Raw genomic sequence first — 60,948 nt, 5'->3', positions numbered from 1 at the left:
GCTAGAAGGTGGCATAGGTATCCTTGTGTAAGAAGGCAAAAATGGAAATTTCTAAATGGGCAAGAGATCTTCTCCCTGGTGCTTCACCCTTCACCTGGCCTCCTTTTTTTTCTCATGAGGAAAAGAGCTTGAAAATTTACACATGTAAGCAGCCTATTTTCAGTCTTAGAAGCTGCAACCACACTGCATATTATTGTAAATTCTAGCTGAGAACACATTCCTCACTTCTAAGTCCATAATTTAACAGGTAGCCTCAATTATGGGACCACAAAAGAAACAGGCAGTATAGTGATTGATGACCATCTCTGGTATTAGGAAGACCTGGGCTCAAATACAATGGCTCTGCCATTGTATTAAAGCTGTGTGAGCTTGAACACATTATTTAAACTTTTTAGCCTTGTTCTTCTCATTTGTATAATAGGGATGATAAGAATCCTACATCAGGGAATTCCCTGGTGGTCCAGCGGTTAGGACTCGGCGCTTTCACTGCGGTGGCGAGGGTTCAATCCTGGTGAGGAAACTAAGATCTCACAAGCCATGTGGTGCGGCCAAAAAAAAAAGAATCCTACATCATAGCCTTGGTGCATCTGTCAAAATCACGTATGTAAAGGCCTTAGCATTGCTCCTGGCACAGAATAAAGCTTTTTATACATTGGCTATTAATAAGAAATACAATTCTCTGAAGCTAAGATATATCACAAATCCTGTGTGACATTAAGCACTTTTGCTCAGAGACAACCCATCAGGCCCACACTCAGAGTCTATGTACTTTGATTTTGATGGTCAGGACTGATTTATTGTGAATTAGGCATAGTTATGACAGGGGGGAATCATCTGGTTTCCCATGATGTAGCAGGATAGGAGCCCCTATAATCTGAAGGTAGGGACAGGTGAGAACCAAGAGAGCTGTCAGTAACAAGAAAGACAAGTGATGGAATAAAATAAAAGCAAGCACACATCAAGTTTCAGAGTCTGAGAATATTTAGAAAAGGCACAAGCAGCCTGACGTTCCGCAAGTCCCTGAAAACACCACTGTATCATGGAAGAGTACAGTAAATCATGGTGACAGGGAAGGGTGCCTTAGTCTGCCAAAAACGTTGATGAATGCTCACTATTTAGGAAGGCAGAGAACCACGTTTTCCATTACCAGGCAAACACACACTACCGAAAAGGTTAAAATCAACATTTTAGTGCCTGAAGACAGGGGAACTTCAATTGCATGGAAAATCCTCTTGGGTGAAACAACTCAACTTCCAACGAAGCCGGATCAGTGAAGTGTCACTCTGTTTATAAAGCTTAAACACCTCTGCAAATTGGTACTGTATACATTCACCACCACCACCCCCCAAAAGACAGTGGCTACTCAACTTTGGTACAGAGAATCAGGGTCAACTTGCCTGTGATACTTTAATGAATGACATGTGTTATTTTGTGATATGCTCCCTTTCCACTTGTATGTTCGGCTCCAAAGGGGTGCAGTGAAAAGCCACAGACAAAAACCAGCAAAAAACAAGACTCCCCACATAGACTCTTCTTGATAATGGAGTTTATGGAAAATTCTGCCCTTCTCGCTCAAGATTCCTTGATGGTAACATGGGGGAGCCTGGACCAGGTGGTCTTCCAGGTCCCTTCCAACCTGGATGTTCTAGGATACAGTTACCTGACCCAACTAATAGGTACCCAGTGAGTTTCCTTGCTCAGCCTCTCTAAGAGCATTCTGAGCTGGCTGTACGCACTCTGGAGGTCCTCCTTCACCAGCACAGCATCTACCAGGTGCCCGTAATGCTGGTCTATGAAGGCAGCAGAGGCGGCCATCTCTCGCTGCTCCTCATCCTGCAAGGAAAAGGGGCAGTTAGGGAACAACTGTGTTGTTCTCCCCCCAAATAAGAAACCTACAGCCTTGGGCTTCCCTGGTGGCGCAGTGGTTGAGAGTCCGCCTGCTGGTGCAGGGGACACGGGTTCGTGCCCCGGTCCGGAAAGATCCCACATGCCGCGGAGCGGCTGGGCCCGTGAGCCATGGCCGCTGGGCCTGCACGTCCGGAGCCTGTGCTCCGCAACGGGAGAGGCCACAACAGTGAGAGGCCCGCGTACCGCAAAAAAAAAAAAAAAAAAAAAAAAAGAAACCTACAGCCTTTGTCTTGGGCAGTATGCAACCTCTCATTTTTAGGTGATGAGCGGATGACTATGGCCCTTGAATAACCAACTGGGTACACAAGAACAGAGCATAGTGATGCTAGCCTATCAAACTTCCAAGGAAGTTCATGGGCGGCAGCCATAATCATTGTTCAGTCATTCACAAGATATCTACTGAGGACCTGTTAACTGCGAGCCATGCTTTGGGCAGATGCTGATTCTATATCTGCGTGTCTATATATGTCAATATCACGCTTCCTGTCCAAAGGTATTTCCAAACTAGCAGTACTATTGTGTTGCATGGCAATTTGGTTAAATAATTACAGGAAAGAACTAAAAATAGTAGTCACTATATAAAAGCAAAGCAAGCATTTCTGGAATCAACTAGGGGAAAAAGAAGAAGAAGAAGTAACTCAAATGCCCTCGGAAGACTCCTAAATTCATCACGTAGCACTCAGTTCTTCTTTTCATTTCCTCAAACCAGAGCCCAACATTAGCACAGTTGACAAAGCAGAGATATTTAAGAAAGTGCTGGGACAACCCTGACCCAATCCCTCATTTCCTTAGGACACCTGGCTTCTTTAATCAGACTGCTTTCCTGACACCTAACCCTAAGGTCTAGGCAGCCAATGATCCCTCCTTTACCCAACTTACCCAGTGTTTTGTTTGCTGCTTCATTCAAATATACCTCTAGTAAGTAGAATTTCAAGCAGGTAGTTCACTGACTATTAGCTTGGGTTTTGGAAAAAAGGAAAGCGGCAGGATCCACTCTGAGTAAAACTGCAAAGTGAAATTTGTGGCTGGCATTCACCCACCTCCCCTTCTATCTCCTTCCAGTCCTCTGCTGCCTTCTCGCCTCTGCTTCTAGGGGCTCTGTTTTTATGCTGCCATGGAGGGGGTGAGCTGTCTTCCCCTAAAATGACCCATATTCCAAAATGTTCCCTCCCCCTCTCTGTCACCAATCAAAACCAGACTCCTACTTTCGTGAGAGCATCGATACTTTCAGAAAATATGTTCTAAAGGTCTAGGAAACAGTTTTTGCATGCTACCGCAAAGACAGAAGAGACCTTAGATAACTTCTTCTTACTTCTTTCCGCCAGGAGGGAAAAACCTAGATTAAATTGGGCAGAGCTTTCCAATTCTATATGGCATCTTGCAGGGCTCCTCTCCTACGCAAAACCACCCTGCAGTGTCCCACTGCTGCCCCTGGATCTTCCATCCCACTTCCCCCACCCCCTTACACACATATATCCTATAGACTGTCTGCCACTACTGGAGTTTCCCCTCCTCCAGGTACCTTCATTGTTCATCCTGGAAGCATTTATCTATTTAAGAAATTATAGAAGGAACATTCTTTTGCCCCTAAATCCCTCCATCTTCCTAATAAATATCTGCCTCTTGAAAGAACTCAAGTAATCTCTAATGGAGTAAAATGTGTGACATCTGTTTTGAAGCTGTCAGTCCCCTGAACCCTTTCCCTGCCCTGTAAAGGTGGAACTCAACCACCTGCAGCTTCAGCAAGAGAGTCACAGTCCTGAGCTGCACATAGGAAAGATTCCCCCATGATGCCCCTTGCCTCCATCTTGGACTAGCTTGCTGGACCTGAAGTTGGTGTTTCAATTAAAAATTATTTGGGTTTGGCTTAGGAGTTCAACAAATTTTTGTGGTATGTCACACTCAGATCAGGTGCCTGATAGATGTCAGTCCCTTAACTTTCCAACGGGGTGCTTATGTGAGGGAGTGGAGGGTGGGGAACCCAGGCAAAGCCACTCCTGTGTGAATTGGGAGGCACTTCTGGCTGCCCCACCCTGAGTTTTCAGATCACATGACCATCTGAGTCTGGCCAACAGGCAAAATGGAAAGATGGTCCTGTGTAGAAGGTATGGGCACCCACATGCAGCTAACGGCCCTTTTAGGCCTTTGGAAGAGAAGTGATCAACTTTAAACTTACAAGTGGGGCTGCTGCATCCTCACAAGCTGGGGACGTGGGTGGCGTCTTCCTCTTTTCCTGAATTGCAGGCTTTACAAATATAACGTAGGGTTTAAACTCTGAGGTCCTCAGTTGTTGCAGTGCCTGAGAAAGAAAGTTCAGGAATATTACATACTTTGAAAATGTTTTATTGTGAAACACACTTCTTGAATTCTCAGTAATGGTGCACTTCATCACATAACCCCAATGGCAAAGGTCCTGATGATATGGTCATATGACAATGGCCTTCATCCGTGCAGACCACCTGCTCATTTTCCCGCTGGCCTCAGCTGGACCCTGAAGGCTCACCTGCCGAGAACGGAGGTTCCAAAGCCTCAGCTCCAAGAGTTGCCATCTTACTTAGCTCTGACTACCCTCCACCAAGCTCTAATTAGCCTTCGCACACCCTTCTCTGCCTGCCTAGTCCTGATGGAAGAACCAGCAGGATTTAACGTGTGTACCTATTTAGTCAAAGTTTGTGCTATCACACGGGCCTCTGCACGATATTCGAAGAAGAAAAGATTTGCCAAGCAAATGAAGAGACTAAGAGATTCCTTGAAGCAAATTGTAAAGACTTCAGAAGGTTTTCAATATGCAAATCGTCCTGTTAATTAGTGCATTTTATTTATGATGTAAGGGCCTGTATTTGGAAACACTGGTATTAAACTGCTATGTGTACAGCTTGCATCCCCTCTAAACCAATAAAATCACTTTTCAAAAAAATTTTTGAAATTCAGACTTAATTTCTACTACCAACTCCCAGTAAGTCCAAATTAGTGAGGGTTTTCCTTTCTGGACGTAAGGTGCTTTTTGGAATCCGTTTCAAGCCAACTTCTGTAAAATAAAGCCTACAGTGTATGTCATAAAATCAGAGCTCAGCCCCTACTGAGTTCAAGGCTTACAATTTTTTCTCAAAGACAAGGTTAAAAAGACGGTTAAGCCCCTGTGGGGTGTGCAGGACTGGAAATGTCTCTGAAGCACTACACAGGGTCAAGTCTGCCCTTTTTCCCTTTCAAACTGCTCTCCTGTCCACCCCCCTCAGTGGTTCTCTAGGTGGTTCTCTGATTTCACTCGTCCTCGTCGGGGAAGGGATGGCCCAGCCTCCACTGGTGCATTTACATCTAAGTCCCTGACTGTCAGGTCACAGTGGACCAGTCGGTGCCACTGTCTCCTGCATGATTTACTCCACGCAGAGGTTACTATCTTGGGCCTGTGAGCCACCAACAGGGTCCCTCCAATTCATGTCATTTTTGTGTATAGAGGTGCACGTTTTGGGGTACAAAAGCTTTCATTAGATTCTCAAAGGGAGACCCAGGGAAATATTAACCTCCAGTGCTCTGGAATAAAAAGTCCCTGGACTAAGGTTGAATGTTCTGTGAAATGTACACCCCCCTAGTTTATAAAAATTCCATTAACAGGAAATGCCAAACTGGCCCAGGAACTCACATCTGGCTCCACGTCCACCAAACACACTTTGTTTTTGGCCATCACAACCTGAATGGCTTCCAGGCTGGTTCCATAGAGGTTTTCCTTATATTCACCATGCTCCAGGAACCTAGAACAGCACCACAGGGGAAAAGGCCTTCAGCTGCTGAGTTTGCCTGAATTAACACAGAAGGTGAATGGCCCACCATGACTCCCTGCTCCTCCTCCCATCCTCTGCTTCCCCTGACTTTTCCAGAAGCCCTCCCAGGAGGTCAAGTGGAAGACTGGACAGATGCAAAGACACACAGCTGCACGGAGGCCCCACTGGTCCATCAAGGAAACGTACTTGTTGTGATGCAAGTCGGCCTCAAACGCTTGCTTAGAGACGAAGTGATATTCCACCCCATCCTCCTCATGGCTCTTCCTGGGCCTGGTGGTATCTGTGAAAAAGAGGAGGGTAGCTGGGCAGAGATGTCACAGCACAGCGAGCCTGTGCCCTCATTCCTGTCCGGAGCTGGTCACGGATTTGTGTACAAACCACCCACTTCCCTCCATCGAGGGTCCCTGTGTGCAGGCACGTCACTGACTTGCACAGCTCTGTGATGTAGGCAAAAGGAGGCCTCCGGTTTTGCAGGTGAGGAAACAGAGGTGCAGAGGTTAAGCACCGTGTGGATGTCCCACGGGCTGGGAGCAGAGCCGGGTCGGAACGCTCTCTGTCTCAGGCCAAGCGTATGCCCTTAACCACTCTGCCAAACTGCCTCACTGATGCTGTGGCTTTTAAAGAATCGCCTAAGGAATTCCTAGTCCTCTAGGTTTTATTTCCTAATTGTTTTTCTTTTTGAGAGCCAAGGGGGCAAAAACTCAGTTGACCCTGCTGTGTGTTTTAAATTTTTTATTCAATTATTTCTCATCTGGGGAGAAAAGGCATGAAGACAGACAGTCCCCTCGTGGACTAGATGTTTCCGCAAGGCTGGCTCTCACATAATTTTTTTTAAATTAATTTATTTACTTATGGCTGTGTTGGGTCTTCGTTGCTGCGTGGGCTTTCTCTAGTTACGGTGAGCGGGGGCTACTCTTCGTTGTGGTGCGCGGGCTTCTCACCGCGGTGGCTTCTCTTGTTGCATAGCACGGGCTCTAGGCGCGCGGGCTTCAGTAGTTGTGGTTCACGGGCTTAGTCGCTCCGCGGCATGTGGGATCTTCCTGGACCAGGGCTCAAACCCGCGTACCCTGCATTGGCAGGTGGATTCTTAACCACTGAGCCACCAGGGAAGACCCCCTCACACAGTTTTTAAACACATAGTGTTTTCCCTCTGATTTCCATAATAGAATCAAGGCACGCACCTCTGGGGAAAATCAGATCCTGCACAGAACAAGAGCACACGCGAAGCAACACACAGCTTTTTCCAGAGCATTCCAAAAGAAAAGAGGGGGTCTCAGAGGACAGTGTTTTCTCCCTTGTGGGCCACCCAGGGGATGCTCTGTGCGCCGTGTGACATCTGTGTCCAACCTCTGGCAGAGCTGCTAGGGTCACCTTTCCTGACCATGTCCTTGCTTTAAAACTTTTATTCACCCACTGATTACATTCTAAACACCTTAGATGAGTATATGAGACCCTCTTAATCAACCCAGCCTCCCACTCAGCTCATCTCCCCCCACATCACCCACACTAACTTCCCCAGTCCCTCCCATTGCTGTACTGGGTCATATTTTGTCCCTTTGCACATGTTGTTCCCTTGGTATAGAGAATTCGTCCTTCTCTGCCTGAAAAACTCCTACTTACTCTTCAAAACCCAGATAAAAGTCACTGCTGCTGGGAAGCCTTCCCTGACTCGCCTGGTTCCTTATAGCAGGGAGAAAGTCACCTATCTGTGGGATGTCTGGAAGCAGGTAGGTCTAGCCATCCAGGTACCCCACCCCCAGAGGATGGGTCTGGAAGTTTCTGAAGGATCCATGTGTGAACAACTTCCACACGCCCTGTTTCAGTCCATCCTTTCAGCCTGGAAGGCTGTGGGCCCCCCAAAGTTCTCCCAGGTCCATCACAGGTGTTTCCAGAATGGCTTCCCCAACCCCCCATGACCCCGCCACCACATCCCTGCCACTTCAGGTAGGATTCTGGAAGACAGTTCTCATAACCCATAGACTGAGCTATGAGCCCTGAGGCCCAGGGGAGTGATACGGCAAAAGAAAGAATACGTAGGTGCGCTTCCTCAGAATCCTCCAGAAAGGTCCCATTACTGCCACCACAGCATCCCTTCTCAGTGGCCATCAGGTGCCCACATTGTATCCCTCTGAGGAAGAGGACTGAGAGTCTCAGAAAGGAACAGCCAAGGACAGGAAGTGGCAAGCAGCAGGTGAGAGGCTGACATGTGGCCTCAGTAAGAATGTGACTGTGGGGGGCTTCCCTGGTGGCGCAGTGCTTGAGAATCTGCCTGCCGGTGCGGGGGACGTGGGTTCGAGCCCTGGTCTGGGAAGATCCCACGTGCCGCGGAGCAACTGGGCCCGTGAGCCACAACTACTGAGCCTGCACGTCTGGAGCCTGTGCTCTGCAACAAGAGAGGCCGCGATAGTGAGAGGCCCGCGCACCGCGATGAAGAGTGGCCCCCGCTCGCCGCAAATAGAGAAAGCCCTCGCACAGAAATGAAGACCCAACACAGTCAAAAATAAATAAATAAAAAAATAAATAAACTATAATGGTTTATTTTAAAAAAAAAAAGAATGTGACTGTGGGGACTTCCCCGGTGGCGCAGTGGTTGAGAATCTGCCTGCCAATGCAGGGGACACAGGTTCGAGCACTGGTTCCGGAAGATCCCACATGTTGAAGAGCAACTAAGCCCGTGCGCCACAACTACTGAAGCCCACGCACCTAGAGCCCATGCTCCGCAACAAGAGAAGCCACCGCAATTGGAAGCCTGCGCACCACAACGAAGAGTAGCCCCCACTCACCGCAGCTAGAGAAAGCCGGCGCATAGCAACGAAGACCCAACGCAACCAAAAGATAAATTAAAAAAAAAAAGAACGAGACTGGGGCAGGTTGCCTGGGTTTGAATCTTGGCTCCACCACTTACCAACTGTGTGACACTGGACAAGTTACCTAACCTCTCTGAGCCTCAGTGTCTTCCTCTGTATGGGATGATGATGATCCTCTTCTCGGGGATACTGGGAAGGCTGGCCAAGCTACTGCACATCACATTCAGAACCAGGACTTCTGCCAACTGGATTTCAGCATCTCCAGCTGCCTCTGGACTCAGGAGTGTACATAGCCACCCTGCTGGACTGGATCCAGCTTCAGGCGGAGTGCCCGAGCAACACTGCTCAAGGGCTCTCTGGCTTCCCCAATCTACTCTCTAGCCCAAGCAGAGAGCAGGGGCCATAGGAGTCAGAGTCATTGGGAAGACGAGGCTGAAATACACCCACTGCTGGGGGCCCCTTGGTGTTGGGCTGAAGTTGCCACTTTACCTGCAATGAGCTCTAGACTCACCTCCCATTCCAGGCAAGAACCAGGCAAGTGGTCCTCCAGTTACTGCCTCAGAGGGTCCTAGTGGACCACTGAGAGTGGGTCTCTTCCCATCATGCCTAGGTCCCCTGATGCGCCTATAGCAGGCAGTGCCTGGCAGCCCTTCAGACCCAAAGTAAGGATGAAGATTGATACATGGAGTCAAGTCCCCAAGAAATATTCATGTGCAGACATGCTTGCACACACACACACACACACACACACACACACACACAAGCCCTCTTACGTGGAACAGCAACACCAAAGTGCTGCGGGTTCTCTGCCACCACCTTCTGCTTCAGCTCGTGCAGTCGGGCTCCCAGAGACCCTGGGAAACAAAGGGAAGGCTGCAAGGTCCCTGCTGAGCTCCCTCCCCACCCCTCCAGGGAGAAACCAGCCCCTTCTCTGGAGACATCACCTACCGATCAGAACCACCAGGCGGGGCTGCTCGCCGGGCTGGTGCTGGTACCTGGTCACCTCCTCGTAGGTCGGCAGCTTCGGAGACTCGGCCACTGCAGATGTCTTTCCTTCCTGCGGGCTTCCCAGTCTCTCCCTGCGGCCCAGCCGGAAGCTTCTCCGAAGACCAGCTTGGGGAGAAGGGCAGGGGGACACTGCGGCATTTGTCCCAGTATCTCCCTATAGACTTTCTCTACTTGGTCAGACCTGGAGGTGGGACTGAGACCCACGGGCCTCTCCCAACCACCTCCTGCTACAGGAAGGGGTTGATCGGGACGTACAGTAATATGACGAAAGTGCAATTACCTGGCGTCCAAAATTTAGGGTTCAAGGCTACTGCTTTACTTGGTATGTGACTGACCTCAGGCAAGTCATCACCCCTCTGCGCCTCAGTTCCCTTATCCATGAAAGGGAATCCAAAATCTACAAAGGCAACGGGTGCTCCTAGATTGGATCCTGGATCGGGGGAAATGCTCTAAAGGACATTATTGGGACTACTGGCAAAATTCTGATATGAACACCATATTAAATAATAGAATTGTATGCCTGTTAAATTACCGGAATTTTTAAAAAAAATAAATAAAATAAAAAATAAATTCCCAGAATTTGATAATAGCCCTGGGTTATATAAGAAAATGTCCTTGTCCTTAGGGGACACATGCTGAGCTATTTAGGGGTGAAGGGACATGACGTCCACAACTCTTACATGACTCGGGGGGAAGAGGGTTAAATGTGTACGTGCAGAAAAAGGGAATGATAAAGCTAACATGGCAAAGTGTTAACATCCGGGGAATCTGCGCGTAGAGTATATGGGAGTTCTTTGTACAATTCTCACAACTTTTCATAAGTTTGAAATTGCTTCTGAACGAAAAGTTTAAAAACTCTTCGCCTGTCTCTAAGGCCTTTGAAAAGATTTACCAAAATAAAAGAAGTGAAGGTACTTTGGAGATTGATAAAAGGTTCCATTGTTGTATGGGGGTGGCAGAAACACTGAATAAACTACGATTGAGATTATGGTAATAATAAAATCAGTATTATTGTAGGGGTCCTGCCAGGGCACTGCTCCCAGTGGCTGGGTGAAAGTTGGGGTGGGGGACCCCAGCCTCTGGCAGACACAGACTGAAGGAAAATGTGGGTCCCACAGACTCAGCTGCTCTTGAGGGGTTCCTGGGCTCGGATCACCTCTCCCTGACCCAGGAGCCCACGGTGGTCTGTGCATGGGCGGGGGGGGATCTCGGGGGGAGAGCCCCCATTACTTACCCACATAGTGTCCTTTGAAATATCCCTCACAGTCACAGGTCTCTGGGGACCAAACAGAGAGACGTAGGCCAGTGAGCCATGCTGGACACATGCCCCAGCCTGGAGGTACCCAGGCCCCGGATGGCCAGGCAGAGCCCTCTGGGATGGAGTCTCGGGGGGCCCAGGACAAATGCCATGTCCCGGCCACCCCAGGTAAACAAGTTCCTCCGTTTCACCCAGTTCTCCATGCTTAGGCCACAAACAGCCTTTCCAGGCCTGGCTGGGGTTCTGGGCCAGCAGACCTCGTTCCAGCCCCTCTGAGTTAGGATCAGTGAGAATAAGGAGGGGAGATTCACTCGCCCTGTCCGACCGCTACCCAGCCGGGTCACGTGGTCATCCCAGCCAAAGTCCAGGGAGGGCCGGGCCCCACGTCCCCACCAGCTCTGCAGGCCTCAAGGAGCAGGTCGGTCCAGCTGGCAGAGCAGGGAGAGGGGTGCCAGGAGCCAGAGGGGCACAGCAACCCCAGAGCGGGGTGGCGGAAGGGAGAACGAGCCCCTGCAGCCCCAGACAGTCTACAGAAAAGGGGCCTGTCCGTGCGCACAGGGGACAGATACCGGGCCTACCTTCGTCACAAGGCTGATCATCTGCGGTTTGCACAAAAGACAGATGGAACAGCGTTAGCGGAGGGGAACCGCGAGGCCCTGTGGCCCAGAGGCAGCCGCAGCCTCGGGTGCCTCAGGACCCCTCCATCTGTCCCCTCTTTCTTTCCTCCAACAAACCCGAGATCTGAGCTGCGGTGCATTATTAAACCAATACTTGCTCTAATTAGTCCTCCTGTGTGTGTCTCATTAGCGGCCCAAAGAAAGCCAGATCTTCACTGGCATAAGCAGCCTCAGGGCCAATTTACTCAGCAGCCCCTCCGACCTGAGAGCAAGTCTGGAAAGGCCCCAGCCAAGGGAGCAGCTCGCCCTGGGATGCCTGCAGCGGGACCAGGACCTGCTCTCTCTCCTCTTGGGTTTGAGACTCTCCTGGGCAAATGCAGGTGCCAGACGACAGAGTGGCACAGCGCAGGGCTGCAGGCCAGCTGTGCTCCGTTCATCTGGCATTGTTCTGGCGCCCCACTTGGTTCCAAGCCCCCCGCTTCCCCCCTACCCCCTGACCCCCAGCTAGGGAGGCCATACCCTGGGGAAGCTTCCTCTCCATACGGGCTCTAACCTGGGGGCTCTGACCACAGGCCCTCTGGAAACCTGACCCCAGCCCCACTCCCTTGACTTCATGAGCCTCTGTTTAACCATCTTGGCAAAAGGGATGCCCTGACTCCACTACTACCCAGGGCTGTTGTGATGATTAAAAGGCAAGAAGGTAGGTGAATGTGTTTTCTAAAAGGTAAGTGATGCAAAGAGTAGGGTTACTAGACAAAATACAAGACGCTCTGTTAAATGTGAATATCAGCTAAACAACAAATCATTCATTAGTATAAGTATGTCTCAAATACTGCATGGGATATACTTATACTAAAAGCCCATTCATTGTTTATCTGAAATTCGAATTTAACTGGGCAGCCTTTATTTTTATTTGCCAGAGTTGACTGCTGACTCAGAGGCACGGGATCGCTCACAGCCATCTCCATTCCCTTCCAACATCAGTGGTTCTTAAACTGTCAGGGTCAGAGAGCCCCTTGGGGATCTAATGAAAGCTGTGGAGCCTCTCCCAGACACAGACACACAGATACGCAACACACACACACACACACAGTTTGCACAAAATTTTGGGAGCAGTGTTACTATGCCCCCGCAGTGTCATCTATGGGCCCCAAATATAATAGCTCCTCTCCAGGGAATAGCGCTCCGCAACCTACCCCCATTTCCCTTCTTCATCCCTCTCCCCAGCCCCTCCTCCCTCAGGAGGCCTGAGAGCTCAGACAGGACCCTCGGTGCCCCCTCCAGCCCAGTGCTTGCCTCTTCCCCACACGAAGCCCCAGAGCCCTAACCCCAGCCCCTCCCTGAACGGCTTCCCTGAAGTACCATCCTGCCAGTCTACTCACACGGGGGCTTCTTGAGGCTCTGGGGGCTCGGCAGGGTGCCCGTGGCTCTCCGGTAGCTTAGTCGCCTGTGGGGACACAAGGGGATGGGCAGGCCCGTGAGCTGGACCAGAGAACCAGTCATAGGGAACCTTCTGGAAAACTCAGGGAAACCGAGGCCCGGAACCCACAGGTGGGGATAGCCTGGCACTCCAAGGGCCTCCTGCTTCACACTGAGTTCCAGTGAAGAGGGACATTTTCACAGGTTCTCACTGGTTCATGAGGAAGAAACTGAGTTTCTTGCTCTGGGAGAAGCTTTTCCAGCCCAAGATGGTCACACACAGGGGTACAGCCCAGTGTCCATGGTCAGCAGTTGGTCATTACTTTCCCATGGCTGATTCTCAAGGAAAGGAGGCACCTTCTCCAAACTCACCCGGCCTCCCCATCTCTGAGGAAGTTGGAAAACAGCGGAACGACTCCCAGGAGAAGCCGAGGGTGAAAGTGACCCTAATTTAATGCCCTTCCCCACCCACCCTAGCCCAACAGAGAGCTCAGCCTGGAACATTATTCAATGCGTCCCTGGGTGGAGAAGCAACCTCCAAGGCCTCTTTGAGCTGAGAAAACACCCAGGGCTCCTAGAGGTCTCTAGATTTCCACATTTAAATGCAGCTAAAGAGCCTTCCCCCAAGACCTGTGAAGCCAAAGATGCAGATGGGTCTGAGGCTCCCCTGAGGAAATAAAGCAGCAGTTCTCAAACTTCAGCTCCTCAATTCATCTGGAATATCTGTTAGAACACAGAGCTCAGAGTCTGCCCCTGGAGTCTCTGATTCAGCAGGTCTGGGGCAGGGCCCAGGCAGGGATTGGCATCCTAACAAGTTCCCAGGGGATGCTGATGTACCTGGTCTGAGGACCACACCAGGAGGGCCCATGAAACAGATGAACCCTGAGGTCTGTTGCTACAGCATCATTCCACACCCCAAAAATGGAAGAGGGCTACAAACCCCAGGAGAGGCTTACAGGCGTAAGCGCTACACCCTCTGACCCAGGATTTACACTTTGGGCAAGCTATCCTAAGGAAACGATTTGAAACATAAGGAACAGTCTATGTGCAACATAATTATCTGCACGTAGACTGTAGCAGTGAAACATTAGAGACAGCGTCAAAGTACAGCCACACGGAGGAAGCAAAGTCACTTAGGTAGGACCCTTCCTCAATGAAGCCTTCCATGCTTGCCAGGACGAGGGCCAACCCTCCTGCTAGGGCCTGGCGGGGCCCGGTGTCCTCCTCCCACACACCCATCACATTTATATATAAAGTGTTCGTCTGAACCATGTGTGACTTTTCAGCTGAACTGTAAGCTCCTCCAGGGAAGACACCATAGCTGCTGCCTGTGAATGAACAGTACATCTCCTGATGAAATATTATATTACCATTAATTAATAGTACAGAATAATATTATTCTAGAGTAATATAGGAAACGCTCATGTCAAAATGTTAAGCTACCAAAAAAAAAAAAAAAAAGCAAGACCTCGAATTCTATGTGCACCACACACATAACAGGCACAGGAAGGAAATAAATCATGTTGTTTAGATAGTAGTGAGACTTTGGGTAATTTTATTTTCCTCGTCCTCCTCTTCTGTATTTTTATATTTTATTTCTCAACTTGCCCTAAGTATGCATTATAAAATATACATTAATTTAATAACATAGATTTCCATATTTATTGAAATCTCAAACAGCCATCACCACTGATGATGGGAGAAAAAGAGACAACACAAGCACAATTGGTACTTAGCCCAGAGGACACCCAGTGGGCCCCTCTGGCTGTGCTGGCAGAGATCTGGGGCTTGGTCATGTACTTATGCCTCGGCCACTCCAGAACCACACCCCCTTACAACACACCCCAGACCTACCTTTCCTGGAACTGCTTGGAGGGGATGAGGCCAGCTCGAAGGTTGGTGTCCCCCATTCGCTTGGCCTGCCACCACGTGGGGTCGTCCTGGCTCACCACTTCCAGGACCTGCCTGCGCTGGAAGGGCAGGCCTGCCTCCTGGCAGGGGATGGCCCGGTCCTCCCGAGGGTTGTAGTGGAAGAGGGCCCGCATGAACACCTGCAGGGGAGGCACTCAGTGAGACAGCCCTTTGCCGTGTAAGCACAGATGTGTCTATGCCACACGGAAAACCAAAGGACAACCACCATTCATAATTAGGAAGAACAAGCAGCCTCAAGAATAGAAAGCTGGGACCTCCCTGGTGGTCCAGTGGTTAAGACTCCGTGCTCCCAATGCAGGGGGTCCAGGTTCAATCCCTGGCTGGGGAACTAGATCCCGCCTGCCGCAACAGAGATCCCGCACGTGGCAATTAAGACGCGGCGCAAATAACTATTTATTTATTTATTTACTTATTTATGTTAAAAAAAAAAGAATAGGAAGTTAATCAGAAACCCACCGCACCGATTTTCTTAGTGTTCTTCAACCATTTTCAATGTCCCAGTTGGGGAATCCCTCAAGAATCAGAAAAATGAATAGCTGGGCCCCATGAATTTCCCTTTCCAACCTAAACATCTCCTTATTGGCCTGATCTGCTATCCTTACAACAGCCTCTCAGCCTACACAAAGCAACCATTAGTCCCGGGAGCAAAAAGTAAAGTCAAGCACAATTTCTAACTCAAATGTTATTTCTGATACGCTAACTGCCCCTAAGGATGTCAGCAGCCACCTGTAAATAAGTAATCTAGATGTTTTGATAAGAACACAAACATCAATGAAACTACTGTTACCGATTCCTCATCATCACTTTTCAGTGGGTAACTGACAGCTACATCTTTGACAGCTCAATCCTGCCTCATCTGTCACGCACTTAGCCAACCCCCAACTCTCCCCTTTACCCTGAAGTCATCCCTCTAGAGAAGAGGATGGGAAGACATAGCATTGTGTCACACTTCTTCGTTCTCTTCTATAATTCAGTGGCATGGATTTATTTATTTCTATTTCCAGATCATTACAGCCCAATAACTTTAACAGCAAATAGGAAAAAAAAAAAAAGGCCAGAGGGTTTCCTTAGACAAATCCAAATCATATTCCTTTATGTGCCAAGCAGAAAAGATGCAGTTCGACAGTAGTAAGGAATTTCTGGCCATATATTATGAGGACAGATACCCTCATTTAGTCACAGATGTTACCAGGGTCCCAGGCACTCTGAAGAAAGCATAATCTCAAATGGCCAGCCGTGATCCAGCTCAAAGAAAAATATTTAGAAAGGATGGACTAAGAGACAGGCTACCCATTTTGTCCTATAGGAAAACCAAGTCCTCTCCCTGTATCAAGTTAGAACCTGCAAAAGCTGCCTATGGAGACCATATTAGCTGGTCCCAGGAAGAACCACTTCCATCAGGCATTACGTGTGCCCTGGGATTCAACTGCAGGTGCAAATAAGAAACAGTCATATAAAGATGATTTCTTCATTTGCCATAAAAAACTGTCAAATACATTGTCCACTATTAATCGAAATATTTATTGACGGGGCTTCCCTGGTGGCGCAGTGGTTGAGAGTCCGCCTGCTGATGCAGGGGACGCGGGTTCGTGCCCCGGTCCGGGAAGATCCCACATGCCGCGGAGCAGCTGGGCCCGTGAGCCGTGGCCGATGGGCCTGTGCATCCGGAGCCTGTGCTCCGCAACGGGAGAGGCCACAACAGTGAGAGGCCCGCGTACCGCAAAAAAAAAAAAAAAATTATTGACATCTACTGTGTGCCAAGTGCTGTAATGTCCCATCTTTCATGCGGGCTGGGAATTAGCTTTCTTGAAAAATTGACATGCTGCCTTCCATACTCTGATGAATTCCGTTCATTATTGTAATTCATTACGTTCTCCTTTTTGCCTTGGCTGCCAGAAAGTGCAGGTCCAAATTCACTGGGAAATAAAAGTAATGCCCTCTTGCATCGTCCCTCCCACCACTTCAGCTCAGGGCTTGACAATCTCTCACCTGGGCTTTCACAACAGACTCCTACCAGGTGCCCTAGCCCCGGTCTCCACCCTCCTCTACTCACTGCCCCAGGGAGCTTTCTAAAACACAAATGTGGTTGTATCACTTTCCTCTTAAAAAAAAAAAAAAAAAAAAAAAAAACCTTTAAGAGCTTCTCACCGCCTATGGGGTTGTAACTTGGGCTGTGGGGGCCCCCCATATCCCCCGGGGCCTCACTTTTTCAGGGCACCCCAGGCTGACTGCCTAACGGCTTTCTCCAGCCACTGGAATCTGCTCTCCCCTAACCTGGCCGGCAGGAACTGCTGGGAATTAACCCCCGGGATGCAGCCTGGTGGGAATTGGTGTACAGATCCCCCAGATCTCCCAGCTCTTGGGAGGGATGACGGAGGCACAGTCTACAAGGGACACCAGGTTCTGGAGCAGGATTAAGCTCTGGTTGCCCCCTGTGGTAACTTGCTGAGAACACACCCTTTGTTGCACTGGCTGCCTTCCTTTCCCCACTCCTGTACTGGTGTTTCCTGGGGTCACCTCCAAATAAACTATTTGTAGTGAATCCCTGTATCAGAGTCGGCTTCTGAGATCCTAAACTAAGCAGGGATTATGCCAAAACCCTTAACAAAGCATTCAAGGCCATTCAGAAGGTAGCCTCGACCCACCTCCCCAGCACACCCCCTCATCCTCCCCCTGGAGCCCCACCACCGTGCACTTTCTCACTGAGCCCCCCCTACTCCTCTCTGCCATATCTCTGAGCCCCCGCATATGCAGACCCCTCTGCCCGCCCTTCCCTCCACCTCCTCTTAACCAGAGAAGTCCCTCTCATCTCCATCTTCCTCAAGCCTCACTTCCAACACCCCTACTGCATGACACCTTCCAAAGTGCCTCTCACTCTGTACAGAATCTTTCCGAAGCGCTTAATCACACAGCAAGGAGAGAATGGCTCCCCAGCCTCCCCTTCTGACACAGGAATCCTTGAAGCTACTAATCATCCCGGTCTCCAGCATCTGACTGAGCGCCTGGGCACAGAGGAGGTGCCTACCAAAGGTAGGCTCCACAAGGAATTAAACAAAAGGCAGTTACTTAATTGGTCCCGAAGCCAGAACATTGGGTACCTTCTCCTCCTCTTCACGGCCCTGCTTTTCGACTTCAATTAGAAGAACCTTGTCTTTTATTAGTAAGCTACGTCAAATCCTGTTTAGAAGAGGCCGGGTACAAACAAATAAATCACTCCGTGACTGAATTACAGGTCCCTACTGGGAGCTTGTTCCGAGGACCAGACGGATGATCTCTTCCCGGATGACTGTTTCAAAGGCTGGGCTGGAGCCCGCCGCCCCCGCTTCCCCCCCGCGCCGCCGCCTCCAGCTCCCCCATACCTTGCTGTCCTTCAAGCGGTCCTCCTCCTGGGTGGCTGGGATGATTTTCAGGGTGATGGACCCCTGGGACTGCGCCTGAAAGGAAAGAGCACACAGCCGTATCATCTACCAGATCTGACCCTCCAGGACGTCACGTCTTACTTCCCAGATCTGGAAACTCACGTTCAGAAACAAAGGGGATGTGCTGCCTCCCCTATGACCCACCCTTCTATGGTGGGAGCCGGCTGACTTAACTAAAGCATTTTCATGCGACAAAGGGACAGAAGACTTAAAATGAGAACCCGAGGACAATGCATGCACCAAGTACAGCTCTCCATCCAAAGGGCTGCCCTTCTTTCTTTTCTCCCGGGTTATTTTAATAACCTAGTCCAGTTTCATTTTCCTCCTTCCTGCCTCATTTGGGGCTGGTTCCCAAACAGTACTCCCCTCTTTGCTTGCATCTTCCCCAATCTCAGGCCACTGCTACCTTCCCAGGGGTTCCCGTCCCCTCTACTGGAGAGAGGCCCTGCACCCCGCATGGGGGGCCCACGGGAAGCACACTGTCAGCCCATGAGAGCACATCTCACCCAATGCCATCCCTGGCTCCGCATCCCTCTGGAACACGGGGAAGTCAGTGCCCAGAACCAGGGAAAGGGGAGTGGGGGCAGGAAGACTGAAGTGTCTGCCTGTAACCAGGACCCCCTACAGCAGGGGCCTTAAAGAGTGGGCCTCGGAGCTTCAGATCTCATCCCGTATCTGTCCCCCAAACCATCAGAAGTTAGCAAAGACTGCTGTGTTGGGAGAGGATGCCTGAGGATAAAGAGGACAGAACTACGATGGGGCTTTCTGTAATTTCAGTTTTGACTTGAACCCGCAGAATGGACTGAGAAGGTTGTTTCCATCCCAGCACGTGACCCCCTAGAATCCCCTTGCAGTTGTAAAGTGCTATATCCTCTTCCGGATACTCACATCCTAACGATAACTATGCATTGGTTGAGAAACCATCCCTAGCCCTGCTGGACAGGAAGGGAAATGGAAACTCAGACTGAGTTGATGACTTGTTCAAGGTTACACAACCGGAAAGTGATGCAGGCAAGATTCGAACCCAGGACCAATTGACCCCAAAGCCCTTGCTCTGCTGGGCTACAGCCTTTTACTCCATATTCCTCAGCCCTTTGGAAGAGGGGACCCTTTTGAGAGGGTCTTCCAGACGGGTCCTCAGGAAAGAAGGCTGGGGGTAGGGAGGATGGCTGTGCTGAAGAGGGGGTCTGAGAGAAGTGGGTGGTCTGGGCGCTCCTTTCCTCCTGTCCCCCACCCTCCATACAGGGCACTCTGTGAGGCCACTTGGCCTGCGGCCTCCCCGTGCAAACAGGGACGCTGGGCCAGATCAGCCCTGGCTCCAGGAAGCGCCCTGCTCTGGATTTCTGAAGAACCACCGCGTCCCCAACATGCGCGCAGCACAGACCAGAATCTGGCTAATCTCGTCAGGCCGCTTGTGCAGGACCGTGATCCCGTTCACTTCCCGGAGCTCGTCTCCAACGTGGACCAGGCCTAGGAGACACAGGGGCTGACGGTCAGCACGGGAAGGGGGCTGAGGTCCCCAAAGCAGGGAGTTCTGGGAAACGCTGGCACCTGCCTGTGGAGCCCACTGCAGGGGAGACGCAATGTTTAAAGACAGTGGACGGGACTGGGATGAACTGAGGTGTCACAGGGTGCCAGGTGCTTCACCTGGCATCCCAGTCTCACAACCATGCGGTGAAACCCCTGGTTTACAAACTGGCAGCTGAGATCCAGAAAAAAGATGCAGCTTGCCCAAGGCCACACTGCTAAGAAAAAACGGAGCCAGTGCGCAGACGCAGTTACTTTGCTGTAGAAACCCTGTGTTCTTTCTGCTATAGCCTCTGCTTCTTTAAAAATATCATTAACTCTTCACCTTCCTGGATGTACAGACCTGATTCCAAGAATGTCTTTCTCAAATTTTACACGAAAACTTAAGGGCCAGGGAAGATGGTGTCAAGAGTGTTAGACACACCTGTCTGTTGGCCTCTGCTTTAATGACTAGCATCTCTGCATATCCGGCCCTATTTGCCATTCAATGTGGACACTGGCCCAGAAGCAGCAGAAGGCAGTAAAAGGTACAGAGTCTTGGGCCCACCTGAGACTTGCTGAATCCGAATCTGCGTTTTAAAAAGACAACTCAGGCCATTTCCATGCTTGTTAATGTTTGGGAAGCACGGGTCTAGGGGTCCCACCACAATGAGCCCCAGACTTCTGGGGCAACACTCCCCTATGCCAGGAGATTTGCCCCCCAATTTACTTCCTCCATATACCAGTGATTCTTTTTTTTTTTTTAACTTTTAATTTTATATTGGAGCACAGTTGATTAACAACGTTGTGTTAGTTTCAGGTGTACAGCAAAGTGATTCAGTTATACATATACATGTATCTATTCTTTTTCAAATTCTTTTCCCATTTGGGTTATTACAGAGTATTGAGTAGAGTTCCCTGTGCTATACAGTAGGTCCTTGTTGGTTATCCACTTTAAATATAGCAGTGTGTACATTTCAATCCCAAACTCTCTAACTATCCCTCCCCTCACCCTTCCCCTCTGGTAACCATAAGTTCATTCTCTAAGTCTGTGAGTCTCTTTCACACCAGTGATTCTTTTTTTTTTTTTTGCGGTACGCGGGCCTCTCACTGTTGTGGCCTCTCCCGTTGCGGAGCACAGGCTCTGGATGCGCAGGCTCAGCGGCCATGGCTCACGGGCCCAGCCGCTCCGCGGCATGTGGGATCTTCCCAGACCGGGGCACGAACCCGCGTCCCCTGCATCGGCAGGCGGACTCTCAACCACTGTGCCACCAGGGAAGCCCCACACCAGTGATTCTTAACCTGTGCTCCACCTAAACACATCTGGGACATGAACACCCTCCCTTCAGTAACTGTGGCTTGTTAAGGCAACTGGGGTGTCAGAGAAGGGTGTCCCTGCCACCCCAGTTAGGATTTACACCAAGCTTAACTGCCACAGTCCTCAGGTTAGGCCAATGCTCAAACCTTCCTGATCACCCTCAAAGTACTCCATGCCTGAGATATTTCCAAACAACTAAATTTTCTACAGAGCTTAGGAAGGAGAAGAGAATTCCAGCCCCGCTCCCAGAAAGCAAAGCACATCCCTAACAGGTGAGTGGACAGGAGAGGAAAAGGAGAGCTGTGGCCAAAGGGGGCAGGCTGGGGGACCACGGCCAGCATCTCAGCTAGGCCGGCACTGATGCACTCACCGCTCCGGTCTGCTGCGCCCCCTCGCATGATCCTGGCCACCACGACAGCCCCTGAGTGCTCATCCCGCCGGATGGTGGCCCCCTGCATCAGAGACAGAGCAGGCAGGCTCCTGAGAAGCAGCCCCGAACCTCAGACCCCGACTCTCTGGACCCAGCAAAGCCTCCCCCGGCCACCGCCCCATTCCTCCCCCTGCCACCCCAGGGGGCAGATCGGTGGACACCTTTCCAAGGCTGAGGATGAAATAAAACCCACATCTCAAATTAGTATAGCACAGCACTTTACAGTTTAAAGAAGGCAGGAGAATGCTGTCACAATCTCGTCAGAGAGAGGAGGGACTGGGGCACAGAGAAGGAAAGCAACTTCAAGGTCACCCAGCTCTCTGTGATGCCACACCCACTGCTTTCTCTATCGTACCGCAGCCCTTGCCTCTCTCAAAGACATTTACTAATGAGGAGAATACGTGTCAGCCAATTCCCAACCTGCCTCTAGCCAAGCACGGGGTTACCAGGCCTTCTGTTGTTGCCAAGGGGAACCAATTATGCCCCAGCCAGAGCTTCGGGACCAGGATGGGGCCCACGAAGCATGGCAGAGATGATATCTAGGATGAAAAAGGCACTAGCAAGCCCTCAGTTTCGTGCGCCACACAGACTGGACGGTGGCGGGGCAGGGCAGCGGTCAGGAGCCGGATGGCCCTGCCGTCTACTGAGAGCGTGTGCCCTTAGCGAGGAAGCTCCTTATCTTCTCTGCGACCGTTTCATCTGGGGTGTGAGAAAGCGTTTAACTCACAGGGTTGTTGCGAGGTTGACATCAGGTAACGCATGCAAGGCACTTAGCACACGGTAAGTGCTCAATAAATGCTAACCACTTGTTACTGGCTATACATGCAAACACACTGGCACATTCATTATTAACTTCATTCAAAGTCCATAAGATAAATATTGCTGGAAAGAGAGACCAGCAGCTAAAAACGCTACGGCTTCTTGCCACCTAGGCTTTCAAACTTGCCAGCATCTCTATCCATCCTTTCCTCTTTTCCCCATCTCAGGGGAGGGGCTCCTCCTGGCTAGGCTGCCCTCTACCCCCTCCCTCCCTCTCCTGCATTCTCAATGCCCCCTCCTCACTGGCTCCTTCCCCTGGTCCTAAAAATATTATCAAGTCTCTCCCATCATTAAAAAGCTGGCAACCCCATCCAGCAGCCACCGGTCTCCATTCCTTTGCAGGAAGCGTCTCAAAGAGGCAGCTCGCATCTGCTCTCTCTGCTGCCTGCCCTCTGACTCACTCCCCGCCTGCCTCGAATGCACCAGCAAAGGCACCGACGACCCTCCAGCTGCCAGCTCGACACCCTCAGTCTTCTCTCTCTCCTCTCCTGTCTGATTCACCCTCCCGCTGGGCCCTGGTGACACTTCTCTCCCGGTGCTTCTCAGTGACAATTCGTCTCCTTTGCCGAGTCCTCCTCTATACGCCTTTTAAATGTTGATTAAAGGGCCAGGATATACGCTTTACCCCGGTGGTCTCAACCTCTCGGGCGGGGTGCTAACCCCTCCTGGAAGATGGCAGCTGTCAAGTCTGTATCTCTGCACACGTAAGCCTTCACCTCCTGGATATTTCCACTTGCGGGCACACGGGCCTCTTGAATTCCACGGACCCTAAGTTCCTCCTTATAATGGTCCCAGTGCCCACCCATCATCCTAGCTGGACCCCTGGGCCTTACCCAAGATGCCTCCCCAGACTACTGCCCGAACTGGGGCAGGCACAAAGCAACATTAATTTTATTTCCAAAATATTTCTTGGATTTCTCTTTCCTCTTCCCAGAAACCGAGGTCAAGCCCTGTTTCTGCACCTCACGTATTGGCTGCTACCCTCAAATTGGTCCACCGCTTCTGGTCTACCCTCCAGGCCACTTTCTACTTCGTAGCCAGGGTGATACTTCTAACTGCAAATCTGGCCATTTGGTTCCTCACTTACAGCCCTTCAATGGCTCCCCACTGCCTTCAGGATCCAGCCAAGCAACTGCGTGTTGTAACCTGGATCTCTCCGCTCTCCGCTGATCTGGCCTCGCCTCTGTCACACTTTACCTTCCACTCGGCAAGTTCCCTGAATATAGCAGCCCGTTTACCTTCCCATGGCTTTGCTCATGCAGTTCTATGGTGGAATGCCTTTCTTCTTCCTCTTCCTTCTGGAAAACTCCTGTTCCTTTTTTTTTTTTTTAGAATTCAGCGTGGGCATCACCTCTTCCAGGAAACCCCCCAGTCACTACCTCCTGTGAACTCCCAGAGGGCAAGGACTAAGTCTTAACCCTGTCCGCACCCAACACAGCGCCTGGCACACGGGGGGTGGGGGTCACGATACGTCTGCTGAGTGGATGGATGACTGGCCCATTTTGAAGGTAAGGAAACAGAGGCAGAGGAGAACCGTGGTCTGTTTGCAGAAGCGGCTCATCTGAGGTCACTTGGTGAAAGTTGACAATAAAGAGGGCCAGATGTGGTATTCTCTAGGGCAAGCCCTCAATTCTCTGGACTGCCATTACTTCCCTCCATCTCATAAACAACTCTGTCCCTTTGCTCAGTACATCATTGCTGAACCAGGACCAAAATGATAACAATCTGTCAGCTGGGGAGAAGAATGGCTGCTGCCCTGAGCTTCCTTGGAATTCAGAACAAGGTTGGCCAACTTTTTCTGGAAAGGGCCAAATGTAAATATTTTATACTTTGTGGGCAACACAGTTTCCATTGAGTCTGCCGTTGCCATGTGAAGGCGGGGCCCCAGACAATATATACATGAACGGGATGGCCGGGCACCAATAAAACTTTATTTACAAACACTGACAGTGGGCGGGGTTTGGCCCTTGGACCGTAGTCTGCCAACCTCTGGTTCAGAGCTGACGATCAGGGCTGCCCTGCACAGCTGTGCAGGTTCTCGACTGCACAGTGGAGGGAAGCTGTAATCACCCAGAGAAAGGGATACTCTGCACACAAAGATGTCACAGGGACTAGTGGCAGCCCTGACAAAACTGCCATCACTCACTCCGAAGACTTCAGGAGGGTCCTTTCCAGGGTTTCTGGGTGGGTGGAGGTGGGAAACAAGGAGAGGGTGGGGCAGAGAGGTGAGGGCCACATACCAGGGGTTCCTTGTTTTTCACCAGGCGGACAATCTTCACTGATTCTTCATCAAAATCCTCGTCAATATTATCGGGCAGAGGGGGGAGAACGGGGTCAAAATTCTTCTGGGCAACCGTGTCATGTACCATGAGCATGGCCTGTCAGGAAAGCAAGAGAAAAGAAGGGCTGGCCCTAGAGCTTACATGGGTCTGGGGGACCTGGCCGGGCAGTGGTTTGGGGGTCTCAAATCTCATGCCAGAGAGACGACCACCCTGGACGCTGGCGCTGAGGAGCGCTTGCTCAGAAATGTCCTGTCTCACGGCCAAGCGCTCCCTCCTGCCCTCATCCCAGGAGACACAGATGTGTGGGTGGCCAGGGACTGCGGCGTGACTACCCTGAGGTGAGGGGTGGACAGCAGCTGGAGCAGTTCCCTCTCGTCACTGTGCATGGAGGCGGCCTGCAGCTCCTCCATCACCTGGGGGGAAAGGAGAGAGAAAGCCACAGATGGCTGTGGGCGCTGCGAGCCTGCTGGGAGTCACCCAGGGGAAACCCTGCTCCCTGGGCCTCAGACCCAAGGGCCCTCCCAGCCACTACTACAGCACCAGGGAGCATTGGACCCTCAGCCACCCCAGGACTGACACTCCCAGGGAAATCACACCAGAGATCAGAGACCCTGAGCAGCCTCTAATCCTAATGGGAGCTAACTTATTAAGCTCTTCCTGGGTGCTGTCTGCCTTATGTGGATTAACTCTCACCGGGAACTAGATGGAGCAGGTACTATTATATTGCCATTTCAGAAGTAAGAAGTAAATGAGACAGGTTACATATCTTGCCCAAGGTCGCAAAGCTGGTAAGTGGCACAGGCAGGACTTGAACCTGGGCTTATTTGGCTCTATTGTCTGTGCCCTTCACCACATTTTCCAGATGAGGAAATTGGGGCTCAGAGAGGTTGAGTCACTTGCTTACGGTCACAGAGCTAGTAGCAGAGGCAGAGCTAAGCCTGGGAGCCTGGCAACCTAACCTGCTCCTAATGGCATTCCACAGCCAAGAAAGGCAGGGGATCTGCCCCGACCCCTCACTAGGCCATCTCCTGAGGTTATGTGAGTTTATTCAGAAGCCAGCCTTAGTAATCAACCGGGACAGTTTTTCCAACCATGCAACACAGCAGACAGGTCCACAAAAAATGAGGAAGGATTCCTTTAAAAAACAAAGCCTGGAAATTCCCTGGCGGTCCAGTGGTTAGGACTCAGCACTTTCACTGCTGGAGGCCCGGGTTCTATCTGGGCCAGGGTTCAATCCCTAGTCGATCCCGCAAGCCACATGGGTACAGCAAACAAACAAACAACAACAAAAGTCCAAGAAGCTGCAAGTCCCTGGACGCAGGACTTCCCATTGGGCCTCCCCAAAGCAGATACACAATGTGCGTGTTTGACCTGTTCTTGTCGCCAGTTCTCAACCGTTTGGGAACTGTCCTCATCTCACAGCTGGGGAAACAGACTTTCTCAGGAACACAAAGTAAGTGGGCGTCACCATGTCACCATGTCCCCTGGCCCTGTCCAAGACTCACGAGTTCCTCCCTGCCTATTAGGAAGCCCAGGGAGGAGGGGAAGGGGAGAAGACGCTCTTCACCTTGGGGCTCCCGAGTCCCGACGTCCCCTCACTAAGCAATGGCATGCAGGCCAGATGAAGGAGCTACAGGTGGGAGGGGGGCTGAGGCCGTAAGGAGAAACCTGGGGCTTACATCCTCGGCAAGGGCCACAGCGCTGTGCAGAACAGGGGTTGGACTTTGCCTCTCGTAATAGCGAAGCTTCTCGTGAATCTGCAAAGACAGCTGATCTCAGGCTGCGGCCTCCCAAGCCAGCTGCCCAGGTTTACCCTGGACATCACACACCCCACCCACGGCTGTGGGGATGCCTGGGGCTGCAGACCGGGTCATCCACGGGGCAGCATATTTACCTTCATTAAATAATTGAGGCTTTTTTCACTGAAAACATCCCTCAGGAAGCCCATCTCTTCCTTCTGGTTGGAGTCAGGTCTGAGCTGAGAGGTCAGTAGTGCCAGGGTTTCATGCAAACCTGAGGAGAGAGTAAGAAAAACACTGTATAACCAATGCAGTGGGTACTTCCTGCCCTGCGGGACCCCCGAGCGGACCTTCCGACAACACTTCAGCCCTGCTATGTGCACATTTTCTCCCCCAGCTCTCATTCCCAGGGCTTGGAGCTGACACTGGATAGCAGCTGCTTTCTTTGCTGCCCCAGGTTGCTAGGCAGGGTCTTGTCTTCAAGACTGTGGCAGGTCCAGCCCCGGGAGACACTCACCAGAGTCCTCGGACAGCACCGGCATGTCTGTGCAGGTCAGATCTCTGCCTGTGGATTCTGGGAGAAAAAAGCCGGGTGAAACTCCATCAAGCATATTCATTCAACAAACAGTGATTACACATGTACTGTGCCTGTCCGGGATCAATTTCGGGACAGAAGGGTTGGAATAAATAATTCTCTGCTCAGTTTTTTCAGAGACGAAGGAAAGAAAACAAAGCCTTGCTGAGTGCTCCCAGTGTGTCAAGCATTGTCCTGGGTGATTTCATATGACATTTTTCTTAATCTGTTCAAAGCCCCGAGGAATTGACACTAATATTCCTATTTTACTGATGAAGAAACAGAGGTTTGGAGGATTCAGTAAACTGTAGGTCAGAATCCATACTCGACTGGCCCTTCCAGGCAGGTCTCAGAGATGAGAAGTGGCCCCTGCCTGACAGTGGGTGCTCTGCTCCACAGCGCACCCCTCCCCTGTTACCTTCTAAGGGGCCTCACTCAAGTCCCTTGATTGTCAACAAGTACCTGGCTGGGCCTACAACCCCTCCTCCCTCGCCATCCCCAAGCCCCAACCTAAAGGGAGCCTGCCGCCAAAACAGAGCGTATAGAGAGGAGGTGGAGAGATGAGAGTCAGTGTCTACTATGCCGGCGGGGGGAGCCCTATTTCGGCAGGCCCCCCGACGTGTTCTGCAGCACGTGGACCTCAAAAAGTCCTCCTTCAGAAGGAGATAAGGAGAGTAATGATTCATTCATTCCGCAAACATGGAGCCAGCCCCACAGCGCCCGCCCGAGCCCCGCTGACACCGAGATGCATAAGAATGGCCCCCGGCCCTCCAGCCAACGCCCCGCCCCCCTACGCCAGACTCATCCTCTGGCTCCTTCTAGCTGTGCCCCCCACTCCCCCAGGCAGCCAAGCAGAGACTCCAGCTTGCTTTGGGAAGGAACCTGTGGGACCAACAAGGAGCGCGGCTGGGCGAAGGTGAAGGCGAGGCGAGACCTGGGGGGGCGCTCGGGGCGGTCTCGGAGGATGCGGAGCGGCAGGAAAAGAGAGGGGCGCACGGAGGAGGGGGTGGGTGCGGAGAGAAGGCCAGGGGCCGAGGGGCGGGGACTGAGCCCCCCCGCCCCACCATCACCAAGCTGGGGGCCCCGTGAGCCGCGTGGCTGCCTGGGCATGAGAGGCGGGTCTCAGCCCATCCTCCAGTCCCGCCCGGCCCCTGCGGCTCCGAGCCCTTGGTCCGTCCTCCGCGCGGGTTCCTACCTCGGCGCGCCGGGATCTCAGCTCCAGACCGGGAGCCGCGCGGGTGCCGGGAGCCTCGGCCGCCGCTGGCTCCGCCTCCCCGGCCCCTCCCTGCCACGGCCGCGCTGGCGGGGGCGGAGGAGCCGGAGGAGGCAAGGCACCGGGAGGAGGAGGGGGAAGGGGGCGCGCCGGGAGGAGGGGGAGGAGCGGAGGGGCCCCGCGGCGTCTGGCGCCGCCAGCCCTCTGCCGGCCCTGGCTCCGCTCTCCTGCGTCGTACCCCCTCCTCAGTGTCCTCCCACCCGAGCCACGAGGAGCTCCCTGCCTTGTGTCCCCCACCCGGGCACACAGCCAGCCTTCCCTCCCTCACCATAGCCCGCACTCACCACCCCCACCCCACCCCCACCTGCTGAAAGGTGGACGCTTGTTTAACGCCGAATTAGGTTCTGCAAACATTTATTGCGCGCCCTCCAAGTGCCAGGCACTGTGCCAGGGGCTGGGGGTTCCGAGGCTACCAAGGCAGAGATCCTGGATTTGAGGAGTCCCCAGGCCGGGGCGGGGGACCAGTCAGATGCGAGGGCAACTCGTAACAATGCAACGGTGCTGGGAAAGATTTATCGGTGCACCGGGTCCTGGGGGAGCGGGGAAGGGAGAGAGGAGAAGTCGAGTCGGCCAGACTGCAAGGCTCAATTCTGCCCCGCTGAAGTAGGCGTGGGTGGATCTGCCAGGGAAACGGCGGCTTGTGGGCAGGGGCTTCTCCTGGGGGACCGGCCCGGAAACAGCCGTGACGATCACTGACTTTTATTGTGCGGTCTCTATGCCCGAGGCACTCTTCAGATCACTTCGCATCGCATTAACTCCTGTGATGGAGACCATTATTATCTCTGCTCTGTGATTGAGGAAACTGAGGCTCAGAGGGAAGGATGTGTACGGAGGAGAGGGCAGGAGCTGCCGGATGAGTGAGCAGGTGGTTGTGGGTATTCGAGGGTGAGGACTGGGCCGGTGAGTCCCCTCCCCTCGCCCCCAGCACGCAGCACGCAGCGGGAGCGTGGACCCAGGGATGAAGTATGGGAGTAAGTCCAGTGATTCAAGGAGAACAAATGGATCCATCGGCCCCCACAGCCTGCGGTGCATGGGGAGGCTGTCGGTGGCAGAATACGTCGTGATCACATTTCCCCTCCTTCCTCAAAAATTATCTACACCAGTGCTTCTGAAAATGTAATGTGATTATGAATCATCTGGGGGTTGTGTAGGGCTGGAGTGGTGCTAGGTTCTGCATTTCAGCTCCCAGGTGATGTGATGCCTCTTGTCTTAGGACCTCGCTTTGAGTAGGGAAAGCCTAAATGAGACCCATTTTGACCAGGGGTGCTTAGAGTTTGAGAGATATCAAGAGTCATCTGATATAGGGTCAGATGAATTTTGACGAGGGAACCAACCAACGTGCTGGAGAAAGTAGATATTCTGGGGTGGGGGCGGGAGGGGGGTCGATCCCTACCCTACACCACATACAAAGTTCAGTTTAAAAGGGACCATAGGGGCCGAAGAGTCTGGAATACAAGGGGGTGGGGGGAGGCGCAGCATCAGAACAATGAAATAAATTACAGAATCCAAAGAGCCCTCAGGAATCCAAACAGAGCAAAATTATTATGTTTAACGTAGAAATTGAACTTCAAATAATTCTGCTCTGTGGTTAATAACAACAGGTATGTTTCAGCTAAGCCAATCAGCTCGGTCCCCTCAGCCAGACCGCCTGGCTTCTCTTAGCAAAAAGATAAAGCAAATGAGAGCTCTTGAAGTTTCACAGAATTTCTCACCTCCCTAAGAATGCAAACTGTATACATATTCAGGTTTTAAAATAAAATCCCCCAAAGCCAGCTTTGCCAGATGAGGTCAGCTGGCTCCTCGTCCGGGCCGGGTGGCGGTGCATCCTGGAACCAGGACATCTGTGACATATCGACACAGTCTTTGCCTCTAGATTGTATATTAAAACCGTGAAAGCGGAACTCTCATGGTTCGAGTTTATAGAAATACGTGACAGTGTTTGAAGTAGCTGAGCTGAGACTAAAAGAGTCTGACATCACAGCCTTGGGGAAGATGATGGAAATTTCTTAATTTTTTTGGAAAATTGAAAAACAGATTCTTTTCAGGTGTTCGATTGGCCACCCAAGCACAGCTCTTGGGCTGCTGTTCTCTGGTTTTAGAAAATCATACAGAAATGCAGAGACTGTGCTGAGGACGTCAGCCACATCTTAGGATTATGGACAGCAGACCATGCTGGGTATTTTCCATGTACCTCGCTCCACACCCTGCCCCCAGTTCTTTCTCTATCCTACTCTGTTTTGCTCTGTGTCCTTGGAGACTGACACTGATGGATTGTGTTACCTGGGCTCCCTTTACTTTGGACTTCCAGTTGGATTTGGCCAGTGGGAGCCACAGCAGGAAACTGGCAGGAGGGAGGAGAGAGAGGTCAGGGACTATTCCCCTCCTTTGCCACACCTCCAGCTGTCCAGGCTCGCCCACACAGTTCCCTCCCATTGGCCCTTTTTGGCCAAGGTAAAAGGCAAGAGTTTCCCACTGTCACAGACCCCTGGGTGACTCACCTCATTCCCTTAATCCTGACAACGGTCCTATGTGTCTCCTGTAGGGACCCTGGGTAATATGCAGACTTGCCCCTTCACCTTTAACTTCTGGTCAAGAGCTTCTGTGTCCTCATCTTAATTTGATATTGTAACACTATACTGACCGTGTGGAGGATGAATGAAGTACACTCATGTCATTAAGAACAAAGAAATGCGGGGGGGGTGATGAATTGGGAGATTGGGATTGACATATATACACTAATATGTATAAAATGGATAACTAATAAGAACCTGCTGTATAAAAAATAAATTAAATAAAATTTAAAAATTAAAAAAAGAAGAAATATATGAGAATTTTTTTCCATCTCTCAAAAATAAATAAATGGGACCATGGGTCCAGATGGAGAGGTTTGAGGAGCAGGTGTATGGGGAAAAGACTGTATTTGGTTTGATGATCAAGTAGGTCATACACAAGAGTATCCATGAGGTGGGGAGACATGTAAGTATAATACACACTGTGCAATACTACAGCCACTAGCATGTTGAGCATTTAAACGCAGCTACTCTGTACTGAGGTGTGAGTAACTATAAAACACACACCAGCTTTAAAGACTTGATACAGAAAACAGAATGTAAAATACTTCATTAACAATTTGTATGACGATTCCATGTTGAAATGATAATATTTTGGACATAGTGGGCTGACTAAAATATTTTACTAAACTTTTTAAAAATTAAAAAATAAAAGGGACCATAAACATAAATTAAATTGAGAAAGCTTCTAGAAGAAAAACATAGAAGACTATCTTCTCAATCTTTTGGAAGCCAACGATTTCTAGAAAGGACATAAAAAGCATGGACTCTAAAAACAAAACAAAACTGACTTCATCAAAATTTAAAATTCTGTTCATCAAAAAACACTGTCAAGAAAATAAATAGGCAAGCAGCAGACTGAGAGGAAATACTCACAACATATATATATATATATATATATATATATATATGACAAAGGATTTGTATCCACAAAAAGAACTCCTGCCACCCAATAATAAAAGAAATAATAATAATAAAAAGAAAAACAACCCAACCAAAAATGAGGCAAAACATGTAAACACATGCTTCACAAAAGATGATACATAAATAACCAATAAGCGGCATATGAGAAAGTGCTCATCCAACATTATTTGTTAGGGAATTGCAAAGTAAATCCACAAGCAGGTACCACTCTGCATACACTAGAGTGTTAGACTGAATAACACAGAAGGACAGGGAGCATCTGAAACTGTCAGACTGCCATGTGAGTATTATTCATAATTGCCAAAAGAGGGAAACAATCCAGATTCCATCGACAAGTGAATGGATAAATAAATTGTGGTACGTCCATACAGTGGTATATTGACTCATAAGTGAAAAAAAACTAATATTCCAAGATTATCCCCACCGTGCAACAACATGGGTAGATGTCAAAACGTTATACTGAATGAAAGAAGGAAGACATGAAAAATACACACTGTATGATTCTTGGAAGGTTGTGATCTTGATGCTGTCACTGCACTCAGAGGCCTTGACCTGGCTGGTCCAGAAACCCAGTTTATTATTGTTATACAAATTACCAAATTACTCCAGAAGAGAAATACTAACAGGCTGATTTTTAATAGAGTAGAGATGTCAAAGAATTTCTCCTTCAAGAAGCACCAGATAGTTCTGCAGAAGAATTCTACCAAACATTTAAGGAACAGTTACCTTGAACTCTTCTAGAACACAGAAATAAAAGGAAATCTTCAAAATTCTTTTTATGAAGTGAACATAACATTGATACCAAAACCTGTCAAAGAAAGCAGCACACACACACACACACACACACACACACACACACACTCCAACCCTACAAACCAGTCTCACTTCTTAAAAAATTCTAAAAGCTATATTAGCTGACAGTGTCACCAGAATACCAGAAAAATAATACAAATGATCAAGTAGAGTGTATTCTAGAAATGGTTTAATATTTGGAAATTAAATGGTTTACTCTCTGGAAATCTGTTACTATAACTCCATATAAAATAATCTATTAATAGAATAAAAAGTGAAATTTTCATATTATTATGTCCACAGATGCTGGTTTTTCAAAAACGTCTTTCAAAAGTGAAGGTGAACAAAAGGTAAAACATAGAGTTTTCATATATATCCTCTCCTAGATATATACCCAAGAGAAATGAAAATGAAAACACAAAAACTTACACAAGAATATTGAAGCAATATTACTCATAACAGCCAAATGTGTAAAAAAATCCAAAGGTCCGTCAATTGGTAAAGGGATAAATAAAATAGGGTATAACCATACAATGGAATATTATTTAGCAATAAAAAGAAATGAGATACTGATCTGTGCCACAACGTGGATAAACCTCAAAACATAATGCAAAGTGAAAGAAGCCAGTCACAAAAGACCACATATTGTATGATTTCATTAACGTGAAAACCCAGAATGGGCAAATCTATAGCGGCAGAAAGTACATTAGCGGTTGCCTGGGCTGGGAGAGATGGAGGTTGGGAGCGATTGCAAGTGGGCGTGAGGTTTCTTACTAAGATGATGAAAATGTCCTAAAATTAGATTATAGGGATGGTTTTACAACTCTGTGAATATCCTAAAAACTATTGTCTTGTACACTTTAAATGGATGAAATTTATGGTACGTAAATTATATCTCAAAGTTGTTTTTGTAAAAAGTAAATGGTCTAAATCCTCCAAATAAAAGACAGAGATTGTCAGGATAGATTTAAAGAGAAAGACTTAACTATGTGCTAGCTAGAAGAAACTCACTTTAAACACAAAGACACACATGTTAAAAGAAAATGAGTGAAAAAAGACTTACCGTGGAAATACTAATTGAGAAAGCTGAAGCGACTACATTAATACAAGGCAAAGTAGACCGCAAGACGAGGACTATTGCCAGGCATAAAGATGAATATTTCATAATGATGAGGGAATCAGTTAATGAAGAAAACATATCGGGCTTCCCTGGTGATGCAGTGGTTGAGAGTCTGCCTGCCGATGCAGGGGATGTGGGTTCGTGCCCTGGTCTGGGAAGATCCCACATGCCGCGGAGCGGCTGGGCCCGTGAGCCATGGCTGCTGAGCCTGCGCGTCCGGAGCCTGTGCTCCGCAACGGGAGAGGCCACAACAGTGAGAGGCCCACGTACCGCAAAAAAAAAAAAAAACAAAAAAAGAGTAAAAAAAAGCATAATGTAAGAAAAAAATTCCAAACTAAAATATCAATCAAAAGATTAAATACCAAGTTATAAACTGAATAGGAAAAGTAAAGGACCTATTGATATGGGAGGGGGGACCTTTAAAACACTAGTAAAGGACATATACAACAAACTATAACTCAGGGAAAAGGACAATTGAATACTGTAAATATGTCAATTCATTCTAAAATAATCTCCAAACCCAACACAATCTCAATTAAAATATAAAGAGGATTTGCAGAGGGAACTTATTAAATGGTACAGAAGTTCTTCATGAAAAATAAGCATTGGTGAATAGCAGGAAAATTCTGAAAAAGAAAAGTTATGGGACTAGATTGGGGGGTGGGGAGGCATTAGACCTATCAGATACGAAAAATTTCTGATATGAAAACAATTTTTTTAAAGTTTTGTACAGAAGAAACCATCAACAACTAGACAAATAGAACAGAATAGAAAGTACAGAAATATTCCTCATGTATATGCTAATTTAACTTTTAAGAAAGATGACATTATAAATCAGTTGGGGGGGAGAAATTACTAAAAAAAATAGTGTAGTTACATGCAAAAGAATCAAACTGGACTACTTTTTCACACCATATACAAAAATTAACTCAAAATGGATTAAAGACTTAAATGTAAGACCTGAATCCATAAAACTCCCAGGAGAAAACAAAGGCAGCATACTCTTTGACATTGGTCTTAGCAATATTTTTTAGGTATGTCTCCTCAGACAAGGGAAACAAAAGCAAAAATGAACAAGTGGGACTACATCAAACTAAAAAGATTTTGGCACTTCCCTGGTGGCACAGTGGATAAGACTCCGCACTCCCAATGCAGGGGTCCCGGGTTCGATCCCTGGTCAGGGAAGTAGATCCCACATGCATGCCGCAACTAAGAGTTCGCATGCCGCAACTAAGAGTTCGCATGCCACAACTGAGGAGCCCACCTGCCACAATTAAGGAAGCTGCCTGCCGCAACTAAGACCCGGCGCAACCAAATAAATAAAATTTTTTTTAATCTTAAAAAAAAAAAACTAAAAAGATTTTGCACAGCAGAAGAAACTATCAATAAAACGAAAGGCCGCCTACTGAATGGGAGATGATATTTGCAAATGATACATCTGATAAGGGGTTACTATCCAAAATATACCAAAAAACTCATACAACTCAACATCAAAAAAACAAACAACCCAATTGAAAAATGGGCAGAGGACTGATATATACATTTTTTCAAAGAAGACCTATAGATAACCGACAGGTGCAGGAAAACAGGTTCAGCATCACCAATCATCAGGGAAATGAAAATCAAAACTACAATAAGGGGGGCTTCCCTGGTGGCGCAGTGGTTGAGAGTCCGCCTGCCGATGCAGGGGACACGGGTTCGTGTCCCGGTCCGGGAAGATCCCACATGCCGCGGAGCGGCTGGGCCCGTGAGCCATGGCGGCTGAGCCTGCGCGTCCAGAGCCTGTGCTCCGCAACGGGAGAGGCCACAGCAGTGAGAGGCCCGCGTACTGCAAAAAACAAAACAAAACAAACAAATAAACAGAAAACTACAATGAGATATCACCTCACATCTGTGAGAATGGCTTCTATCAAAAAGACAACAAATAACAAGTGCTGGCAAGGATGGGGAGAAACGGGAAACTTCATGCACTGTTAGCGAGAATGAGAATTGGTGCAGCTGCTATGGAGAACAGTATGGAGGTTCCTCAAAAAAGTAAAAATAGAACTACCATACAATCCAGCAGCTCTACTCCTGGGTATTTTTCTGAAGAAGAAAAAAAACACTAATTCAAAAAGATATATGCACCCCTATATTCAATGCAACATTATTTACAACAGTCAAGATATAGAAGCAATCTAAGTGTCCATCAATAGATGAAAGGATATAAGAAGATGTGGTACATATATATACAATGGAATACTACTCAGCCATAAAAGAGAATGAAATCTTGCTATTTACAGCAATATGGATGGACCTAGAGGGTATTATGCTAAGTTAAATAAGTCAGACAAAAACAAATACTATATTATTTCACTCGAATGTGGAATCTAACAAACAAAACATAAGAACAAACCTAAAACAGTAAAAGGCTCATAGATACAGAGAACAAACAGGTGATTGCCAGAGGGGAGAGGGTGGGGAAATGAATGAAATAGGTGAAGGAGATTAATAGGTATAAACTTCCAGGTACAAAAATAAATGAGTCAGGGAGATGAAATGTACAGCATGGGGAATATAGTCAATAATATTGTAGTAACTTTCTATGGTGACAGATGGTAACTAGACTTATTGTGGTGATCATTTTGCAATGTATGGAAATACCAAATCCCTGTGTTGTGCACCTGAAACTAACATAGTGTTAGATGTTTGGTTGAATGAGAGTTTAGAGCTGGAGAGCTGAGGAGAGGGCTGAACCCCAGGACAGAGCAGATCACTCAGGGTGGCGTTGGCCAAGATAGCTGGAAGCCCAGGCAGGGTCACCTCACCCACCCAAGCCCTGGTCAAGGTGCTCCAGCCAGGGCAGCCACAGATGGAATAGAAAGATGAGGCCAGAGGAATGAATGACTTGGGGGTCCATCTTTGCAGGGTGAGAAAGTAGAGGAGGCACGCTCTGGTAAAGATAGAATGTCAATGGTCCTTTATCCTCCTAGAGGTGACAGAATCTCTGCTTCAGGCGACAGGTCTGCATCGTTGGGTTTGGCACTCAGCCCAGACACCAAAGAGAAAGAAGAATAATTCCAAGAGGAGAAATGGGCTCACTCCCAGACAAAGAGAGTGAGTCAGAGGGTCTGAAGAAAGGGCGGGCTCAGCCTGTTTACATCTCAGTGAGAACTAGGGAAAGTACTGTAACCTTGGGTTTTTGTTTTTGTTTTGTTTTTTGAGATTTCTGATAACTTTTCCTATTTGTTGTTTCTGTTACTCCATCTCAAAAAGAAAGTTTAGATTTGTGATATAAAATATGCTCGCAGGAAAGGGCATAAACAAGACAACTTCACAAATTAATAAAAAACGAACACCTGGGTAGCCACCACCCCAATGAAGAAATAAACCCTTCCAGCCCCAGAAGCCCCCATGTGACCCCTGAGAGCACAACATCTTCCCACAAAGACATCCGCTACCCTGACTTTTATAGGAATCACTTCTGCTTTCTGGTTTTACCCTCTAAGTATATATATCACAATACAATGCCATTTCGTTGGGTCTGTTTTTAAATTTCATCTAAATGAAATCAGTCTTTTATATGCCTGGTTTCTTTCACTCAACGTTATCTTTTTTTATGATTTATCCATGTTGCCTGTCATGTGCGTTGCTGACCTTTTCTCCCTCTCTGTGGGTGTGTCTCTTCGCTCTTCAAGGCATCTTTTTAAAATTTTTTTTGCGGCACGCAGGCCTCTCACTGTTGTGGCCTCTCCCGTTGCGGAGCACAGGCTCCGGACGCGCAGGCTCAGTGGCCATGGCTCATTGTAGTTTTGATTTGCATTTCTCTAATAATTAGTGATGCTGAGCATTTTTTCACGTGCCTACTGGCCATCTGTAGGTCTTCTTTGGAGAAATGTCTATTAAGGGCTTCTGCCCATTTTTTGATCAGGTTCTTTATTTTTTTGTTGTTGAGTTGTATGAGCTGTTTGTATATTTTGGAGATTAAGCTCTTGTCGGACCAAGACCATTTAAAATTCAAGTTCAAAGTTTGAGGTTTCCTGGGACACCCAAAAGACAGGAAGCTGAGTGAAGTCCATGTGGCTTGGTTTATTTGCAATTCAGTCTTCTCCAAAAGTGCAGCTCTTTGGGGTCCTAGCCTAAGGTGATAAAAAATTACATATATACCAGATTTCTCACCCTTGGAGGGCGCTGCACTCCTAGCTCATCCCCTTAGTTGCTTCCTCTGAATCAGTAAATGCTCCCAAGGACAAAGGGACCTTGCCTACTCAGTTCATCTTTCTGGGGTTTTACTTGCAGACCTCAGCCGGGTAATCCTTCCCACTCTTGTTAGCTCTTCACTGCTTTTTTTAAAAATAAACTTTACGTTAGGGAATAATTTTAGATTTACAGAAAAGTTGCAAAATTAGTACAGAAAGTCTCTGAATACCCTTCACTCTGTCTGTTTCCCCTAATGTTAACATCTTACATAACCATGTACATTGGTCACGTCTAAGAAATTAACATTGGTATATTACTATTAACTAAAATCCAGACTTTCTTAGTATTTCGCTAGTTTTTCTAATATCCTTTTTCTGTTCTGGGATCCAATCCAAGACACCACATTGCAGTTAGCCTTAAATGTTTTTGAGAATATTTTAAAATATATGTCTATTTCATCCAGCTTCTGAGGGAGGATGGCCCTATTTACTTCGTCTTACATTGCTGCCCTCCCCCATTGTTTCATGGCATTCCTAGAAATTAAAAAAAAAAATCCTTTAAACAGTCAACATAAAAATCTCGAAAGCAGTTTTTAGACTTGTATAGTGGAGGAAGTTGAACAATTGAGTTTGCCACTGGCTGGGGATGGGGGAGCTGTAAGTGGAATAGAGGATGAAATGTATGTGAGAAAACAAAAAACTTTGTGTTGGCTCAGGCTATGCCCCAGAAACAAACAAACTGCAAAATCTCAGTGGCTAGGGACTTCCCAGTTGGTCCAGCGGTAAGGAATCCGCTTTACAATGCAGGGGACGCAAGTTTGATCCCTGGTCAGGGAACTAAGATCCCACATGCTGCGGGGCAACTAAGCCCACACGTCACAACTACCGAGCTCGCATGCCCTGGAGCCTGCGTGCCACAACTAGAGAAGAGAAAACCTGCACACCACAACTAGAGAGAAGCTCGCGCTCCGCAATGAAGGGCCCGTGTGCCACAACTAAGACCCGAAGCAGTCAAAATTATAAATAAATAAATAAATCTTTTAAAAAAATCTCAGTGGCTAAACACATAAAAGCCTCTCTTGCTCATAAAAGCAAGTCTGCCGCTGGCATGGAAGACAGTCAGCTCTCTTCCAAGTGGTGACTCAAGGATCCAGGTTCTTTCCAGCTTTTGGCTCACCCATCTTTGCTGGGTGTAACACTCTTGCTCTCTCCCCACACCTTTACTTATTTGATAGATGAATTGGAAGGAGGACAAGGCATGTGTCGCCCAGCCCTTTTTATTTCCCTTCCTCCTGGGAGCTGGCTTGCCTGCAGAGACTGTGTGTTCTGCACTGCCTGTGAATGTATAGTGTGCCTAACTCTGAGGTTCAGGAGTAGAAAGCTCACTCTCCTACATCCAAAACCTGATTACTGTACCTATGTAAACACAACTTACACTGTTTTTTTCCCCAAAGTTTCATGCATCATCTAAGGCAGTGGTTCTCAACCCAGAGTAATTTTGCCTCCCAGGGAAATATTTGACAACATCTAGAGAGACTTTTTTTTTTTTTTTTGGCGGTACGCGGGCCTCTCACTGTTGTGGCGTCTCCCGTTGCGGAGCACAGGCTCCGGACGCGCAGGCTCAGCGGCCATGGCTCACGGGCCCAGCCGCTCCGTGGCATGTGGGATCTTCCCGGACCGGGGCACGAACCCGTGTCCCCTGCATCGGCAGGCAGACTCCCAACCACTGCACCACCAGGGAAGTCCCTGGAGGATCTATTTCTTACGGAGTCTTCAAACCTCACTCCTGGCTAGGTGTGGGGCTGGCGGGGGTGGAGGAAAAGGACCTCACAATACACATGAAGGCATCAGGGGTGTTGCACAGTACACCCCACACCCTCTTCATAAAAATAAAAATTGGAGTAACGCTTCCTTTACTCTCCCGAAATGGCAATCATTAATAATGTGCCTTCTCACATACTCAACTTTTAAAAATCACAATATAATGCCTGAGCTGTAATAGAGGGGGAAAAAATGGAAGGAAAACGATTTGTAACCAAATAACACATACTCAAAGTGTCGATGCTGAGGCCTCATGACACTAGAAAACACAATAAAGTGTCAGATGCTTGCCCCTGCTTATAACAAATAAGTTAGGATTTAAGAAAGCAAGAAGATCAGAAATTATTCTGTATAAGAACCAAAAAATAAAAGAGCAGAGATATACTGTTAAACACTAGAATAAACATTATTTTCATCTGTGTTTTTAAAACTGTGATCACCGGGACTTTCCTGGTGGTGCAGTGGTTAAGAATCCGCCTGCCAATGCAGGGAACACAGGTTCGAGCCCTCGTCCGGGAAGATCCCACATGCCGTGGAGCAACTAAGCCCATGCGCCACAACTACTAAGCCTGCGCTCTAGAGCCAAAGAGCCACAACTACTGAGCCCATGTGCCACAACTACTGAAGCCCGCGTGCCTGGAGTCTGTGCTCTGCAACAAGAGGAGCCACTGCAAGGAGAAGCCCGTGGGCCACAACGAAGAGTAGCCCCTGCTCGCCACAACTAGAGAAAGCCCGCGCGCAGCAACAAAGACCAAATGCAGCCTAAATTAATTTAAAAAAAAAAAACTGTGATTACCTTTTGTAGTCTGAGATGATAACAGAGTTTTCACCCATGTGAACCCCTGTCCCTGCCAATTGAATGCCAGCAGCGGCCCCCAAGCCGCCAACATTGTGAAATTCAAACATATCTCCCACATCACTCACACACACACACACGCACACGCACACGCACACGCACACACACACAATCTCCCCTCCCAGAACCACTGAGTTAATGCTTCAAATATTAGCCCAGCAAGTGGGTAAAAATTCCACCTGTACATATGGAAGTATATGCCAAAATATTAACAGTGGTTTTCTAAGAGAGGAGGAGAATAACAGGAAACGTTACCTTTTTTTTTTTTTTAACATATCTGCACCGTGTAAAATTTTGCTTGCAACCGGTGTGACCTTTGCAATCAGAAAAAACAAACAGAACTATTTTGGAAAAACGGTATGTCAGGGCTCCCTCTAGTGTGCGTGTTTGTTCTATTCCTTTCAGGAAGAATTCAGTTCCGCGGTGGGAAGCCGCTAATTAACTTTTTAAAAGGCAAGACACCTCAGCGCGGCTCCCCAGCCTTTGTGCTCGGCCTGCTGGTGGCTCCAGGTACCCGGCTCAGCCCAGCCGGACAGCTTCCCTCACCCTCCGCCTGCACCGCCGCCATGTGGCCCAGGGCGGTACTGCGCCCTCCGGGAGGCGATGGGGAGGAGAAGCAGTGGCGGCTGCCTGTGGACCCCCTAACTTCTGTACCATAGACCACTTGGCAGTCTGGTGAAGCTTATGCGCCACGCCTAAGAATAATGGTCTTTTTAAACATATAAAATACTATACACATGCTTGAAAGAAAACCAATAATAAATGAAGTGGTTATCAAAATATAATTGTGTAATACTGTAATAAATGTGCTTTTTTTTTTTTTTTTTTTTTGCGGTACGCGGGCCCCTCACTGTTGCGGCCTCTCCCGCCGCGGAGCACAGGCCCCGGACGCGCAGAACCAGCGGCCACGGCTCACGGGCCCAGCCGCTCCCGGACCGGGACACGAACCTGTGTCCCGGGCATCAGCAGGCGGACTCTCAACCACCGCGCCACCAGGGAAGCCCAAATGTGCTTCTTTAAATTAGCACTTTAAATAACAACTCCAGTGGCAGATCTAATAACTAATGATTTTCCAAGTAGTGAGGTGCGTACACAATATTTCAAGCTATCGGTGACAATTTGAACTCCTAGTGTCTGTGATTTTTTTTTTTTTTTTTTTTTGCGTACGCGGGCCTCTCACTGTTGTGGCCTCTCCAGTTGCGGAGCACAGGCTCCGGACGCGCAGGCTCAGCGGCCATGGCTCACGGGCCCAGCCGCTCCGCGGCATGTGGGATCTTCCTGGACCGGGGCACGAACCCGTGTCCCCTGCATCGGCAGGCGGACTCTCAACTACTGCGCCACCCGGGAAGCCCCTAGTGTCTGTGATTTTTAATTGGTGACAGTCACGGCACTGCGAACACTACTCATCATACAAGGAAAAATAAATATTACGTAAAGTTTAGTGAAAAGTCAAGATGTACTATTTCCCCGCCCAGATTCATGGACTCCTTGAATTCTACACACAGGCCCTCTGCGGTGCGCGGCCGGGGGCATGGTTAAGACCCCCTGAAAGGGCATGGGTTTGGGAGAAGCCCTCGGTGGGTTTTCGGGTGCGGGTCGCTGTGAACCAAGGGTAAGTACTGAAGGGATCAGCAGAGGCGCCTCCCCCGGCTGGGGGAGCCACACGGCCCCTCCCCTCCCTTCCTTCTCTCGATTATGCCTCTGGAGGAAGTTAAAGTCCCGCGTGGCCCGGAGAGGAACTCCCAGCTCCCGGCGTCCACTCCCGCTTGGCCAGCGCTCACCATGCGGCCCCTCGTCCTGCTGTGGGGCTGCCTCGTGCTCCCAGGTGAGATGGGGGGCGGGGATGGTGAGATGCGGGGCGGGGATGGAGGGATGTGGGGCTTATCCCCAACGTCCTTATTGCTTATTCTTATTGCCCGTTGGGTCTGCAAGAGAGGGACCTACTGAACCTACATTTCCTTGTGGGGGTGACCCAGCCCAGCCGCCTGATCCTTCCAGGCTTCACCCCTCCCCATTCGTCCTCAGCCCTCAGAGGGTGCGGGCATTTGCTGTTTCTGGAACCCAGAGCCAGGTCTTCCCCCAGACCTGTGGGCTCCAGACCCTTCATGTCCAAGTGGCAGTGAGAGTATCTTTACCTCTTTTGTCTTCATTTCCTGACTCTGTGCCAGCCTGGGGACAGACAAGACACCCCTTATTTAATGTTGCCACATTAAACTCAGCAAATATTTCTTGAACCTCTGCTGTACCACTCACAACAGCCCCGAGAGATAAATTATCCTGTTTCATCAATTCACAAGCCTGCTTTTCTTTTTTTTCTTTCTTTCGTTTTTTAACCTTTTAACATAAAAAATTAGGATGCATCTTATAACTGATGTCAGTTGTTCAAATGACAGTGTTTTTTTCTTAATGTTTTATAAAATTATGGTGGCTCTTACATATGATAGCATCTTAATTCAATGAAATAGGACATTGTCATCATCTATAGGTGAGAAAACTCAGAGGGGTCAAGCAATTTCCCCAGGGTCACACAGCTACTAAGTAGCAGTGCTGGGATTCAAACTCTGGGCTGTATGAATCTAGATCTTCCCCATCACCAGCCTTCAATATGCCAGGTATAGGGAAACAGTAACAGTCCTGTCCCAAGATCCCTCGGTGGCAGAGTGGAGTACCAGCTCCTACCAGGGCTGCCCCAAGAAGGGAGTGACTGAGGAAAGCCTTCTGGTCTTGATCCTGGTACTTGAATCAGGGAATTCCAACCTTCATCCCTGCTGTGGTTTCAGGTTATGAAGCCCTGGAGGGCCCGAAGGAGATCAGCGGCTTTGAAGGTGACACCGTGTCCCTGCAGTGCACCTACGGGGAAGAGCTGAAGAAGTACAAGAAATACTGGTGCAGGGAGAGCGGGTTCTTGATCTCCCGCTGCTCTGGGACTGTCTACTCTGGAGAATATGGCCAGGAAGGCAGGGTGTCCGTCCACGACAACCCCTGGCAGCTCAGGTTTGAGGTCACCCTGAGGAACCTCACCCTGAAGGACGTGGGGCAGTACTGGTGTGGGGCCGAAAGAGTGGGCTTCGATAAGACTTTCTCGGTTTCTTTGCTCGTCTTTCCAGGTAACAGATGTCGCTCCTTCCCTGGGAGGGGTTCAGGGTCATGGAGGTGGGGGATGGAGCACGGCACCTCCCCACAATAAAGGACAGGCTGCAGCTCAAATGGGGGGAGCTGAGAGCCACGCACAGGTTTGGGGTGTTCCTGAGATATGACCTGCTTGCTCCAAATGGCTTCCTCAAGGCCTCTGTTTGAGGTGTAGCTGGGGAAGTTCTGAGAAATTGGTCCTGGGGAGATTAGGGTTCAGGGGTCAAGGGTCAGAGGTCTGGGAATGCTGGGAATCAAGGCTTAGGGAAGGTGGTGAGGAATTGCTTTTGGACTTGTAGCTTCTGCTGGTCTCCACCTGACAGTCACCACAGCCAAGCTGGGGAAGACAGGGGCAGAGGTCTCTCCATTCACAGGGACCTCCCCATCCGAGCCTGCAGCAACCTCTCCGTATGCAGGGACCTCTCCTCACCCGGCAACCTCTCCATTTGCAAGGACCTCTTCTCACCCAGCAACCTCTCCGTATGCAGGGACCTCTCCGTATGCAAGGACCTCTCCGTATGCAGCAACCCTTCCAAATGCAGGGACCTCTCCTCACCCAGCAACCTCTCCTCCTGCAGGGATCTCCCGCCAAGCCACACGGCTAGACTCTACCTCCACAGAGGACACCAGTTTTGTCCCCATCAGAAGCAGCTCCAAGACCAGGTGAGCAGCTCCAACCAAGGCCACCTTTTCAGGTCATCCCTGAACCATAAGGTGCCCCTGAGCGAATAGGAACACAATACTACTCCCTCTGGGAGAACACAGCTTCTTGACGTGGCCACAGACACGCAGAGAGGGCAGATTCCGCCCCCATCCCACCCCCTACCCAGCAGGGCCCTGGAGCAGTGAACGACCTACATTACGGGGGCCAGCAGCCCTTTTGCCTTGGACAGGCAGGCCCGCCCAAGGTGAAGGGTCCGCCATGGCCCCAGTCCCCACCTCGCTCCCTGCCCAGCTTCAGGGACAGCCACCCCAGTTCAGTAGTTCTTGTTTGTGCACTTTGCACTGGGCCCTGTGCTAAGCAGGAAACTGTAGACCAAACAATGTGATGTTTTCTTACCCAACTGGGATCCCAGCCGGAAGGACTGGCTCTTGGGTCTTTATATATAACTGCCCTCCATTGCTGGTGGCCAGGTAACTACTCACAGGTTCAGAGCCAGCTGAAAGTACCTCCTGGGGCTGGCGATGGGGGCTGAGGTCCCTTCCATTGGGACCAACCAGATGCTGTGGTCCCTGGTACCCTCTGACCCCCTTGGGAGAGACGAGGAATATGACTGGGACTCAGAATAAGAATGCCCAGTGTGCTGCCGACATCTGACGACAGCCACCAGTCTCCTTCCATCTTGTCCGCAGGGTGTCCGTCCCAATGACCCGCATGTTGGCCCCAGTCCTGGTGCTGCTGGCCCTTCTGCTGGCCACAGGCCTGGCCGCCCTCGGCAGCTACATGCTCCAATGGAGGAAGAAAGGTGAGCAGTGTAGACGGGAGGGGTGAGAGGCTGTCAGCCAGGGGCCTCGCTGAGACCCACAGTCCCCACCACCGCCCCAGAGAGACCTCGTGGGCCTCGGCGTATGTGTCCGAGACGTGGGCATCGGGAGCCCTGCTCCTCTTTTCTGAGGGACCCGCAGGGCCGTCCACACCAGGCACAAGCAATTCAAACGGGGGAGCAAGAGGCTGGGGGGCTCTCATCTTGCTCTGGTCTGTCCGACCAAGCTCATGAGCCACTTCTCTCCCTGTTGATCCCAGTGAATCCATGTCCAGTCTCTGTAGGTCCTGCTTCTTGTACGAGGACTGATTACAGGGGGAAGTGCAGGCCTGAGCACTTGAACTTGAGCAGGATGTGTGTATGGCCCCGCCCCTGCCACTGGGTCTCTAGAGGTGCTCAGCTCCTTTCAAGACTTGGCTTCAAATTCCAGCTCTGCCACTTTTTAGCTGTGTGACCTTGGGTAAGTCATCTAACTTCCCTGAGCCTCAGCTTCCTCAGATATATGCCCAACAGAAATAGAATAGAAGCCACACGTGTGATTTAAAATTCTCTGATAGTCACACGAGAAAAAGAAGAAACTAGTGAAGTTAATTCTAATGATACACTTTATTTAACATGATATATCCAAAACATTATCATTTCAACATGGAATCAATATAAAGATACTAATGAGGACTTCCCTGGTGGTGCAGTGGTTAAGAATCCGCCTGCCAATGCAGGGGACACGGGTTCGAGCCCTGGTCCAGGAAGATCCCACATGCCGCGGAGCAACTAAGCCCGTGTGCCACAACTACTGAGCCTGCGCTCTAGAGCCTGCAAGCCACAACTACTGAGCCCACGTGCCACAACTACTGAAGCCCACGTGCCTAGAGCCCGTGCTCCGCAACAAGAGAAGCCTCCGCAATGAGAAGCCCGCGCACCACAACCAAGAGTAGCCCCCGCTCACCACAACTAGAGAAAGCCCGCGCGCAGCAACGATGATCCAACGCAGCCAAAAGTAAATAAATAAATGAATAAATTTATTTTTTTAAAAAAAGATACTAATGACACACATTCTACGTTCATTTTTTCCAATTGAGTCTTTCAACCCCAGTGTAATTCAGAGTAGTCACCTTTCTGGTGCTCAATGGCCGTGTGTAGCTCCTGTGGTGGATGGCACAGATTAAGAGGGTTTAACCGAAATAACGGTAATGGGAGCTGCCTTGTGCCCGGCACAGTGGTGTGGCTTATGTTCTTTTTATCTCCTTTAATCTCCTCAATACTGTCGAGTTAGGAACTACTTATTCAACACCTACAAATACCCCCAATTTAAAGGGCAAGAAACTGAGGCACAGAGTGGTTAAGCAACTTGCCCTGGGTTTGTATAGCTGGAAAGTGGTAGAACCAGGAAGCCAACTTTGTAAATTGGCAGTGTTGTCCCAGCACTGGTGGCCATGGTGGGGAACGCTGGGCTTGCTACGTGACTCCCCTCTGTGTGGCCCCCAGGAAGAAATGTCAGCTTTGCCCACATCCCTAGGCCCCCTCAGAGGAGTCGGGAGGAACACACAGGGTGAGAACGTTCCCATCACAACCTCAGAGCCTCTTCGCACTTTGCCTCGCCAATTGTGGTCCCCAGCTGGCAGCAGCAACATCCCCGGGTAGCCTGTTAGCAACTCAGACTCTCAGGCCCCAACCTCAGCCTACTGAATTAGAATCTGCATTTGAGTAAAATTTCCCAAGGTCCTGTACACACACTGAGATTTAAGAAGCAATGACCTTGGCATACAGGATCACTTCCCTAGCCAGTTTCTGGCCCATGCGAGGGGATTTCCATGTACCAATCTCAAAAGTCCAGGTCATTGCCGAGGTGCTGGGGTTCTCGGGCCAATCTGCTTGCCAGCTCCCTCTGGGAAGCCCCAGGTGCAAGGAACCCAGTCCACGTATGCGGGAGCAGCTGCAGACTACTCCCAGCTACTCCTGGCTTCAAGGTGCTCCTTCTGTTGCAGGAAGGGGGACCCCATCCAGGGCCCGAGAGTGGGCTCTTGTCTAACACTCAGAAATGAACTGTCTGAGGAGACACACTTGCTGACACAGCAAGAGACTTTATTGGGAAGGGGCGCCCGGGCAGAGGGCAGGAGGGTAAGGGAACCCAGGAGAACTGCTCTGCCACGTGGCTCGCAGTCTCAGGTTTTATGGGAATGGGGTTAGTTTCCGGGTTGTCTCTGGCCAATCATTCTGACTCAGGGTCCTTTCTGGTGGCCCACGCATCACTCACTCAAGATGGATTCCAGCGAGAAGGATTCTGGGAGGTTGGTAGGACATACGGACTGGAGTCTCTCTCCTTTTGACCTTTCCTGAATTCTTCCAGTTGGTGGTAGCTTGTTAGTTCCGCATTCCTTACCAGGACCTCCTGTTTAAGATACCTCGTGCGAGTGGTTACTAACAGGCCTGGCCAGGGTGGACGGTTTCAGTCAATGGTTCCCTTAACACTTCTGGTCTCTTTCAGCTCAACTGGCCACGGAGACACAGAGGAAGGAGAAGGTCCATCTCTCCCACTTGGTAAGGAAGGAGGCAAAGCCCACGCTCAGATCCCTCTGCGTCCGGCTCCCAGGCCCTGCCTCTCCAGCTCCCTGCCTGGTCCTCCACGGCTGACCTCAAGGCAGGACTTGCGTCCCACATCCAGGGAATCTGTGTGAGCCCCGAGATGAGCCCTTCGGGCTGCCCTCCTCACCCAGACTTCCCACCGGGTGCCAGTGGGGCTCTGCTCCAGGCCCAAGGCCCTCTTCCCATCCCCCCTTTTAGAATCAGAGAACATTGGAGCTGGTTCCACAGGGGGGCTTTGATATCAGCTCGTCCAGCCTTTCTCTAAATTTGGTGCAAAATCCCTTACGAAACACCTTGGGGGGTGTGTGGGCGGCTATTAGAACTACACTCTCCTCGACATCGGTCCCAGCCAGAACCCCTTGGGGTGGGGGCCAGGAACCTGAAATTGAAACGCTGCCCTGGGGGATTCTGATAGCACCAGTAGACTCTAGTCTGCTTTTGCAGAAGGGAGAACTGAGGCCCAGAAAGAGAAAGAGTCTTGCCCGAGGTCACACAGCAGGCGGTGGCCCAGATACAGAGCGGGTCCCAGAGCTCTCGACTCCCATCTCTCCTCTTTCCGGAACACCCTTCTCTGAGCTGTCGTTGGCTCTGAGACCAAGGTGGTGTAGCTACCTTGACACTCGGGCTGCGGGTGGTGCTCTGGAGAGCGGGGGACAGAAAGAATGGGGGTCCCTGTGCCCATCACCCTGGAGAGAGGACGCTGCCCTGAGTCTACCTGCTGCTGGGCCCCTCCCTGACCCCTGCAGAGAGAGACCCTCTTCCCACACCAGCACTCCTATGGAGAGAGTCACTGCTTAGGAAACCGAAGCTTCATCTGCCTCGCCAACACCCCCGCCCCCAGCCTCTCCTTCCTCAGCTGTTTACTGAGAGGCCTCCACCCTGATTCCCTTAGACACTGGAGCAGGAAAGGGGGGCTGCCATTGCCTTCTTTCCTGGTGCCAGCAGGGACAAAACACTCAGGCCCGATCCCCCTAGGGAGGGGCTGCGGTGGGATGGGGTACTGGGCCTTCCTTCACTTAGGAAGCAGCTGTTGTTACCTCAGGAAGCTCAGCAGGACCAAAGGGGTGGACAGGAGTGAGGGAAAGGTCATGGAAACAGATGGAAGGGCTGCCACGACCACTGCCAGGGCCCTCCCCCTGGCTCGGTGTCCTGAGGCTAGCCCCGCCCCCAACTCCAGAAGAGGGGCTGGGCTCAGAGGGAGAACCGCCATGCCTTGCTGCCGTTTTTTCTAGTGCCTAGAAGTAGAGGCTCTCGTATAGATCTCATATAGTCAACAACCCAGAAGATGCCTCCACACTCGCTGGAACAGCCCAGGGTCCACTGCGTGGGCAGAGGGACCGTTGAGAAATGCAGACGCCCCCCTGGACAGAGGGTAGTGGTCCTGGCCACAGCCTACATGTGCGGTTTGCTCTCTGTCCCCTGAGGTTCTTTCCTCAAATTCTGTCACCCTTGAGAAGGGGACGCTTCTGCAGCTGTTGGTGGTCAGCGGTCAGCAGTGGCTGGGTTTCAACCAAATCAGAAAGCTGTCAGTATGGGATTCATGGGAAATGGACCTGGTGTCAGGAGTTCTCTGGCCCAACCCCAGCTCTGCCATGTCCCCCCCACAGGCAGGGCTGGGACGCACGAGGGCCATGAGTGACAGCATTTGTGAATTCTCCCTCCCCCTCCCCTATTCCTTCAGGCCCTCATCCCCCCAGTCACATCTCACCTGAGGGATTCTGTTCTGACTCTTACCTTGTCCCCGTAAAACTGAAGGTGTCACCAGAGGTGGCTCAAACATCTACCTCTGCCCCCATGTCCCACACCTAGGGTACTGATAGAAGCAGGGGCCCAGTTAGTAGACAAGGGACACTGCCACAAAGAGAAGTGTGCAGGACGCCCTACCAGGAAGGCAGCATGGTGTAGGAAAGAGTCTGAGACCAAAGAATCATGAAGACAAGGCCCAGCTCCACCACTCACCAGCTGTGTGACATCTGGCAAGTTACATCACCGCTCTGAGCCTCGGCTTCCCCATCTCACGAGACTGTGGTGAGGAACGAGTGAGATGAGACCCCTCGTAGTTATCCAGAAAATGGGAGCTTCTTTCCTTGGCTTCGGTGCCTATCAGGCCAGGGGTTTGCTGGCCGGGCCACCTCAGGGCAGCTGTGCTGTTAGGAGACATGGCTGGGGGCCTTGGCCAGCTCCAGCCTCCGCTCTGCTCAGCTGCTGGGCAAGGGAGCAGGTGACAGAGGGGCCCGGCATTCTGACCTGAGGACCACGGGGGCAGCTGAGCCCAGGCCAGGAGACGGGCTTCCGCACTTGCTCTGGACTACCCACCTCTCTTCCCTGGGCCTCGGTTTTCTCATCTGATCAGGGAAGGATTGCTCAGACCCATGATCCCTAAAGAATTCTTCCTGTGCTGTTTGTTATTTGGTGAATCTTTGAGGTGTCCAACTTTGCTCTCTCTGGGCCTATTACAAAGAACCTGCAGCCTGCATGTTCTTCCTGCTTCAAGGATAGAAATAATCATCATGGAAACAAATTAATCATTCCAGGAGTTCCCAGTTGTTGAGTGATAAAAACATTATCAGAAATATTTATTATAACCCTAAGGGAAAACTTTCTATCCCCATTTTATAGCTTGGGAAGCTGGGCCTCAGAGAAGTTGGGTGGCTCACCTGAGGTCACACTGAGACATAGTGAATGGGCCGCAGGACTCTGACTCTGCAAAATCCACCCCCTGCCTTTCCCTCCTCCTGCTCTGGCTTGCGGACCATCCCTGCTGCCAAGAACAGGCCGTTCTGACTGAGTCTGTGTTTCAGCCACTGGGGAACAGCGGGGTCCCAGAGTATGCTGTGATCGACCTTGCAGGGCCCACTGGGCCTCCTGCCAGCCCCAACGTGGAGATCCGGTGCCTGAGCCAGGTGTGGACAGAGGGCTCTGGGGGTCTGGAGCGACCTAGCCTGGCTCCACTCAGACAATGCAAGGAAGTGGGGGAGGTCTCTGCCCTCAGTCCACCTACCTTCCGCATCACAGCCAGAGCTTAGACCATTTCACCCAGGAAGCCAGGGCTCCTGACCTCACATCCTCATTTCTTGTGATCCAGAAAATTCTTGAATAGCGTGGTGAGAGTGACAGCTTAAAGAGTTCTGAGCTGGCAGGATCCCCACGTCTGCAGCCGCAACTGGGCCCGAGGCCATGAGGTTGATCTCCCAGGGAGTGGGGCCTGGTGTGTGCCGGGGGGGGGGGGGAATGAATCAAAGCCTGGGGGTTCTGGGAAAAAGGAGTGGTTAGTCCTGTGACCCCCAGACGGACAGGCCCAGAATGTGCAGAAAAGGCTGGGCTGGACCCAGCAGCTACCTGGAGACCCCCCCAAGCCGGGCTCTGCTTTTCAACCCCTACTGTTGTCTTTACAGACTTCAAAGGAAGACGAAGCCTCGTGGCAGACCCCTGAGGGAGACATGACCCCAGGCCCTCCCCTCCCCGTGTCTGGGGACGAGCCAGACTTTTCTAAGTTCATCTCAGTCTAGCCGCCTAACGCCCTCCGTGAATCTCTGGAAGGGCTGAATTTGCGCTGACTCAGATAAGTTTTCTGCTACGGCTTCAGAGTCCTCCTGCCAGAGTCCAGGGCTCTCCTCCACCCTCCCCAAGCTTTCCTCCTGCATGCCCCAGCTGACCCGGAACGCTTCGTCAGCGCTGGAGCCTGGAGTGGTGGCTTCACGGTTCCAGCTGGAGACGGGGACCTCCCCAAGATGGTCACATTCCTGGGCAAAGCGTGCAGCCACTGGACCCTCAAGGGGCCAGGCAGGGCTCAGGGGGTCTGGTCCGAGTTTGTATCTGCTACAGGAGCTCCTCTGGGCCTGGGTGCCGAGCCATGGGCCGCTCCTAACTCCCCCTCCAGACCCCGCCTTCTCTTTCCTTCCTTCCATCCTCAGACGCAAGGTCAAGTTCTCCTACATAAGCTGGTGAGGAGGAGGGAGACTGCTGGGTTAGACGGGATTCTGATTTCTCAAAGCCGGGCTGGGAACCTCCTGCATCCCAGTCCTTCAGGAAGCTGGTTAAAAAGATAATTCCTGGGCCCCATCAAGAACTACTAAAACGGAACTTCCCTGGTGGTGCAGTGGTTAAGAATCTGCCTGCCAACACAGGGGACACAGGTTAGATCCCTGGTCCGGGAAGATCCCGCATGCCGTGGAGCAACTAAGCCCGTACGCCACAACTACTGAAGCCCATGCACGTAGAGCCCGTGCTCCGCAACAAGAGAAGCCACCGCGATGAGAAGCCCATGCACCGCACCGAAGAGTAGGCCCCACTCACCACAACTAGAGAAAGCCCGCGCACAGCAACGAAGCCAAAAATAATTTAAAAAAAAAAAAAAGAACTACGAAAACCATCTCTGAGGCTGGGCCTGGGACTCTGCATTTCTAAAAAGTGCACTGGTGATTCTAACTCTTGAGTTTGAGCACCAGTGGGCTGGTTGAGCTCTCAGGCCCCTCCAGTTTAGAGAGTCTACATTTGGTGTGTGGAGTCTCCCCCCTGCCCCCTATAGGGCCTGCTCTGCCCATGACACCATGACCCAGCTGGGGGCTTTCCTGGACCTGCCCGAGTCCAGTCCCAGGTCAAGTGCACATTGGAAGGGGTGAGCCCAGGACTGGCGGGGAGCGGTTGTCTTTCTGTTCTCCCTACCTAGCCATGCATTCCAGGCTTTGGAAGGAGGATGGAAAAAAGCACGGCTCCTTCCTTGTCAAGAAAGGGTTGAGGGCTTCCCTGGTGGCACAGTGGTTGGGAGTCCGCCTGCCGATGCAGGGGACACGGGTTCGTGTCCCGGTCAGGGAAGATCCCACATGCCGCGGAGCGGCTGGGCCCATGAGCCATGGCCGCTGAGCCTGCACGTCCGGAGCCTGTGCTCCGCAACGGGAGAGGCCACAGCAGTGAGAGGCCCGTGTACCGCAAAAAAAAAAAAAAAAAAGAAAAAGAAAGGGTTGACTACCTGTGGGTTCTGAGAGCTGGGGAGGGGGTAGGAAAACACAGGGTGCAGGTGGAGGTAGGTATCTAAAAGGGAGGAGGGAGGGGACAGGGCAGGACCCTAAGGGGAACCTGACGGTGACCTGGAGTTTGGTCCCCTGGAGTGGGCAGAGGGAAGGTAGGATAAAAGAACGACTGGGTTTTTGAAAAATGAACTGGGGGCTGCTCAATATACAAAACCTAGAAAGATGGGGGGATAAAAGGAAGAAAACATATCACCCATCATCTCACCACTACCCGAAGACAAAATCACTGCAATTTGTTGTATTTCTTTCCAGTCTTTTTCCTCCACATCACTTGCTGATGTGCTTCTACAAATTATTTTGTACCTATAACTTTATATCCTGCTTTTCCCACTTAATTATTATATCATAACCATGTTTTTGCATAATGTTTTTACAAACCTTTTATAAATTAAATGTTGACCAGCAGCATAATATTTCAGATTGGTATGCTTCAGTTTATTTCAGTTCTCTCTCACTAGATATTTAATTTGTTTCTATTTCTGTTATAAATAACAGCATGGTGAATCTAGGCACACAGCTTTGCCCACATCTGGAGATTTCTTTCAGAAGGATGTGCATATGTGGAAGTGTCAGAGGGTATGAACGGTTCTGAAGTTACTGATACCCATTGCTAAACAGCTTTGAGAAATGGCAGTACCAGTTTCACCCCCACCAGGTCCTAGCAGTCAGCATTTCTCAAAGTCCTCACCAGCCTCTGCACCCATCCCAGTGGGTGTGGGAGGAGAAACCACCCGTAAGGCCTATGGAATGAGGGCCTAGGGGGCTGGGCAAGGTGGAGCCGGTCTGAAGATGCAAGGGAGACTCACCAGAAGGTGGCAGCCAGTTCCCCGGGGGGTGAAGTAGTGAGCACTTTTTACCTTCTCTGAGTGGAAAGGGAGACCCGAGTCCGAGCTCTAGGGACTCTGCCCAGGATCTGGGCACAGTGTGTGCCCAGATGTTGGGGGAAGTAGGAATTAGCAAGTTTCAGGTGGTCTCAGCTCCAAAGCAGGCTTCGCCCATGAGAAATCCCTCAGCTGGAGGCTGGTGAGAACAGGGGCTTCTCAGAAGGGAAAGAAACTTCCTGTCCTCTCAGCCTGTCACCTACAGCAGCCAGAGCTTTTGGGGGACCAGGAATGCTCAGCTGGGTCATCCCAGTCCCACCCCTTGCCTGATTTCAGACCATGTGCCTGCTAAAGAGATCTATGTCTTTTGTGAAGCAGAGCTCTCTCCAAGGCAGCCTAGGATTGGCATCCACTGGATTCCAAGTTTCCGTGGATTTATTAGATACTCAAGCATCCTTCATAGACCCTGGCACACTGTCCTAGCTCCCAGTGCTGCCACAGTGCTGGCCCAGCGCCACCCTCCTGGGCAGGGGAAGAAGTCTACTCCCTCGCCAGCTGCCACTCTGCAGTCCCCCATCTTGATACACCTTGGTTTTGTATTTGTACACCCACACCTTCAGCTCTGTGATCTCGTGTACCTATGAGAGGCCCTTGAACAAAAGAATTGCAATAAGCCGCCGCTCGCCCATCCCAAGAGCAAGGGTTTCCAGCCTGGGAACTTGCTGAGAGGTAAAAACTAGGGGAACATCAGCATTGCTAAAGTTCTGTTTTGCCAAATTGGGATATTAGCTATAATAAACTACCCTCTATCCTCCCATTAGTTTCTTTTAAAGAAATATTTTAACACCAAAGAGAGTGTCGATGGGAAAATGAATGTTTTAAGATAGTCCTTCCCTAATCGACCCCTAGACAAAGAATTGGATGTTATGATCCTAATCCACTGAGGCCTATTGAAGAGATATTTTCTACAATCTTTTGGTTACAAAAGGGGAAGAGTGGGGAAGGGATAAATTAGGAGTTTGGGATTAACAGATATGCACTACTACATAGAAAAGAATTAAACAAGGACCTACCATAGAGCACAAGGAACTATATTCAGTATCTTGAAATAACCTAGAATGGAAAAGAAACTGAAAAAGAATATATGTGTGTGTGTGTGTGTGTGTGTGTGTGTGTGTTTCATAGAGACCCTTTACCAGGTTGAGAAATTTCCCTTCTAGTCCTAGTTTACTGAGCTTTTTAAAATCAGAAATTGATGTTGATTTTATCAATGATTTTTCAACAACTATTGAGATGATTATATGTTTTTTCTTTTTTAGTCTGCAAATATGACTCTATTCTTTGATTTTCTAACATTAAGCCAACCAGGGATTAATTTGACTTGGTCAGTACTGGTATGTAGTTTTCTTTTCTTGTTAAGTTCTCTGCCTGGTTTTGGTACCAGGGTAAGCTGAGAAGTGATCCCTCCTCTTCAATTTTCTGGAAGAGTTTGTGTAGAATTGGTAATATTTCTTTTTCATATGTTTGGTAGACTTCGTCAGTGAAGGCATCTGGGCCTAGAATTTTCTTTGTAGGAAGGTACAAACTAGACATTATTGTTAATTGCTATTTTACACAGACAATGTTTACTTAGATCCTTACATTTCAGATTTTCTTTTTAAAAAGTCATGTTAGTGGTAAAGTCTGTCAGTTTTTATCTGAAAAGCTCTACTTCATAAAAATTCTTGAAAGAAAAAAAAAAATTCTTGAAAGAGTTTTGCTGGGTTTACAATTCTAGGTTTACAGCCATTCTCTCTCAGCATTTTGGAAATACTATTATTTTGTCTTTTAGCTATAAGTGTTGTTGTTGAGAAGTCTGCTGACAGACTGAGTGATGTGATAGTTTTTCTCAGACTGCTTTCTACTTGTACTGGTGTTCTGCAGTTTTACTCCTGACCATGAGTAAATTTTTCTTGTTTGGTGTAAATCCTTACATCTGTGGATTCATGCCTTTCATCATTTCTGGAAAATTCTCTTCAAATATTTATCTATACTCCATTCTTTTTAATGTCTCCATTGACCAGGATAACATTTTTTTAGACCTTATCTTTATAACTGCCATATCTCTTACCCTCTCTTTCATATTTCCCTTCTCCTTATCTCTGTTCTTCATTCTATATAATTTCTTCAGCTCTATCTTCTAGTTTAGTACTTCTTAAACTTGAAAATGCCTATTAATTACCAAGGAATCTTGTTAAACTGCAAATCTGATGCAGTAGTTCTGGATGGGGCCTGAGAGCTGCGTTTCTAACAAGCTCCCAGGCTGATGATGCTGCGAATCCAAGGACCATACTTAGGGGAGCAACTTTCTGGTTCATTCATCTCTTTTCAGTTGTGTTTGATTTGCTGTTAACCCCCTCCAATTCGTTTTTGTTTTAAGCATTGTATTTTTATTTCTACAAGTTCTGGATGGTTCTCCTTCAAAACTAACTGTTCATTCTAATGTCTTCTTGCTTGTTAATTTTTGTAATGCCATCTTTTATTTCATTAAACATTTACATGCACATGGTTAGTTTACATGTTGTGCCTAATATCAGAAGTCCTTGGACATATAAATATGTTGTTGTTTATGTTGACTATTGCTCATGGTGGTCTGTTTCTCTGAATTTTGTGATCTCTTGTTGTGAGCTCATGTTTGGATGAATCTATGGAAAATCTGGGGGCTGAAATTGAGGATACCTTCCTCCAGAAACGAGTTGCATTTGCTTCTGTCAGGACGGGTCCAGGATAAAGATACCAACTTGGAACCAGGTCCCTAACTTACCAGAATCTCAGGTTATCTTACCGTGACCCTGGCTTTATGTTTAACTTACCAACTAAGATGCTAATCTTGGCATTTTCCTTTAGGACAACTCCACCTTTCCTGTCCACTCACCATGCCTAAGAGGGCTGTTTTCTTTTGTTTTGTGACCTCTTTGAGATTTCCCTTCCCACAAGCCCAGCAATGCAATAAAAAAAAATGTTTCACATAGGATCTCATTGTTTAAGAGCACAAGGTACCTTGTTCACTCTGTCTGCACTAAAACCCTGACTCCCATTTTCCAGGCACCATGTAAGGCCCTTAGATTTTTATGTAACTCTAGGGAAGGGAAGAAGCCTTCCAAAACAGGATTGAGATATCATTTCTTTCCACTCTGGTGAGCAGGCACTCAGGGAAAGATTTTATTCAAGTTAGAAAAATAATGGGGTGTTTCTTATACCGGCATGTGACGAAATAAAATTCACAGTCACCACATCAGAATAAAGGGTAATCCTTAAAATTAGATATATTCAGCTTAATTATAAACTATCCTCCTGTACTTAATTTTCTCACTTGATACAGATGAAATGGTCCACAGACCAACACTTGGGTACCAGTACTACACAGTATAAAGGCAGGTTTATGAGAAACTGCAGAGAGAGGAAGATCTGTTTCTGGAAGGAAAACCAAGCCCTGAAAAAAATGGGTGGAAACAGCCTTAAACACTTAGATAATTTCTGAAATTGTCAGGCACTGTGCCAAGACTTGCAAACACGAAATAAGAGAGGATACAAATAGAAACATCCGGATGCTGCACTTTCTCCTCCTTAGGTGGGGATGGTGGTCAGAGGTGCACACTCATGCCTCACACCTGGCACATCTGGTTCCCACAGTGCACTGTGGCTCCAGCATGGCCTTTTTCGAGGATATTTGGCTGCTCCCATGAGCTGGACTCCCACCAACTGAAAGATGTCCTTGGTTAAGTGGGTTCAATGAACGCTCTTAACCGTCAGCTCCATCTTCTGGCAACTCTCCATACACTCTTCCTCAGGCTCAGTCTCACTTCCCAATAGCTTTTCTCCTTGATTCCTCAGCCTAAAATAATTTTCTAACTCACTCACGCCAAGAGTCCTGAAAATGTCTATCAATCTGTTATTCAGAACGATTACAGTCACTATTGAAATTAACAAGTGGATCGAACCATCCCTCTAGTTGACGGGACCCCTCCCAGGTGTGGGGCTGTAGCTGGGAGTGTTTGTCTGTGTGTGTTTAAAGTTTGTCTCATTTGGGCCAAATTTACCTTTATCCTTTTGTGTTGTCCCAGAAAGCTCATACTTTAAGTTCTTTCTAGATCCTTCATCATGAATTTATGCTGACGTTTGACTAAGCTAGTGGTGATACAGGGAATGAAGCCTCTGTTCCTAACCGGTTTCAGGGTTCAGAACTTACACACACAGGGTCCACTTCCTCCATGTAAAATGACATGACACTGCATCTTATAAATCCCTTTCCTGTTCAGAAATTCAGAGGCCGTTGCCCAACTCATAACTTTTTAAGGGAAGAAAATGTCAACATGTCAGCTGATAGTATTCATTTGTTCGAAGAAATGGTTTTTGGTTGATATAATTGTACTAAGCCTTGTGCCAAAGGACAAGAAAGCTTGGCCTCTGCCCTCTAGGAACTCCTGGTTATGGAGGGCGGGAAGCCACATAAACAATGACCACAGTGTCCCGAGGGGGTCCATGGGGTTCTTGGAGAGTCACATGGAAAGTGAACAGCAGGCACATGCGACTGTGGATTTGGGTCTTGGAAAATCTCTAAGAAGTCCATCCAGGTGGAGATATGTCTCATGAGCAGTTGAAAATAGGGTTTGGGAGTCTTAATGTGTACAAGGTAACAGACGCTGTGGACCCACTGGCCCAGGAGTCCGTGTAGCAGAGAAGAAACAAGAGCTAAAGGCAGCATAACATTTCAGAGGTTGGCTTATTATATTCTTGTTTCCTCCCAGTCTTGTGTCCCTCTTTAGAGAACACAGCTTTATTTTCTGCATTAAGTACAGTAGATGAGGACACACCTTATTCCCCCAGTAGGCAAAAAAAGGGGGAGTATTCTAATCTGGGAAGTCTGAGTATCTTAAGTCTGGCCCTAAGCCAAGGTAGCACGACAGACTAAGGGGAGTGGGGGGATGCTCCCTTCCTAACTTTGAAATTTGTAAACGGAAGGTAGTGGGGAATTAGGTGATCTGTGCTTTAAGCAAAAACCCCACGACCACCACCTCCCCTCACACGTGTGCACACACACTCATAGGCAGGATTCTAGAGTAGAAAAAGAAATCCAATATCAAAAATATTACCAAAATACCAATTCCTTTTCAGTGTGCAACAAGCATTTATTCATCCACTTAGCAAACATCCCCGTGTGTTTGAGAATTCGTTCCGGCATCAGCACCTCTTGGAAATGCTTTTTGATGCTCCCACGGACTGACTGAGGAGCCATTTCTTGGTGCTGCCGTAACAGCTTCTCATTACAGAGTCCTGATCAGGACCCTCTTCCTATCTGCTCCCGTAAACTCTGGGCCTCTGGATGTAGGGACCCCGCCTTGTTCAAAGGTGCTCAGTAGATAATTGTTGAATGAATACAGTAGTCCCCACTTATCGGCGCTTTCAGTTACCCATGGGCAACGGCTGTCCAAAAATATTAAATGGAAAACTTCAGAAATAAACAACTTGTAAGTTTCAAATTGCGTGCCTTTTTTTTTTTTTTTTTTTCGGTACGCGGGCCTCTCACTGTTGTGGCCTCTCGCGTTGCGGGGCACAGGCTCCGGACGCGCAGGCTCAGTGGCCATGGCTCACAGGCCCAGCCGCTCTGCGGCATGTGGTATCTTCCCGGACCTGGGCACGAACCTGTGTCCCCGGCATCGGCAGGCGGACTCTCAACCACTGCGCCACCAGGGAAGCCCCCGTGCCATTTTTTTAAAAAAATAAATTTATTTAATTTTGGCTGAATTGGGTCTTCATTGCTGTGCCCGTGCTTTCTTTAGTTGCGGCGAACGGGGCTACTCTTTGTGGCGGTGCACGGGCTTTAGGCACACGGGCTTCAGTAGTTGTGTCACACTGGCTTAGTTGCTCTGCAGCATGTGGGAACTTCCCGGACCAGGGCTCGAACCCGTGTCCCCTGCATTGGCAGGCAGATTCTTAACCGCTGCGCCACCAGGGAAGTCCCCAAATTGTGTGCCATTTTGAGTAGAGTGATGAAACCTCTCACTGTCCCACTCTGTCTTGCCCAGGACACGCATCATTCCTTTGTCCAGCGTATTTCACCTGATAGTCACTTAGTAGCCCTCTAAGTTAGATCGACTGTCTTGCTACCACAGCGCTTTGCGTTCAAGTAACTTTTATTTTACTCAAAATTGCCCCAAAGCACCAGAGAAGTGATGCTGGCAATTCGGATCTGCCACAGAGAAGCCGTAACGTGCTTCCTTTAAGGGAAAAGTTGAAAGTGCTCAACTGCAAAAGGAAAGAAAGGGAATTCCCTGGTGGTCCAATGGTTAGAACTCCGAGCTTTCGCTGCTGAGGGCCCCGTTCCATCCCTGGTCAGGGAACTAAGATCCCACAAGCCACACGGCCAAAAAACAACAAACAAAAAAAACAAAAAAAACAAAAAAGGAAAGAAAAACATCAAACGGTCTAAGAACAAATCTATCCAGGAGACTGTGAAGAAGGAAAAACATTTGAGCCAGCTTTGCTGTCACACTTCAAACTGCAAAAGTTACAGCCACAGGGACTTCCCTGGTGGTGCAGTGGTTGAGAATCCGCCTGCCAATGCAGGGGACACGGGTTCGAGCTCTGGTCTGATCCCACATGCCGCGGAGCAACTAAGCCAGTGCGCCACGACTACTGAGCCTGTTCTCTAGAGCCTGAGAGCCACAACTACTGAGCCCGCATGCCACAACTACTGAGGCCCTCGCTCCTGGAGCTGGTGCTCCGCAGCAAGAGAAGCCACGACAATGAGAAGCCCGCGCGCCGCAATGAACAGTAACCCCTGCTCACCGCAACTAGAGAAAGCCCGTGAGCAGCAACGAAGACCCAATGCAGCCAAAAATATAAATAAATTTATTTTAAAAATAATAAATAAAAAAAGAGAGTAATTGAAAACTTTCCTTACTAGATAGTAAAACAGAAGTTTCTAAAGAATTAAAACTCTGATCATGGCAGTTAGGCTAGATAAACAGATCAATGGAACAAGCTAGACGGCCCTCCTTACCAGCTGGCATGGCCTGCACTTGTCTCTCCCAGAACTCTGTGGTCCCCACCAAACCCAGCCCAGAGGAAGCCGGGCCAGTGAGCTTGTCTAAAGGTGATGCTCTCAACCCCCTGAGTCTCTTGAGGAGCTGAGTCTGGGGATGGCAAGGGAGCCCACGCGATCCCTCGTGGTTCCCTTTCTTAGCCCATGTTTCTCCTCCAACAGTGCCTCCTTCCCCAAGCACAACCCTACCCCCATTTCTAATCAATCCCCCTCCATCTCTGGAAGGCAACATGGCAGGGAAGCCCGGCTGGGAGCCGAGAGTCCAAGAGCCTGGTTCCAGCTCTGCCAACAATTTTCTGTGTGACATTAGGCAAAGCCCTTGCCCCTCCAGGCCAGTCTTTCCAACTATAGTGTGATAAGAATCCTTTCTGCCCTACTAACTACATGCTACCGTGCCAAGAGGGAAAAAGGATTTAAAAAAAAAACGGGCAGAGTTCCTTTTAGAAATGTAACTGCCTGTATTAGGAA

General features: G+C 49.4%; 2 protein-coding genes across 5 annotated transcripts; one reads left to right on the top strand and one right to left on the bottom strand.

Annotated features, from left to right (window-relative positions):
* Nucleotides 1–744: 744 nt before the first annotated feature.
* On the bottom strand, nucleotides 745–28,117 carry MPP3 (MAGUK p55 scaffold protein 3). The gene is made up of 19 exons (XM_004286013.3): nucleotides 28,011–28,117; nucleotides 26,759–26,815; nucleotides 26,397–26,515; nucleotides 26,182–26,259; nucleotides 24,835–24,915; nucleotides 24,461–24,598; nucleotides 21,342–21,423; nucleotides 19,532–19,617; nucleotides 18,088–18,162; nucleotides 14,651–14,847; nucleotides 12,760–12,824; nucleotides 11,339–11,359; nucleotides 10,737–10,778; nucleotides 9,443–9,607; nucleotides 9,268–9,348; nucleotides 5,874–5,967; nucleotides 5,549–5,657; nucleotides 4,085–4,207; nucleotides 745–1,833 (listed from the first exon to the last, which is right to left on the bottom strand). The coding sequence occupies exons 2-19, from the start codon at nucleotides 26,781–26,783 to the stop codon at nucleotides 1,657–1,659; spliced, it is 1,758 nt and encodes a 585-aa protein (XP_004286061.3). The 5' UTR covers nucleotides 26,784–26,815; nucleotides 28,011–28,117; the 3' UTR covers nucleotides 745–1,656.
* Nucleotides 28,118–42,077: 13,960 nt separating this feature from the next.
* CD300LG (CD300 molecule like family member g) lies at nucleotides 42,078–52,986 on the top strand. 4 transcript variants are annotated; one of them, XM_033416940.2, is made up of 7 exons: nucleotides 42,078–42,174; nucleotides 43,130–43,456; nucleotides 44,057–44,141; nucleotides 44,832–44,944; nucleotides 47,448–47,500; nucleotides 50,347–50,448; nucleotides 50,941–52,986. In XM_033416940.2, the coding sequence occupies exons 1-7, from the start codon at nucleotides 42,132–42,134 to the stop codon at nucleotides 51,052–51,054; spliced, it is 837 nt and encodes a 278-aa protein (XP_033272831.1). In that variant the 5' UTR covers nucleotides 42,078–42,131; the 3' UTR covers nucleotides 51,055–52,986. The 4 variants fall into 4 exon arrangements, with proteins under 4 accessions (XP_033272831.1, XP_049557542.1, XP_049557541.1 ...); XM_049701585.1 differs by having other exon boundaries at nucleotides 43,967–44,141; XM_049701584.1 differs by having other exon boundaries at nucleotides 43,895–44,141.
* Nucleotides 52,987–60,948: the final 7,962 nt, after the last annotated feature.

The sequence above is a fragment of the Orcinus orca genome, chromosome 19 (assembly GCF_937001465.1).
Source record: "Orcinus orca chromosome 19, mOrcOrc1.1, whole genome shotgun sequence".
Lineage (NCBI taxonomy): Eukaryota > Metazoa > Chordata > Mammalia > Artiodactyla > Delphinidae > Orcinus > Orcinus orca.
This window is presented reverse-complemented; position numbering and strand designations above follow the sequence as displayed.

Coding starts and splice junctions, on each gene's coding strand:
- CD300LG (XM_049701584.1), top strand. CDS start 42,132: ATGCGGCCCCTCGTCCTGCTGTGGGGCTGCCTCGTGCTCCCAG. Junction 44,945..47,447: donor GCTCCAATGGAGGAAGAAAG/GTGAGCAGTGTA, acceptor GGTCTCTTTCAG/CTCAACTGGCCACGGAGACA. Junction 47,501..50,346: donor AGGTCCATCTCTCCCACTTG/GTAAGGAAGGAG, acceptor TCTGTGTTTCAG/CCACTGGGGAACAGCGGGGT.
- MPP3 (XM_004286013.3), bottom strand. CDS start 26,783: ATGCCGGTGCTGTCCGAGGACTCTG. Junction 19,618..21,341: donor GGGCGCAGCAGACCGGAGCG/GTGAGTGCATCA, acceptor TGTGTCTCCTAG/GCCTGGTCCACGTTGGAGAC. Junction 5,968..9,267: donor CTTTGGTGTTGCTGTTCCAC/GTAAGAGGGCTT, acceptor TCTTTTTCACAG/ATACCACCAGGCCCAGGAAG.